Here is a 72,089-nt window from a genome sequence, read left to right as displayed (position 1 = left end):
AACATATGTAACATGTTTTGATCAACCTGCCATCTGAGGGAGGGGATGGGGGGGAAGGAGGTGAAAAATTGGAACAAAAGTCTTGGCAATTGTCAATGCTGTAAAATTACCCATGCATATATCTTTTAAATAAAAAGATATATAAATATATAAATATATATATATATAAATATATATATATATATAAATATATATATATATATAAATCTGGTTTCAGACACTTATTAGTTGTGTGTCCATAGGCAAGTCACATAACCCTGTTTGCCTCAATTTCCTTATCTGCAAAGTAAGCTAGAGAAGGAAATGGCAAACATTCTAGTATATCTTCCAAGAAAAAACACCAAAAGGAGTCATGGAAAGCTGGACATGACTGAAATGACCCAATAACAACTATATTAGGCATTGTAGAGAGATAGATGTCTAGGCATATTGATGACACATATTAGGCATTTAACTATGTGTCAGGCACTGTACTAAATGCTAGGGACACAAGTACAAGAGAACAAAAGGATTCCTACTTTCAAGGAACTTATATCTTGATTGTCATAGTTCATAGTTTTTCAGTCTTGTACTCTTCATGATCTCATTTGTGCTTTTTTTGGCAAAGATACTAGAGTAGTTAGCCATTTTCTCCCCAGCTTATTTTACAGATTAGGAAACTGAGGTAAACAAGATTAAGTGACTTGTCATATAGCTAGTTAGTGTCTGAAACCAGATTGAACTCAGGAGGATGAGTTTTGCTAATTCCAGGCTTGGGGCTATATCCACTCTACCACCTACCAGCCTTGACATTTTAATAGGAGAAGACAAAGCATTAAAGAGGGCTAAAAAGTGGGGCTTTGAGAGAAAGGGAGGTAGAGCAGTGTTGAAGAGTAAATTGCAAATGAAGTGGAACCCCTCCACTCTCCCCACCCCACCCCAGCAAAAATGAAAACAACCCCTGCCCTCAAAGAGCTCTTTGGAAGATACTGCAGGAATTCTCTTCTATCTAGAAATAGCAGCAAAACTGTTCTTATTTAAAAGCAAAGATCTACTGTTGTTTTGAAATATTAGAATCCGCCCTTCTTCTCTCTACAGCAAAGTACTGTACAAATGTGATTATTATTTTTATAATTGTGATTACCCACGTCCTTCTAGTGTTAAAGGGAATTATAAACATTTGTCCAGAGCAGGACTGAAACCTAATGTTTACTAATGGAAAGTTTTCTCCCTCTCCTCCCTAGGATAGAGTGGTGTGCTCTCTATGGGTTTTGATTACAAACATTTTTTATATCTCCATCAGTGATGGGTGAGAGCCCAGTCTTTGAGCACAGAATTATTTATAATTTGTTGCCTGCCAGGGATGACTGGCTATTTAGGAAGAGCACTCAGTTCTACACTAGAGGAATCAAACTTCGATAAAAAGCAGACTCCACTTTGAAGACGATATCCGGGTATTGATTCTTCCATTGATTTCAATGGAGAGCAGCTCTCTGCCAGGGTCAATAGCTGGATTTATTATCCTGGTATCACACCAAAAAGTGACTGGATGCTAAATTTGGAATGGCTGTAGCTAAAATCGACACCCTTAGAACCACAGAATGTTAAGATGAGAACAGATTTGAGTTTCCCCCTGGGTAAAATGAGAGGGTTGGAAAAGAAGATTCTTAAAACCCCGAGACTGACTTGTCCAAGGTCATATAGCGTGAAGAGGAACTAGGGTTTGGCTCATTTTGGTATGCAAAGAACTTGTTTCATAACAATGTAATAATATGATTGAAACACTATGATTGCAAAGTTCTTTAATAGTAACACGCCAAAGAACTACAGAATTCTATAGCTGGAGGCAATCTGGAAAAACCATTTGGGTTGTCCCCTGCCTTCAGGCCAATGAAAGTCTAAACGAGAGATTGGCAACTTTTCTGAGTCTGCTAGCCAAATCTTTCTTTGTTCTTTTACAGATGAAAGGAGGGTGGGGTAATGGTTGAGGAAAGTTAGGTCTTCTGTCTTTAAGAATAAAAGAAATATCCCTTAAAATATACATACCCTTAGGAGTGAGCAAAGGAGAATCATTCATTTCTCTGGGTTAGTTGATTACCAAAAGAGAGAAAGTTTGGGGAGTAGGAAAGTTGCCTCAGGAGAAGGGGTATTGATTGGGATGATAAGAGGCAGCCTAAGATGATGCTGGCCTACAGAATTTGGTTAAGAACTGGCTCCTGCAAAGGACACTTAGAATCATCTTTTGGTACAAATCTTGATTGGCAGCATGTGGTTCAAATCATCTGGATCTGATTGCTATTATTTCTGTTCCTGAAGAAGGAAGTCTAGTGTAGAGAAAAAACCTGGAAATTTTGGAAGGAACCTGGGTTCAAATCTTAATTCGGCCATTTGCTATCTGAGTGACTGTAGAATATAAAGTCCTTGAGAATAGTGATTGTGTTTTATTTTGTTTCTTAGTGTGAAAAACCTATCTCAGTGGTTTGGACATATTAAGCTCTTAAATGCTTGTTGGATTGGGCTGGATATGACAAGTATTTTAGCCTTTCTAAAACTGTTTTCTCATCTCTACAGAGTGGAGATACTTACAACATTGAGTTTTAACATGGCCATTTTAAAAAAAAAGTGCTTTGCTTATATAGAACTATATAAATGAGTTATTATTTAGAATATTCTTGATTTAGCATGCCACTACTGGGTCTGTATCCTAAAGACATCACAAAAGAACTTAAAAAAAGCCACATGTGCAAAAATGTTTATATAAGCTCTTTTTGTAATAGCAAGAAATCGGAAATCTAGTGGATTTCCATCAATTGTAAAATGGCAAATAAATTATGGTATATGAATATATGGAATTTTATTGTTCTATAACAAATACTGAACAGACTGATTTAAGAAAAGACCACAGAGACTTACATAAACTGATGTCGAGTCAAGTGAGCAGAACAGAACAGAATTGTACACCGTAATAGCAAGATTATGTGATGATGAATTAAGATAGACAGCTCTTATCAGTAATAAAGGGATCCAAGACAATTCCAATAGACTTGGGGTGGAAAATGCCATCTGCATCCAGAAGGAGAATAGTGGAGACTAAATGTGGGTTAGAGTATACTATTTCACTTTTAAAAAATTACTTTTTCTTTTTTGTGTTTTTTTTTTCTTGTTCTGTTTTCTTTTACATCATGACTAATATGAACATGCTTAAAATAATTGTACATGAATGACCTATATCAGATTGCTTGGTGTTTTGGGGAGGGGGAAGGTAAGGGATGGAGGAAGAAAAAATTTGAAACACAAAATCTTACAGAGATGAATGTTGAAAACTATCTTTATAAATGTTGAAAGGGATGTGGGAAAACTGGGATACTAATGCATTGTTGGTGGAATTGTGAAATGATCCAACATTCTGGAGAATAATCTGAAAACTATAGGGCTATAAAACTGTGCATACCCTTTGACCTAGCAGGGCCATTACTGGGTCTGAATCCCAAGAAAATTGTAAAGGAGGGAGACCTACATGTGCAAAAATGTTTGTAGCAGCTCTTTTTGTGGTAGCAAAGAAATGGAAAGTGAGTAGTTGGCCATCAATTAGGGAATGGCTGAATAAGTTGTGGTATATGAAGGTAATAGAATATCATTGTTCTATAAAAAATGATGAACAACATCATCTTTCTTTTAGAAAGACCTAGAAAGATTTACATGAATTAATGCTGAGTGAAACAGGCAGAAGCAGAAATACATAATAACAGCAAGAATGTGCAATGACAAACTATGAAATACTTGGTCCTTCTCAGTGGTTCAGTGATTCAAAGCAAAAATTTTTGGACAAAAAATTCCATTTGCATCCAGAAAAAGAACTTAGGAGACTGAATATAAATCAACACATGCTATATTCACTTTTTTCTATTTTTTAAAAAGTTCTGCCATGTTTTTTCTTTTTGCTCTGATTTTTCTCTCTCAACATGATTCATAAAGCAATGTGTGTTAAAATAAACTAATTAATTAAAGTTTTAGAAAATGAAAACTATCTTTACTGTAATTGGAAAAATAAAATTCTATTGAAGAAAAAAGGAACCCTTATTCTAGTGTTAAAAAACTTGATAACTGATTAAAGAACTGAGGTTAGACTGATTACTCCTCAGAGCAGTAATATTCAATATTCAATGTTTCTGGCAAATATAATTCAAAACTTGAGTTTGTATTAGGAAAAAAAAGGTCTTCCTCTTGAATATATCATAGGGGAAATTAAAGAGGATTTTGAAAATAGATAATTTCAATTCTGAGAGATGGCATAGTATTGTGGATAGGGTTCTGGGCTTGGAGTCAAGAAGATTTTATAAACCTTATATACCTACCAGCTGTGTGACCCTAAGCAAGTCACTTTAATCTCTTAATCTCTTGAGGCCTCAGTTTCCTCATTTATAAAAGAAGAGTGTGAACTTATTGATCTCTTAGGTCCCCCTTCCCGATCTAAATCTATGGTCTGGTGAACCAATCATCAGGTGATTATTTCAAATGCCATGAATGAAGTCTTTCTTAATTCTCCAGCCCCCAGGTGAAAATTCAGTTAAACAACCCGTTATCTATTAAGAACCTATTAAGTGAGGCATCAAGAAGATTCTTGAAAAACAAATACAAAACCAAAATAGTCCTCGATTTCAAGAACAGCTGGAGGGAAAGGGAGGAAGAGAAAGTAGCAAATAAGCTGAGAGGTCAATAAACCATTAAAACATTTAAAAATGGTATTAGCATTTACTTTGCCACTGTACCCCAAGGTCTCATCTCCATCATTTCCTCATTTGCATTTGACTTGCAGTTAAACCTTCTATGTCTCCATTAGAATAAGAACCTTTAGAGAGTTGGAATTGTATTACTTTTAAATTCGTATTTCTAGTGCTTAGCATTGTATTTTGAATTTAACCAAGCTCAATAAATGCTTTATTTAATTAATGATTTGCTGCTGTTCTGTAGTATCAGTCAGCTAACCCTTTGGGGGTTTTCTTGGATTTGCAATTTTCTTCTCCAGTTCATTTTACAGATGAGGAAACTGAGGCAAACACAGGGTGAAGTGACTTGCTCAGCATCAACAAACAACTAATAAATGTCAAAATTGACTTTGAACTCAGGTCTTCCTGACTTCCAGCTTGGTGCGTTATCTATATTTAATAAATGTTTTGTTCAATCATATAAAGCCCAGCTTCTTAAACTGTGATTCACAACCCTATATGAGATCTTGTAATTGAATGTGGGGGTTGTGAAATTATGATTTATGTTCAGTAAATGTTTGATTTGCATGTCTATTTTATATATCGATATACTTAAGGTCATGTAAAAATTTCTCTGACAAAGCGAGAACTATAGAGACTGAATGTGGATCTGGATCTAAGCATAATATTTTTTCTTTTTGTTTATTTGCTCTTTCTTATGTTTTTTTCTCTTTTGGGCCAGGTTTTTCTTTCACAGTATCACTAATATGGAAATATATATTAAGATTATTGTACACATATAACCTATATCAGATTGCTTGAGGTCTTGGGGAAGGGGGTGAGGGAGGGAGAAAGAAAAAAAATTGCAATATATAAAGTCTTACAAAAATGAGTATTGAAAACTATCTTTACTGTGTTTGGGAAAATAAAATACTATTAAGGAAAAAAATTCAAAACCCAACATTCTCTGGTAAAAAGGGACTGCGCGAGCAGAAAAAGCTTAAGAAACCCTGATAGAAAGTATAAACCAAGTAATATAAGACACAATAGCAATATATTGAAGAGATGACTAGAATGCTCAGTGTATACAATGCTAGGCCTGGAGTTAAAGAGACCTGGGTTCAAATGAAATCTCAGACACTTATTATCTATGTGATCCTGGGCAAAGTATTTGCTTTAATCCACTGAAGGAGGAAATGACAAAGCATTCCAGTATCTTTGCCAAGAAAACCCATGGATAAAATGGTTATGAAGAGTAAAATAGGACTGAACAACAATAAAAGCAATATATTGACATGAGCTATTTGAAAACGATTTCAAGGGGGTAGATGATTCTCATCCCTAACAGGGATCACATTGCTAAGGCAAGAAGATATGGAAGATGAACAGAGAGGAAACAGTTCATAGTCCAGACTGACTCTAAAAGAGAAATTCTCTTTCTCATTCATGTAACACTTTCTATTATCTTCAAACTATAAGCACATTTGTTTGCTCCATGATAGACTGTAGGTTCCATAAGGACAGGGACATTTTATTTTTCTCTTTTTCGCTTGATCATGTTTCTTTGTACATAGTAGTTGCTTGATAAAAAGGTTGTGAACAAATAAATGAGGGTCAATGTCTAAAGTAAAGAAAGAGTAAGAAACCATAGGCATGAGGACAAATATTAATTTCTGTAACTTGAGAAAATGGGGCAAGTTGGAGTCATTTTTGAAGACTTATCTGGTCAAACTAACCGGTAATAATTTATCTTTCCTTCATTATTTGGCAATGGGCCTAGCACTGTCTGGTACTGGTAGTTAAAACTAGAGTTGCAATTCAGAATTGTCCTTTGAGTCAACTCCATTGTATCTAGGGGCGGCTTTTCATCTTGGGTGCTGAATTTGGTTACCTATGTGAAAAATCTCAATAGTTTTGCATACTGTAACCAAGGGAAGGGAATATTTATTATGTTTCTGTAACCATAAAATCCTAGGGTTTTTACCTGGAGAATCCTAGGGCTTATCCAGCTTCTGAAGCAATATTAGGTAAAATCAAATTCCATTAACATGTATGTGCCCCTAAATTTGCTTTCTTCCCCACTAGAAAGTAAGCTACAAAAGGGCAGAGACCATGCTATTGACTTCTTTGCATCGCTTATGTTGTCCTATATTTAGATATTGTTTTTCAGTCTTGTCTGATCTTCATGATCCTATTTGGGGTTTTCTTGGCAAAAATACTGGGGAGTTTTCCATTTCCTTCTCCAAAACTGAGGCAAGCAGGAGTAAGTGACTTGCCCAGGGTCACACTGGGAGTAGGTATCTGAGGTCATATTTGAATTCAGGTCTTTCCAACTTCATATCTTCCCTTCTATCCACTGGGCCACCCAACTACCCTATTTAGACATCAATGTGTTTCTTTTGAAATGGGCACATAATCAGATTATACACATAGTAGGCACTTAATTCATTGGTTGACCTAAATTGACATTGACTATTCTCTGGCATCATGAACTTTGATAACATCATCATGAATTTCAGAGTTTGGTGGCTTCTTCTGTTATATTTACCATAGTTTCCTGTAAGAGAAATTTATTTGTCATATGGGGTGATGGAATACATTCTCATTAATGACAAAAGATTTGTTGGTAAAACCCAAGGGACTTTACCTCTGGAGAAATATTAGTGATTGTGAAATATAGTTGGTTAATGAAGGATAAGGCTAATGAAGGATAGGATTATAGCTCTCTCAAGCTAGATGGGAACTCAGGCCATCTAATCTAACTCTCTCTCATTTCAAAGATGAAGACAATGAATCCTGTAAAGGTCAGATGATTTGGCCAAGGTTACAATAGTAATAAGCATCAGAGGCAAAATTGGAACTCAGGTCCTTTAGTTTTGTCATAGTGGATTGAGTTCTGGACTTGCAGTTAAGAAGATTCACCTTGGGTTCAAATCTGGTCTAATTTGTGGGATCCTGGTTGTAGGATCCTGGTCACTTCATTCTTTTTGCCTCAGTTTCCTCTTCTGTAAAATGAGATGGAGAAGAAAATGACAAACCACTCCAGTATCTTTGCCAAGAAAATCCCAAATGAGATCATAAGGATCGGAAATGACTGAAAAATGACCAGACAAGACATTCATAAACTTAGAATGAAATGCTATCTTAGAGAAGATGTGGTTAATTCATCTTGATCATTTTATAGAAGAGGAAAATCAGAGTCCAGAGACAGAGAGACAGAAGAAATTAAGGTAACATAGCTTGTTAGAGGTCAAGCCAGGATTAGAATCAGGTTTTCTGATGTTTAATATAATCTCAGAGGGATTAGAAGCTGCCAGGCAATGTCTCAGTGTGGTTTAAATTCTGTTTTTTAGGCCAAATTCATAGTTCTTCCTTCTGCCACTATAGTTAAATATTGTCTGTCTAAAATTCCTGCCAATTTTTTATTATTGTGGTTTCAAGTTTGTATATTATTTCCTACTTGTAGCTGATGTTATTCCTTATAAGAGAGCTAAATATTATTCCTATTTTACAGACAAAGAAAGATAAGGCAGTTATATATGAGTCTCAGAAGGAATGGACACAAGGGTGGGAATATAAAACAATTAGAGGACAATGTGACTCATTGGCTGCTGAAGAAATATGCATTTTTTTCTTCTATAACAAGAGATCAATAGCCCCAAACTTTTGGAAACCTTGTCTGATTATTGTGGATATTTTTGCAGTTTTCTAAATGACAGATCTTAGCCTTCATATTCTTTCTTGCCTTTCCTATCTATATGATGTTGCGTAACAGATAGAAACCTGGACTTGGAGTCAGAAAAGATTGTTTTGGAATTTGGCCTAGAAAAGAGCAATATGACCCTGGGTAAGTGCTATAACCATAGTGAACATTAGTTTTCTCATCCATAAAATAGGGATAACACTAGAAATTGCCTCATGAGTTTGTTCTGAACATTCTGTTTGTTGTCTGAACAAAATCATTTATATGTCTGCTTTCAAACATATATATTACCTATTAGTTATTGCTATAATTGCCAACTCTTATTCACTCAACTTGAAGATGGAGATGAGACTAGACTGAGTCAGAGTTGAGACTGAGACATGGGTGAGAGACACTTGATTTTATATAACACTGCCTCAGAAATTGGATAAGGTTTAGAATTGGCTTTCATTTTACAATTAAAGAATAGATGAGATTTTGGATAATGTAACCAAATTCAACATTCCAAAGAAAGGGATGTCAAAGAATAAGCATTTATATAGTACCTAATATGTGCCAAGAAATTTGTTAAGTACTTTATAAATATTATTTCATTTGCACCTCAAGACAAACCTGCAATTAAGATTTCCATTTACATTGAGAAAACTGAGACAATCAGAAGTAAATCGATTTGCTCAGGTCATACAACTAGTAAGTATCTGAGGCCATAAGAGAACTCAAGTCTTCCTGACTCCGCATCCAGAGCTTTATCCATTGGTATTCATTGACTTTGGAATGAGGAAGCCCTGGGTTCAAGTTTTCCCTTTGACACATAGTATCCAAGTTACTCTGGATGCTTGGCAAACATTAAAGTATTGTCAATGCTAGTGATGATGATGAGTGATAATGTTGAGATAATGACAACTTTTTAGTACCCCTAGCAACTGTGTAAGTTGCAGAAAAATGCCAGATCTTCATAGGTGAAGAGGCTTTCCTCATCAGGAGTGCTCTACATGAATAAATTCATAAGTCCATACCTCTAGACCTCCAATCAACAGCAGAAGCAAAGATGGCATTCACACAGGATCCCATAGAGAGGTTATGAGCAGGGCCAAGTATACATTCTACATGCCCCACATCTCAGTTCCTTTCACAGTTTTTAAGGAGAAGTGTGTTATTAGTAGGAAAATTTGGAATCAGAAAACATAGGTTTCTTCCAAAAAGTTCCTATGTGACTCTAGATAAGTCACTCACTATATCTGTTTTCTCTAAATTGAGGGGAGTTGGACATTGTAATTCCCTGGAATTCCCCTAGGAAACTACAGTTTATTGAGGGGTAGGGGAGGAAGGCACTCCTCATCACTCCATCTAATCTCTCTTTCACCTGAACTTACAGAATTCTTAAGATTGGTATTACTCTGGCACTTTTTATACTTTCTTTGACAGAATCTTAGTACCACATATGTGCCACCTTTGCTATCCAGCACTGTCCAGCTAGATTTCATGCTGTAGCAGAGTGGGGACCATGACTAACCATATCTCCTATCTCCCAAATTCCCTAACACTATTTCTTATACAGTGTAGATATTCAATAAATGTTTGGTCTCAATATACTAATTCAATTTAATAATGGTACTCATTTTCAGAGTTTTCACTGATCAGATTTATTTGAGAAGACATAATTTATCATCCTGATTTAATTTGATGTTGTTTGGCTCTCTCTTTCCCTGTTTCTGTCTCTGTCTCTCTCTGCAATGAATTTATGTGGATCTCAAACTTTTTTCCCCCCATCCTGTGGAAGGCTACTGGGCAACAACTGCTGATTACAAATCCATTAAGGAAGCAGCAATCCATCACCATAAACATGCTGGCTTCAAACCCAGGCTGGGAACAGGTTATATTTTGGGCCAAAGTGCTTATTTAAGAGGAATGTAATTTCCTTACATCAGGCCAGGAGACCCCACTTGGCTTCTGGAAACAAGAACAAGGAAATACCCATATGTCATGGAGAAGGTGGAATGGATAGTTCCCTTACCAGCCAGGGAAAAAATGTAGATTGGCTGTATCTTTCCTTAACACATTTGTCCTTCTCAAATTAGCATTGTGTCCCAGGAAGAGATGAATCATAGGACCAAAGAGCATTAGAGTCGGAAGGAGATATAATCTACCTCCTCTTCCCATTTTACAGATGAGACTTAAAATAGATTAAAAAAAAAAACAACCCCCAAAATTTGTCCTTCTAGTCTTGCACCTGACCTCAGCATATTTACATATTTTCTTTCTTTCTTTCTTTCTTTCTTTCTTTCTTTCTTTCTTTCTTTCTTTCTTTCTTTCTTTCTTTCTTTCTTTCTTTCTTTCTTTCTTTCTTTCTTTCTTTCTTCCTTCCTTCCTTCCTTCCTTCCTTCCTTCCTTCCTTCCTTCCTTCCTTCCTTCCTTCCTTCCTTCCTTCCTTCCTTTTTTTCTTAGCTCACTCAGACTGGAACTACAGTGGCCAATTATATATCCAATCCCAGTACTGATTGGTATGGATATTTTAACCTGATGCATTTTTTTTTCTACCTTGGGACAATTCACTCTTTCTTAGGTAATCACTAGTGACTCTCTCTTGGAGGCTCAACATATTTGTTGTAGAAATCCAATTGATTTTGGCCTTATTGTAGTTCAGAATTTCTGAATTCAAGTGATTTGCCAGCCTTGGCTTCCTCACCAGTAGAGATTACAGGAATGGGCCACCTAGGTCTCAGAATATTTTTCTTAAATGAATTTTTGTTTTTTTCAATTGTCATTGTTGGTAGTTTGAAGAGGACCCTGACATCAGAGAGGTAATACTATGACATGCAAGTGAATTGGACTTAAGTGGAGGAGGGCTATGCAAGGTCACCTGTATCAATTTTCCCTCCAGAGCCATCTGGATGGAGTGGTCAGATATAGAGCAGGATAATCAGTGGCGCAGGAAAGACTTTTTGTAAAGCTGCTAGTTCAGTGATTGGTCTTTGTAGTCAGAAAACTAATCTCTAATCAAAATTAGAAAATCTGAAGATGAAATGTACAGTTCTCCTAAATAAGAAAAAGGTAGATCCAAAGACCATACTCCTATTGTTCATTTAAAGAGGAATTCTAGAGATGCAATCTTTTGCTGAATTTACAGAACCTATTTCATAGGCTTAGAGATGATCACCTCTAAGATCATCTGGCATTCATTTTACAAATAAGAAAACTGAAGTGACTTGTCTAAGATAACATAGAAAGCAAGAGAAAGAGCTAAGATTTCAAACTCTGTTCTGTGTGTGACTCCAAATCCATTACTCTTTCTACTGTATTAAGATATCTTTTTTATTCTGTTTTTTCCAACTATAAAAGAGAAAGAGGAGGTAGGTTACATTACTGTGGATTCTAATGTTTTTGGATTCTATTGACAGTGTCAAGATAATAAATAATTTGCATATTCTCCGACAGACCATAGATGAACCTCTTTTATCTTTCTAGTCCTTCCCCCAATCCTGGATATTGGTATACTGCCATGTGCCACTGTCTCCCATTTTTTTTTATCCTTTTCACCTTTCCTCCAGGAATGAAAATAATGTTCCTTCTCATTTCTATATTACATGCTTAGATTTGATTTGATTGGAGTTTTACATTGGTATTGAACAATGTGGAATTATTTTACTTTTAAGAGATTAAAATTCTGTTAAGCTAGAAGGGAGAGGCATATTATTCATTTGATAGCTTGTTTTTATATGATTCCTGTTGTGGTGTGTCTATTTCCTACCACCTGGACCCCAAACTACTGCATGACTAAGAGTTGCTTTTCTTAGTCAGGGGGCATTAGGTTAAGTAACAAACCTTGAATAAAGATCTTCATTTCTCAAAGTATTCAAAACTTTTCCATATCCATTCTAGGATTTCTGCCACCTTGCAATGTCTTCCCTTTTTAACAACCTTACAATCTATTTGGGGACCTAATGTGCCCTCTTATACATACAAGTAGCAGGTCTATACTGGTTTATGTTTTGTACCACACAATGTTAAACCTTTAATTAATACTAGAGTACTAAAGAATACTAGAGGATTAGTACTAGAGAGAAGATAATTCTAGACAGGAAAGGATTTGTGAAGATAAAACAATCATTTTGATCAGGACTTTGCAGGTTGGATAGAACTTGAAAGGTTGTTAAGAACAGGGTTCAACTGGGACACTAATACATTGCTGGTGGAGTTGTGAAAGAATCCAGCCATTCTGGAGAGCAATTTGGAACTATGCCCAAAAAGTTATCAAACTGTGCATACCCTTTGACCCAGCAGTGCTACTACTGGGCTTATATCCCAAAGAAATACTAAAGAGGGGAAAGGGACCTGTGGGTGCCAAAATGTTTGTGGCAGCTCTTTTTGTTGTAGCTAGAAACTGGAAGATGAATGGATGTCCATCAGTTGGAGAATGGTTGGGTAAATTATGGTATATGAAGGTTATGGAATATTATTGCTCTGTAAGAAATGACCAGCAGAAGGAATACAGAGAGGCTTGGAGAGACTTACATCAACTGATGCTGAGTGAAATGAGCAGAACCAGAAGATCACTGTACACTGCAACAACAACACTGTATGAGGATGTATTCTGATGGAAGTGGAAACCTTCAACATAAAGAAGAGCCAACTCACTCCCAATTGATCAATGATGGACAGAGGTAGCTACACCCAGAGAAGAAACACTGGGAAGTGAATGTAAATTGTTATCACTAATATCTGTCTGCCCAGGTTACATGTACCTTCGGAATCTAATGCTTATTGTGCAACAAGAAAATGGTATTTACACACATGTATTGTATCTTGGTTATATTGTAACACATGTAAAATGTATGGGATTGCCTGTCATCGGGAGGAGGGAGTGGAGGGAGGGGGGGGGATAATTTGGAAAAATGAATACAAGGGATAATATTATAAAAAAAAAAAAAAAAAAAAAAAAAGAACAGGGTTCAAGTCTGAAGCTTCCTTGCATTTCTTTAAGTGTTTAGCAAAGCATCAGTCTCAACAAGTATCACTCTTACTAAGTGCCAGGCTGGTTATTATGAATTCAGACAAACAAACAAACAAGACAAAAACCAAAAGAACTCCTGCGCTCAAGGAGTTTATAATCTTGTAGTAAGTAAATACTAATTGATTTTTTTGGGGGGGAGAGGAGGAGGAAGAGTAGGGGAATCAGGAAAAGCTTCATATATGAAGTGGCACTTGACCTAAAGTTTGTAAAAGCTAGAGATTTTAAGACCTGGAAGTGGGGAGTACACACAATGAATATTTACAAGATAGTCCTCTCACAGGCCCTTTCTCCCTTTTGCAGAACTAGTCTGAATAATTTGCACAAGGTCACAGGCCAGGTCATCTGGTGCAGTTTATCTATGTGCTGGAGAGCTCTGCTCTGGAATGGGCAGAGAAAGACTAAGAATGTTGTTAGGGGTGTGTGTGGGGGTGAATATTCAGATGAATACAACACCAGTTTTCATTTGGAACTTATTTTCATTAGGTGTAAAGGTTTATTTTAGGGTGGTGAGGGGAAGGTGGGGCCAGCCTGAGCAATTGTGAAGTTTGCCCAGGGGAAGAGAAAGAGGGGGTGTGGGAGAGAAACCTGTTTTCACCAGAGGGTGTTAAAGGCCTGCTTTGGTTGGTCCTTTCTCACCCCCTCCTCCAAGTATTCCCACATGTGGGCACTGAAGCTCTACTATGGAGGCCCTCCTTGACTTCTTGTCTCCTACCCAGCTTAGTCTTCCCCTTGAAAGGAAAGCCTTTGCTCTCTTACACCTTCTGAAACAATTCCTGCTCCCTTATAGCTCCAGAGGAGACGTCCCCACTTAGTTATCTCCACTTCTGGGGGAGACACTAACTGGAAAGTCATGATCCACACAGCTGATAAGACCAATAATGATAGCATAATTAACACTTGGAGAAAGCACTTTTGATCTTCAAGAAGCTGTTTACCAAGTGAACCAAAGGCTACTTTCCCTTAATTGTCCAGAACTAAGAAATACTTGTCCAAAGATAAAGGAAAAATGTTGTGTCTAGTCATTACAAATTGTTCAGAATCTTCTTCTCTTTCTTGACCTCTCTAACTAGAAGTGAGTTTTTAAAGCATAAAATTGGCCTCTTGCTGGAAATCCCAGACTCCAGGCCCACTAGATGTTACAGATACCCAATAATAAGTTTATGATTATATTTTTCATCTCTACCCTAATCGTGTACCCCCAAACTTTAATATAGATACCACAACCTCTTCTTTATGTTTCCTCTTCTTTTTCTTCTCAAAATCTATCATAGTTAATGCCATGTCAGAGTTTTTGCAAGCTACTTCTTCCCTTCCCCCTTTGGAGACTCTGCTGGGAAACTTGGGGATATAATAGTCATCGTTCTGATGGGCTGACTTCCCATACTAGACCTATTTATAGCATCTGACTCACCTTAATTATGGGGAAATTGGCGTGTTGCTACATGTTAGGAGCATAAAATGCATCCTGGGTGCTTTCAAGGATCCAAATGGAGTTCTGGCTTTTTGAGAGGAACTAATCCCTGGACTGCTCCCGTCTCTCTTGCTAGTTCTAGACCAGTCATTTCATTTGCATCCAGAGCACAACGCTCTGTGCCTTTTATTGGCATATAACCTTTGCCACATAAACCTCTGTCCTCCAATAAATTCCTCGTTTTATTCAGTAGCAATTTGTAATCTTTGTGCTGAATAATAATAATTGATAATAAAATAAGATCATTCCCTCTTCACCCAAGAAACCCCAGTTTTCAGAGAGAAAATTCCGAACTCCAATTTTCCTTTTAAAAGTCTCACAACTCTTCAGCAGATTCCTCCGGGGCACTTCGCTAATCTCCTCCCCCTAAAATTGGATATTCGGAGATAGCATTATCATGGCTTGGAAGTTATGGGTTGGGGTAGGAATGGGGGTAGAGAAGAGGTATGCGCCTCCCCAGGTGTAGCCCAGCTTTGTTTCCGGGGCAGCTTCCGAAGTGCCCACCCTTTCACTCCGAGTAGCTGGAGGAACCAATTGGGAGGCGCTGCCCTCTCCGCAAAAGCGACGATCTCTGGGTCACGCCTCCTCGGACTCAAATATATTTAGCTTCATTATCAAATATTTGCCCTGAACCATCTGAGCTGCCTAATAGCGGCTTGAAATGTAACTCGACTCCAGAGGAAAAATGCACATGTGACCACATCAATTACCATAGATTAATAGACTGGGGGAGAGTAGAACTTTGGTGCACAAAATAGATTCAACCCAAGCAGAAAAAGTCTGTCAGCTTCTCAAGTAGCATTTAGGGAGTAAGAAATTCCTCTCCCCACCTCGTACTCAGCTCTTTTTCGAAGAGTCCGGGACTTGATAGAACCTCACCAGAGTGGAGTTCTTTAATTCTGCTGAGACCTCAATTTTGTCTGTAGGTGAGAGCAGATCTGAGGTGAAAAATCCTAGAAACCCAGATTCCCGACTTTTGATCTCGGTTAGTGGGGGACCTGCGCTACCTAATTCTTAGGGTCTAGAGTTTAACAATCTTGAAAAAGAGTGAAGAATCCTTAACCGGGTCTTTTTATTTCCCGGGAACTTTGAAGGGTAAACCAAGGTGAGAATTGGAAAGATTGTGGAAGATAAATATCAGGTATTAAGCGCCTTGGGCTACAGTGAGAAAGTGACGGGGGTGGGGGGTGGTGAGAAAGCGAAGGAAATCTGGTTCTTCATCAACAGAAAGCTCGAATCTCCGAGGCTAAATCAGGTGGCTGGATCCTGGGGCTAAATAAAATTTCAGTCCCTTAGGGATACTTCTTTTCCTCCCCAGTGCTCTAGTTCTTCCTGGAGCTCCCTTAGAGAACCAATGCAATTTCTTCTCGCAAGTTCCGAGGGCTTCTGCCCCTCTGAGCTAAAGCATCACAGCCTGAGAGCCTTTCCCTTTAGCGACACTGGAGGGACCCACATTGATGAAAGAAGTTTTTTACAACCTCGCACAGAGCTCTATCACTGTTGTTGTTATTACTATGACAACGTGGACCGTGGTTTTATTTTTAATCGCTAGCCAATGATTAAAACTGGCTCAGGCATTTAAAAAAAATGCAGCTATCACTTTCCACTTCGGTGTGATATCACCCTGTGTTCTCTCTCCATCCTGAAGCCCCAGGCCCACTTCTATCCCCTTGGGGAGCACTCTAGAATTTACCCCCCCTCCCATCTGGGAATCATTGAAAGAAGATGAGCCTCTAAAGCCTACCTCCCCCTTACCATAAAACATTTGGAAATGCTTGCTCACTGGATGAAATGTTTTCCATCCTAAAAAGGCCTTTCTTTTAAGTGCTTCCAAGTTCTTCTTCTTCTTCTTCTTCTTCTTCTTCTTCTTCTTCTTCTTCTTCTTCTTCTTCTTCTTCTTCTTCTTCTTCTTCTTCTTCTTCTTCTTCTTCTTCTTCTTCTTCTTCTTCTTCTTCTTCTTCTTCTTCTTCTTCTTCTTCTTCTTCTTCTTCTTCTTCTTCCTCTTCCTCCTCCTCCTCCTCCTCCTTCTGTCTCTCTGTCTCTCTGTCTCTCTGTCTCTCTCTCTCTCTGTCTCTCTCTGTCTCTGTCTCTCTCTCTCTCTCTCTCTCTCTCTCTCTCTCTCTCTCTCTCTCTCTCTCTCTCTCTCTCTCTCTCTCTCTCTCTCTCTCTCTCTCTCTCTCTCTCTCTCTGTCTCTGTCTCTCTCTCTCTCTCTCTCATTTAGACCACCCTGAGAATATCTAAATATATATTACATCATGAAAGCGCTGCTACCTCCTCCTCCCTCCCCCGCATCCGAAAAATCTACTTCTATTTGGACCCGGGTGTAGTTGGTGACTGGAAAGAAAGGGGGAGTTGGCTGCAGAAGGAGAAGAAAGACACAGAAAGGCAGAGAAAAGACAAATATACACACAGATAAAAGTAGAGACAGACTAGCAAAGACGTAGAAAATAAGTGTAAAAAAGGAACCTTAGCCAGTACAGGTGGTTCCTCCCCAAAGCTGCCTCTCCGAAGAAAGAAGAAAAATGCCTTCCAGGGCTAGTCTTTTGAAATGCGGAAAAATGGGCCAACCCGGAGACCAAGAAGATGAAAGGCCCTAGGGCTGGTAGGTTGCGCCTTTACTGCCCATTGTCTAGCTAAGCGATGGTTATCGCACTCTCGGTTGGGTAAAGGGAGTTAATCCACTTAAATACTGTTGGGTTTTCTGTGGAGCAAAATTCTTCCCGCCGCTGTTTAGGTGCATTTTCCCCCCAGTCAAGGGGGTCTCCATTTAAATCACAATGAGTTCAATGGTCTAAGATCTCGGGTGGGGGTCGCCTAACCGGCTCCTAGGATAGACAGCAGTACTCTAGAATGGACTTTAAAAAAACAATTCCTTTCGGGAATGCCAGAAGCAGCTCAGCAGCGCCCAGGTTTGAGTAATCAGTAGGACAAGTAACTGCACCCTTTCTGTTCCCCGCCCCCTCCCACCTCAATAGCAGGTTCTTTTCTCCTCCACTGGATCAAATAGTAATGTTTTTAATGGGTGAGTTCAAACGTGAATAATTGGGGACGACCGTTAACATAAACTTCGAGGTGTCTGGTTCTGTCCCAGTCCCACACCGAAATCATATACAGGAAGGGAGGAATCTACCCCAGTCTCAGGTTAATATGTAACATATTAAACTCCAGGGAGGAGGGAAGCAGTGGGGGCCAAGGAGTCCAGCAGGGTTTTGACTTTGAACTCCTCAGGTTGAAAAGATGTTGGTCTCCCAACCAGACCTCACTTAAAGCTTCCTCCTCTTCCCTACAGCTCATCCGCCAACCTGTGCTTCTGGCTCTGGGCCTAGCAGCTTGGGTGTAGTGGGACTACAAATAGCGCCGCCCCAGGTCCCCTCTCCTCCTCTCAGATCCCAGAGTAATCGATACAGGAGTTCCTGTCTCCGGCGTCCACCTCCCTGCCTGCCTCCTTCTCCCCTATCAAGTTCTCTACTGAGAACATTGGTGGAACTGACGTCCTAACGCTGCCTATGTTCCCCAAAGGGGAAGCGGGGACAGTGCGGTGTAGACAGGCCCAGGAGACTGACGGACCGTCCCCTCCCTACCCGGCTGGACCCTAGGGCGGCGGCTGCCCTGGCGCAGAGCTGGCTGTTAGCATCAAAGGCTAGCTGCCCGACCTGGCGCGGTGCCTGACCCTCCCTACAGCGCTCTGCCCCTGCAGACAGTTTCTCACATCTTGAAAATTGGGGTGCGGGGCCGGAACAATATATGGAGTGTAGCCTATGTGTAGGGATGATTTGTGTGTGGGTGCATTTAGAAGGGAGGGGTTTCTCCCCATTCACTTTATCCTGAGATTTCTGATGGGGGAGCGGGTAGGAAAGGATCAGCTATCGGCTGCAGCGGCATCTCCTCATCCCACCATCCCCTTTGCGCACTGCGCTGAGAACGCAAACGCAGCTGCACTGCTACTAAGGCCAGATACCCCTCTCGGATTCTTCAGAGTAACGTACATACGTGTATATATGTGCACACATGAAATTATACATGGGGGAGGGGTTGTGAAGGATGGGGCCAGCTGATAATAATGGCGCAGGTTTCTGTATTTTAGGAGGCAAGGCGGAGTGAGATTAGAGTGAGTGAAGATTTTTCTTTTTCTTTCTTTTCTTTTTCTTTTTTTCTTTCTTTCTTTCTTTCTTTTTTTTTTTTTCTTGGCGCAGAAGCTCCCGGCTTTTCTGAAGGTTTTGGTTGAAAGCGACAACCGACTGATCTTCTCCCTCATTTCCCTATCCCTCCCCTCCCGGGTGCCGCAGGATTGCGGCTGGTACCAGAGCAGTGGGGAAGAGAAGGGTGGGTGGAGGAAGTCTGAAGAACCACGACTTGGGAAGTAGTGTCTCCCCTTCCACCCAACATCTCATTTCAACCCTGGCTTCTCATTCCACTCACCCTCTTTCTTGAGTCCGGCCCCGTTCCCCACTTGCCCCCTTGCTTTTGCCCAAAGCCTGGCTGTGTTTCTCTCTCTCTCTCTCTCTTTGCATTGCAGTAGGGACTGTTGCACTGCTGGAGCCTGGGTTGCAGGAGTGAATGCACTGCCGCAGCAGGAAACCAACCCCCACTACTTGTTGGTGGTTTGGTGCCCGGAATACTATAGGGAAGGGAAGGCTAGTTGGGGGGTGGGGTGGGGAGTAAGGGAGGGGACGAGGAAGGGGGTGGGGTAAGAAAAGTAGGGGAGGGGAGGGGAGGCGGTGCATGGGGAGGGAGGGTGCCAATGGTATAACCACCTCCTCTGTAGCTCGCCCGATTTCACACACTCGCCTAGGCGCGGAGCAAACACAACCTCCGAAGACCTCTCCAGGAGTTTACCACCATCCTCCCTTTTTGAAAAAAAAATTTTTTTTCTTGTCTGATCCAGTCTAGCCCCAGGGATTTAAAATCTTTTTCTCCTTTTGGCCAACGGGGAGGAGGAGAAGGAGGAGGACTTAAAACGGGCAGCGAAGGCTGCCATCTGGCGCTGCCCTTTTTCCCTCGGCGCTGTCTGTATTTCCCCACCTCAAGCTAAAGGGGGAGGGAGGCGAGAGAAGGAGGAGGAGGACCAAGAAAAGGAGGAGGAGAAGTGAGGGGGACTTTGGGGCTGCTGGTGGTGTGGGAAAACGGGCATCCAGCTAGCAGGTCCCAGGCAGAGGCCAACCCTGGCTGTTGGCAGACTGGCTTGAGGGAGAAGATTTCGGAACATAGCCCAGCCCCAAAGCAGAGCTGCGGTGCTTCGGGCAGGGAGGGGAAGTGTTTAGGGGGTTCTTCGTCTCCTCTGCTAGTCGGAGGCGGGGAGTATAGAGTGAGGGGGAGGAAGAAGGAAGGAGCTGGCGAGCCCCGGCTCAAGCAGACAGGTGATGGGCGTTTCAGCCGCCGCGGCGGCGGTGGTGCTCCGGTTCCATTCCTTGGGTTTTACTCCGGTCTGATCTAAGCAAATATGCAGAAGTACCGGCTGGTCTGCTCTTAAAGCCAAAAAAGCAGAGCTAGGGAGAGAGAGAGCAGGAGAGACGGCTGCAGCTCCAGATCCGGGAGCTACAAAAAATATATATAATAATAAACCCAACCCCCCTTTCCTCCTCCCCTCCACCAGTCCCCCTCCTTCCCCCCCAGCGGCCGAGGAGGATCCCGGAGCGGCGCACACACACTCGCTCACACACACGCGCGCACACACATACACACACGCGCACACACACCAGTGTCTTTCTCCCTGAGGGATGGTACTGAATTTCGCCGCCACTGGAGCCCGGCTGAAGCTCCTACACCGCAGCTCTGCGTTCCCACCGAGTCTAAAGTGCACCCGGACGCGATGAGGACCTGGGTTTGTGTTTTGCTCCTAGGGTTTGGATACCTGTCCTATGCCTTTTCCGAGGTAGGTACCTCCCGCCCCGTACCCATCTCCCTTTCCCCCTCGCCGCTTCCCCAGTGCAGCCTCTATTCCCACTCCTTAGGATTCAGGCACCTGGGGGCGTCTTGCTGGGGTGGTTAAAGACTCCCCCCAAATCCTTCTGGGCAGAGAGGCGGATCATTGGCAGGGAGTTGCACTGCATGTCTTGCTCTGCAGATATTATTTTAAAATTGTGATGGTGTATTTTTTTTTTTCCTCCCTCCCAAGCACGTTTTATTCTAGAAGCTCTCAAAGTATTTATTTTTGGTGAGTTTCCAGGATGTTGCGTTGTTTTATACTACGGGTTTGAGGGGGACGAAACTGGGGGGAAGGATTAATATGGGGGTTGTCTGTGGAAAAAAAAACTTAGGGGGGTCTATAGACAGGCATAAACAGGCAGGGCTCTTGTCTCTTTTCTGAGAGAACCTTAAACTGCCTCCACTGGGGGGGATTGCGGTAGCGGGGTGTGGAAGAAAAGGGGTGTGTATGTGTATAGACTTTGGAAGACTGGGTTAGAAGGGTGCTTGGGGAAGGAGGGGTGCAAGAGAAGGAAGCTTTCTCGTCCCGGTTCCCCCATAGTTAGGGGTGATTATGATAGGAGAAGCTGACCGCGTTGGACTAATAGAGGCTGCTCGGAGGTAGACTAGCCCCTTGTGCCGGGGCTCCGACTCAGTCCCGCCCGGGGCCTGGTTACAGGTGGCTGTTGGGAGCCGGCAAGGGCTGGCTTGGGGGCTCGGGTGGCGGGCGCGGCTCTCTTCCCGGTTCTGTGTAGTTCCCTCCCGGTCAGATTCCCTCTTGCACTCCACTTGGGCCATATGCCCAGGAGAATGACAGGGAGCCCTCAGTGGAAGTCTCGTTATTAATGATTTTCCAAAAACCCGAAACGTTCTCTTCACTGAAAGCTACAACGTGGGAATTTTACAATGAAGCCCCCAGGATGACCCTCTTTAAAAAGGCTTGCTGGGAGAAAAGAGATATGGAGAGTAAGAACAGGAATTATGGCCTGGTGGGTGCTTCGCCCCCCCTTTTATTTGTTGGGAGAAGATATTGTATATTAACCCTCTCCCCATCTTGATAGTTTTAGGGATCAATTTATTTAAGTAAACGTTCCAAATTCTTCAGGCCCTCCGGGCTGCGTGAAGGAGGTGGAGCCGAGGGTGGGATGGGGGTGCTATTTGAGAAAAGGTGGGGATTGGGATTAGGAGGGGGCGTGGAGATAAATGGGGAGGGGGAAATCTCTTCTCAGAGGGTAAGATTAGAGATTCCTAGACGAGAAACTTAAACTCCTGATTAAAGTGTTAAAAAAAAAAAAAACAACCAAAAAAAAAAACCCTGCCTGTGGCTTTCAGTTACCCATCCGTGACGCATTTCAACTTGATCTTTCTGGATGTTAATTTCTCTATTTTAAACCCTAAACACACTGGGGCCTCCGGGACTCTTCAGCCCCCACTGGTCCTCCTGTAACTGACACCCCAGATCCAAGTAGTCGGAGCTGGGGCTTTTGTTCCACATTAAGAGCGGGGGTGGGGAGGAGGAGGTGGTGTTTAAAAAAAAAAAGTGTATTCTTAGGTGGGTGGAATAGTGCGAGGAAGGGCCGAGAAGTCCTTTTAGTGGGGAGGGGGTTACTATACATCTCCTAAGTCCCTTACGTTTCCTTTTCTTCCCTGTAGAAATAAGTCGGCGTGTAATGTATGGTATTAAGATTTAGAGGGGGCGGTCGGCCTGCACAACCGGTTGCAGGAATTAATGGACTGCTTGTAAGGGCACTGTGCATATCCGCTACATGAATTTTGATTTCTAAAAGTGGGCTTAGGCAGTGGGGGAGAACTGGAAGGGAGGGATAGACAAGTGCCCAGCACAGCCAGACTGAAGAATAATGCACCCGGCTAGGAGGTTGCCACTGCCCAAACGCTGGCAAGCACACGCCCACAAACCCCACTGCTTCTAGGTGCCACCCGCCTTGGCGAAGGCTTTCCTAGCTCGGCAGAGCACTGATTAGGTGTTTGGGTCTGATTCCCAGGAAGCTGAAATCCCCCGGGAGGTGATCGAGAGACTGGCTCACAGCGAGATTAACAGCATCCGCGACCTGCAGCGCCTCCTGGAGATAGATTCCGTAGGTAAATTAATTTCTCTTTTCCTTTGCTTTGCCAGAAAAAAAAAGCGGAGGGGGGGCGAGTGAGGGTGAGGAAAGGTAGGCGGGACGCACCCCCCACCCCCAACTGCGAACACGCGTGTGCTTGCTTATGGCAAGGATTGCATGGCTCTCCCCTGGGTCTCCCGACCGGAGTAGGCAACTCAGACCGAAAGGTCAGAATCCAATCCGGGAGCTATAAAAACATGCCGATGAGTCAGGAGTTTCTCCCCCAATCACTACTTTCTCTCCCAGGCTGCTTGGACTTCGGTGACTTGTCCGCCCTGGGCTCCTTCCTCAAAAGAAGGATTGTTTCTTCCTTTAAGGAAAATGTAGCCAGTGTCAATAGAAGTTCAATTAAATAGAGGGGAATTGATACTCCGTCTCCTGAAGGCTAGTCCTTTCCCTTCAAACCTCAGTAGTGAGGGGTTTTTTTTTGGTGAAGGGGAAAGGGGGAGGATCGTAGCACATGCGGGTGATTTCACCCGCCAGCCCGAATCCAGTTCATGGCTTCTAGAGGAGCCGTATTAAGGAAACCGGCCGTCAAAACATGACCCCCCACGCTAGAACAGTAAACTTACGGGCACTCATTCAAAGGGCCAAAGGAGAGTAGTTTTCCCCTCCAGTGGGTTTGCAAACAAGCTCCTAGAGATGAGATGCCTGGCAGTCGGCGACCTCGCTGTGCAACAAATCGCTGGTCGATTCCTATCGCACATACACCTTGTTTGTTGCTGCAATTTGAGGTGGGGTGGCCTGGGAGGTGGGGGAGGGGGTGCAGCCGCTGCGGCGGCGGTGGGGAGTAGTTACCCCTTGTTAAAGTGCTCTTTGTAATCACAGCAAGCTGTTGCCATATTACTGATTGTGGGTCTGGCCTTTGTGGTTTAAACAAATGCAGCTTTGTCCCTTTCTCTACCCCCCTTTTCTTAGCACATTTAAAAAGGCATGCAGCCACATCTGCTGTTTTTCGGGCTATTTTCAGATCTCCCTCAGTGCTTCTCTAGTCCATAGAATCCCTTAATTGTTGTTGTTACTGTTGTTTGTAGGGCTCACTTCTGGAAGTTGCAAGCAGCTCTGTGGAAAAGTTGCCTCAGACTCAGACACTTTTCTGTGCCCCAACATTTTTCTTTTTCTTTTTTTACCCTAGGGAGGAGAAATTGAGGGGAGGGAGGTGCGGTTTCTTCCTTACCTTGATGGGGAGGGGTCTCTCTTATCTTGATCACTCTACCGGAATGTAGCTTCTGCCTTAGTGGTGAATTACTTAAGGGTGGAACGAGTTAGTGCTTATTCAATCCAGCCTGGTTTTGGTCCTGAAACGTGCCTGAGCTAGGCGATACTTTGTCGCTGCAGCTTTGAAGGAAAAAAGTCTCTTCCTTCTCAGACCCTTCAGAATATTATATAATAGGCTGTTCACCATGCTGCTTTGGTTTAGGGAATTTGGTCGTTCAGAATATTTTCTTTCTTACTGGGGGAAAATGATTCCTGAGTCAGCCTCTCTCTCTGAAGCTAGAGAAAACTAAGTTATTTATGCATATATAGTGGCAGATACTGGTCAGAAGGCTGTAAGTGAGTGATTTGCAGAGTCTAGTATTTGAATTTATTCTGTTCCTGCACACTATTCTGAGAACACTGAGGGAGGAAAAATAAGCATAATCATATGGTGCACTCATTTGGAAATTTGTACTTAATTATGGGAGTGGAGAGGCCTAAACTATTTCATTTCATGCCAAGACTATTTTTTATAGTAAGAAAGATGACTTCTGGAGTTTCTTGACCCAGGAAATCCATTGGCTGATCTTTATCACTGCTGAGGTAGAATTTCTCTTAACACTTGAAAGAGAAATTTAGCTTGATTCCATTCCCTGATTTGTAGCAAGTATTGAACTTAGATGTCTTTGTTTCATTCAATTGAACTGAGCCTCAGCTGGTATTTTGGTGGTACTGTATGTGCTTTGGAGAGAAAGGAGACCACAGGGAGTTTGTGTGACTTTGATTTTTTTCCACTAAAGGATTTTTTTTTTTTTTTTTTTTTTTCTTTTGGCAGGGGTGGACTACCAGTTTGGAAGTGAATAGAAGCAGCAGGGAAATAGACCATTCTCATTTCCTATTTAGACTATTCTTATTCTCTGCCCAATATCCCTCCACCCCCACCCATTAACACCTTTTAAAACCTAAACTCAGCCAGTTAAATTGATAGGTTTTACTTTGCTCTGAGGTGGCTAGCCTCACACCTGAGCAGTAAAAATAAAGGATACTCTGAGGAATCATCAGTTTGCCCACCTGGGAGTCTTTGCTATTTTTTGAAAACCTTCTCTGTACAGTAGCATAAGGGGGAAAAGAAGCACAGGCCTCTTACCTCCTCAAATGTTGGAGGATCTGTGACTGTTCTCCAATATTTTTAAGGTGGTATTTTGAAAGATTTAATTTTGGACCTCTTATTATAGCAGAAGATATCTTTTTGGGAGACCATTCTTTCTGTCCCCCTTAGTTATCAAAAGTAATCTCAATGGAGGAAAGTAATCTAATTCTTGGGATACCTTTTATAAGAAGGATATTTAAGAATTCTTGTTCTGCTTCATGTGCAGGAAGAATCCTTACATTACATATTAGGAAACTGAGGCCTAGGTTTTTATGGAGCCAAACTCACTGAGGTAGTTAACAGAGGCAGTGTTCCTCTGACCCTAAAGGCTGCATTTCTGTTGTGTTATGTTGGCTCATAGTGTTGCCCCTCTAGGACATCCTTCATAGAATCCTGGGAATTAGAAGTGTAAAGGAACCTTAGAGATGATCTAGTGTGGATCCTTCTTTATTTCAGGGATAAAATGACTTACCCACACAGAGACACCAAAAGCAAAGGGAGTTAGCATTCAAATTTCAATCTTCTGAATAGAATCCAAAACCATTTTGGCACTACATCAGGTTTTCATCCTATGAAAGGATGATAGGATCCTGAGGGTGTGGGATGGGGAGATGCTCTAGGATTCCTATTCTTTCCCAGGAGGCATTGTGAGAGACAGTCTAGTGGTTAATATTGTTGGGCAGTAGAGAACCAGAAGAGGAATGTTTCATTTAAGCAGCAAATTAAATACATGCAGGTGACATGACAACTTTTTTTTGTGGAGTTGACTCGATCACAAAATTATAGGAAATTTTTCAAAGGCTTTTCATTTTTAAGTAAATTCAGAGTACTTCTGACCTGAGGTGGGGGGAGGGAGGGGAGAAAGGAGATTGTTGTTGTTGGTAGTTTGTTTTTTGCATTGATTCCAGCTAGGCTAGAACAGACCTAGAAGGGAATCCACAGGTAGCTTGGAGGTTGCTTTAGTAGCTCTGTTGTTGTGCCAGTTGATTATTCATTGGGGGATTATGTGTGGGTTTATTCCTGCTGTTAAATTCATTTCAGTCAATAGTTTCAACTTCCTTCCTCACCAAAATATTTCACTAGGCTGATTAAAAAGGGGAAAAAAAAAGATAAGGTGGGCATCAGAAAGGATTCTCCTCCCAAGAGCAATGCTCTTCAGTGACAAAACCCTAGCTTTAGAGAAAGAAGGAACTTCACTGGTCCCTCATTGGGGTCCAATTCCTTAGTTCTATTGATGAGGAAACTTCTGGGGAAGTTATGATTCTACTTGATGACACTCTCAAGTGCCTGGGGAGTAGTTAGTACTTTGCTGGAAGTTTGAGTATGAAGAATAAGTACCAACCTACTAACCAGCCAGCTAGGGTGGGTCAGTGGGTAGATGATGGTTTGGCCCAGGAGTTAGGTCTATAATTTTCTTTCTCTTTTTTGACCCTTCCTGGTTTAGATGTCAGCAACCATATCTGTATGATAAAAGGAATTTGATAGGACTCTTTCCCCTATTTTTCCAAATAGTTTGCATAGTATTGGAATGAATTGTTTTTACCCAGAAATTAGGAAGACCTGAGTTTTTAAACTGTTTTCAAGACAGTTAATCACGTGGTTCTGCTTTAATCTTTTGTGCATAGATTGAGATACTTATTAGCTGTGGGACCCTAGTCAAATCAATGAATATTTGTTTTTTCCCAGTTGTAAAGTGGGGATAATAAGAGTGCCTTCCTTCCTTAGAGTTGTTTTGAAAAACAAATGAAATATTTGTAAAGTCTGGTACATTGTAGGTACCATATAAATGTTATTTTAATAATAACAAACTGGTTACCTGACACATAGTGCCATATAAAAATGCACTAATAATAATAATTTATCCAATGAGACAATATTTGTTAAATACTTAGCACAATGCCTGGCACATGGTACTTAATAAAAGCTTTCCCTCTTTACCTTACTTGTTCCCACCTTGGCACATAGATGCTTAGCCTGCTTAATTGATTTTCTGAGATTATATACATAGAAGGTGGCAGAGCTTAGATAATGAACCTGAAATTTTGCCTACCAGGGCCTAATGGGGCTTTAAAAACTCACCCTTTGTTCTTGATCTCTTGGATGTTGGTCTATGGCTTTAGTTTTGATAAGGCAAAAGGAATTGACTGAAATTTGGATTGAACTATAGATTTGCTAACAGCATTTGAAAGCCATCAGACTCTGGCCTGTGTGAGTTTTATTTATTTATTTAAAAATATAAATGGTATTCATTAATTTTAGGACACATTTGCTATGATTAATTAAACTGAACAATATTTTTGTTGCTGTCACACTTCTGGGTTTTCCCTTAGTCAGATTGGCATAGTTCCAGGGTGTCATGGTGAAGTTAATACAATAAATATCCCCATTTTGGCCCCATTAATGCACTGCCTTGGACTAATTGCTGGAGAATTTCTACCCATCATCTCAATGTTGTTAGTATATCAATGCACAAAAGATTAAAGCAGAACCACTTGATTAACTGTCTTGAAAACAGTTTAAAAAGTGATTCAGAGGAGGGCTTTACCCTACTGAAAGTTGGTCTGATTTTGCTCCATGACACATCCTGAAAGTTCATGTGGGTGAAGTTGCCTCTCAGGAGCTGTGAGTCAAGACATCTTTTTCCTGGCTCAACAACAATCAGGCACTGCTCAATTTGGGTTCTTTGCCACCTATCTTGTTGACAAGTGACAGTTCCATTTTGGCCTGGGTTGTTTTTAGACAGGTAAGAGCCATGTCATATTGGAAACACTTTCTACCCTTCATATTTGAAATAAAGCTTTCCTCACAAAGGCCTTTCTCATCTTTAAGAAGATTGCTAAATGGGATTTTTTGTTTTCCCATGTCGATTTAAATTAACACAAAAATTGAGTAAAACTTTATTAAGGAAGTTGGAAATGATACTAGGTGGGTATTGTAAAGAAGGTCTGGCATTGGCAAGATGGCTGCCAGAAGAGGATGATTCAGAAATGTCCCTTCTATTAAGAAAGAATTGCTTCACAGATGATTGGTTGATAAGAAATCAAAAATTTGCATCAACATGAATTTTGATCTGATTGCTTTAGAATTGTTTAAAAAATAATACTGACATTAAAAAATATAGGATTAAGTTAAAAAATAGTGCAAAATCTAACATTTTCAATGTCCATGAACATTATACAGGATTCCATTTTTTTCTAATGTATGTCAGATTTTAATGAACTGCTATAGGTTGTTATCTGATTGGCCAAAGAAAAATCATAGAATTTCAGATTCATAAAAAAGTTTGTAGACTTAGAGTCTAAGATTCTTTCCCAGATGAAGAAACTGAAGCCCAGAGAAAGAAAGTAGCATAAATAGCTCTATGTTAAGGCAAAATCCTGGCTCCTAACTCTAGGTCTAGGTTAGTCTAGTGGTCATCTTTATATTTTCACCTTTGGCCTTGAAGTTCTATGAATTGGTCAGGGTACTCCTACATATCAATTAAGTATCAATTAATAGATCTTTGTGGATCTTTGTGATCATGACCTGAACAAATCCTAGCTTCTTTAAGAGGAAAAAAAGTCAATGATATCATTTCATGCTTTCTTTTGCCCTAGGACATGTGTTACCAGTGAGATAACTATTCAGGTGTCTTATGACATTACCTTTTCAGTTGCCAGAGGCTTAAGCTAGCAAGTTATTACATAAGAGCACATAGTTGTATATTGTTCACTTGAAGGATTGAAGTTGTGGGGGTGTGGAGGAGACTTGAAGGATCAATATAATAAACAAAGTATGAAACCGGCATTCAACGGAATATGATGCAGAAGTTGGGACAGTTCAAAAGTTAATTCAGAAGGATAGAAACACTTTTAGCCAGTAGGCAGTACAATTGAGATTTTTTTTTGGAATGCCACCCACTTGCATTTTTAAAAATATATTTCTTTTTTTCTTTGCAGGCATCAGTAAAACCTATAAAACAGCACCTTATGTCACAAAAGACCACTACAATCCTTTTTTAGCAAGTTAGAAAAACTTTGTCAATTGAGTTGTTGATTTCTACCCCTTGCTTTAATTTTGAAATTAATGACATCTTTATGTATCACCCGTATTTCTGAATGTGCCTCTTTCTTTTCCCTTCCCTTCCCTTGTTACAAAAAATAAAAAAGAGGAAAAAAAAGCAATTCAGCAAGACTCAAGAATATATGCAACAATCTACATGATTCTGATTTTTTTTAAGTCAAATTACTTTTAAAAATCCCAACACTCATTTTTCTTACATGTCTTTAAGGAAATCGTTTGGCCTAATAGAATCTAATCCTGGAGTAGTCATTAGGTTATTTTATGATAAATTAAATCTCAAACTTTCTTTTTAAAAATTTTTCTCATGGTCCCATGTGATAAGATTATTTACAGAACAAGACAAGTTTTAATCCTGTCCAAGAATATAGTGTAGCTTTTGATACTCTTTTGAAAGTTGAAAACATCCCTAAAAAGGTTAGGTCACTTTCTTAGGGATATCTTCAACAATTTCGAGACAAAACAAAAACCCAAACTTTTGAATTAGTCGTAATTTCCAGAATGCCAATTGGTGGGAAAGTTTATAGAAGGAACTTTGTCTCTTGGAGGGTCATAATAACACTTATTGTAGAATAGATGTCCACTGGTTCTCTTGATTTTATAGCAAGGGAATTTAATAGCAGCTCCTTATGCTACTTTTGTCTCACCTGGACCCCTTTAGACACATTTATTGCTGGAGGGAGAAAACAGATTAAAGAAAATTTTCTGCTTATATATTTACTTCTTCCTAAATATTGGGTGGTTAAGACTTAATTTTGTTATTTGCCAAGAGTAGTTATAAACTGTATTTTAATGGCTTCTGGGCAAATAGATTGGATCACTATGACATCCATTTTTTAATCTTGCATCTTGACAAGTTATCTTTGCAAATAACCATTGTTCATCTTAGCAATTATTCTTTCACTTGAAGATGTAGCTAGTTAAAATGTGGTTCTGTGATTCTGATTTCATCCACTGGGAGCTGACCGTGGTCACCCACAGTATGCCAGGAAGAGTCTTGGAGCCAAGAAGCTCAATTGGAAACATAGCTGCCTATACTACCTGTGCTATTTTTAGCTCAATCCAGGCATGGTAACATTTAGTCCCTTGTTCAAGATGGTCACTTTTCCTTTCTCTTTTCTCCTTAGGAGGATATGATGATGTTTCAGAAACAAACCTGAAAGCTCATGTGGTCCATACTCCAAAACATGTGCAGGAAAAACGTCCTGTGCCCATTCGGAGAAAAAGAAGTATTGGTAAGAAGTCACAATAGTAAAAATAACAAGTAATATTTATTTATATAGCAATATGAGTCCCAAAAGTTTTAGCACTGTTTTATGCTTTAATAAATAGCTTTTAAAGTTTAAAATGGCTCTGATATACCCTGTATTAAGTTTGCAAAATGCTTTAAATATGTAAAAGGGGTGGGCCTAATGGACAGATTATTGATAAAGGGGGTAGAATTGAAAAAAAGAGGCAAAGTGATTTAATGAAAAAGAACACTGAACTCAAGGAGCAGGATACTTTGATTCTAAATTTGAAGTAGAAAGAACAGAGGATTCACAATCCACAATCTAACTTGTAATCCTAACTGCTAATCATTGTGTGACTTTGAGGAAATTAATCGACTCTGTGGTAGGTAGAGTGCTGGGTGGAAGAGTTAGGAAGATCTGAGTTTGTCAAATCCAAACTTAAATACTTAGTACCTGTGTGACCCCTAGGAGGTGGATAACACCACCACCTACCTCCTAGGGTTATTTGAGGATCAGTCAATTGGGATAATATTTGTAAAGTCACAATTCACTTCGCTAGGTCTTAGTTTCTTCATTTGTCAAAACTGTAGGTTTTTATAGATAACTTTTTCAAGGTCCCTTCCATTTCTAAATCTTAGGACCCTAAAATCTTGAACCTGACTGCTAATTATATGACCAAGTCACATTAGAAGGGGCCCATGGCCCTGATTTATTGGTTTCCAAGGTCTCTTTCTGCTCTAACTTTCTATGATTTAATGAAAATTCTCCATTTTGGGGGGGGTTATCTCCCTCCCCAGTCACAGCATTTTCATTGCTACAGTGCCTTGGTGAACAATGAGTCCAAGACAGATGAACGTGAATGAATTCTTTCAGTGCCTTGTCTTGTTGCAGCATGTTGGAGAGTAGACCTCAGTTGGAAAATGTGGTTGTATGTAATTTCCAATTCATAACATGGAGCACACAGAGTGCTTACAGCTATTAGCTTCAGAACAGTAGGGTACACAGTAGTACAGACACTCTGGGAAAGTGGGCAACTTGCCTTTTCTGCATTTCCTTCCAATCACATCTTTTCCAAAATGCAATTTGAATGGCTGACTTGTGGGGGCTTTATCAGTTCTATCATTGTGCAAGAAAACAGCACAAATATCCGGGACATTTATTTTCATATCATTTTTTCCCCAAGTTGTGGGTGTCTGGCTACATTTAGAAAATGCCAGCTGTTTCAGAAAGTGTGTATGAGTATGTGAGGATCACTATGACAGTGTTGGTAACTCTCTGTGAGGGGATAGGTGACATAGGATCTTGTTGGTGGGAATTTGGATTTTTGCACTTTGATTTCTAGTCAGTATCTTTTGGCTCATGCTCATGCAATGCACTCGTTTTATGGAGCTGCCTTTTGCCTCTTAGGCTGTCAACAGATACTGCATGGGCAATATTTCTTTCTAGATTGCTTTGGGTGGCAACACCTAAAGAATCAGGTATACCACTAGTACTCTTGTATCTATGAAATTGATTTGTTTTTGAATATAAGTGTAAGGATTCACATTTAGCCCTAATTTGACTTTAGCTTATTAAATTTAGTTCAATGGCCTGAGCCAATTAAAGATGTTTTTGAATCATTCTGACATCTAGTGTAAAGCTATGCCTCCCAACTTCATATTTGATAAACATGCTATCTAAAGATTGGTCTATCTAAGTCATTGGGACCAAGTACACAGATAGTTCACTGGGACATTCCAGTGGATAATTTCTTACAGATTGACAAGAACCACCAATAACTTTTTTTTTTTTTTTTTGAGTCTTTCAACTGGTTCTGAAGCCATCTTAATTACAGTGTTCAGCACATGCTTCTCTATTTAGGTGTGTACCGCACTTGATTCACTAGATATATATCCTGGGGGAAAGATTCCTTTAAGTTTTTGTAAACTGTCTCATTTTAAATGCACTATGAGTATTATTTCTATAAATATATCAATTAGTTAATAAGGATATTAGTTATTATTAATAAGATTTGGAATTAAAAAAAGAAAAAACTGGGGCAGCTAGGTGGCGCAGTGGGTAGAGCACCAGCCTTGAATTCAGGAGGACCCGAATTCAAATTTGATCTCAGTGTTAAGTGTGTGACCCTGGGCAAGTCACTTAAACCCCAGCCTCAGATTAAAAAAAAAAAAAAAAAAAAGAAAAGAAAAAAAGAAAAAAAACTTAATCTCTGCTCTGGATGCTCTTATTGTCCAGTTGGAGAGGCAAGATAACATATGAAACAGTTAGCAATAGAGATAAAAGCACAAAAAAGAGAAGACTGAAATTTTACCAGAGCATGAGTGCTACTAAGGATTCTCTACCTCTCAAGGGAACACAATGAATAAACTTAGAAATGAGATTTAGAATAGGTTATCTAGTGTAATGACCTTATTTTGTAGACAAGAATATGAGCACAAATGACTCGTCTAAGGTTATACACATAATCAGTGGAAGAGTCAGAATTTAACCCAAGTCCTTTTGACTCCCAGTCCTATTCTCTTTCTAGGGATCTATATGACTTCCTTCTCATTTTTTGATTGAACAATTATTCTTTTATTTTTTACATCAGAAATGATAATTGGGTGATTTACTTTAGAGCTATACCTATAATGCTAGACTATACTATATTATACATATACCTATGTGTGTATATATATAGAGTGTGTATATATAGAATAGTATATATACATATACATATATATATATCTATATATATGTATATGTATATATACTATTCTAGTGCCTTGCTTCTAGGGTTGTGGTGGAGACATCTAAGGTGAATTCCTTTCATATATACTTCTAAAATAATGAGAGTACCAGTCAGTCATGTTTTCTCCTATTCTTAGTATAACAAATTAGGCTCAGAAGTCTGACTGATAATGGACAGTGTACTCTGACTCAAGGCTTACTCGGCTAGCATTTAAAAAGAAAATTGTTATTATATAATGTCTGCCAGCCAAAGAACAGCTGAGGACTCTTAAGTTCTGGTCACATTTCCCAGTAATGAATGTACTTAGATTAAGGTGTAAGCTTGAGCTTGGTTAGAAAGATTTCTCTCTGTTAATCCTTTTCTGGCACTCAAAGAGTTCCTTGGGGTTCCAGGCTGTACAGATCAATCTGTACCATTTCAGCTGCCATGCTTAGTAGAGAAGAGCAAAAAATAGTTTATTTCTTAGGAATGATGGCTCTTACATGAAGTAAAAATATTAGGCCTCTGTTGAGAGTTATCTATAATCTGTTCAAATCTTGATCCATTTCCTAATTATATTTACTCCAGTCAGTCACATTCTCCTTAGTGTTCTCTCTACAACCTTCAACCTTCATTCCTTCAACCTTTGCCTACCCTTATACTCTTATCCTGGAATATCTTTTTTCCCCCTTTTCTCCTATGTTTATGAATTCTGCCCATCGTCCAGGAAGTCTTATCTATATTAAGTCTTTCCTTTCTAACTTTAATATTAATCTCTTCTAACTAGCCAAGCCATATATACATTTTGGGCATTCAAAATAAGATCTGGGAAGGAATTTAAAAGTTGAGTTTAACCTCCTTATTTATAGAGCAGGATACTGAGGTCCCAAGATGGAAAATGTCCCAAATTTTACCCACTTTTCTTTAGAAGAAATTGATAAAAAGAAAAGAAAAAGAAAAAAATGGTACATCTAGTTATACTTTTGAAATTGGCTTTTAAAACTTCAAATTCATCTATTTTTTAAGTGGAAATTTAGTTTGGACATTTCAAACAAAAATAGTTTTGGGCAAGGATTTTACTTATACTCTATAAGTATAACTTTAAACTTTATAAAGTTTAACTGTTGACACTGAATTTAACAGGTGACAGGAATAGAAAAGTTGGCACAAAGCAAGTGTTAGAGATCAAAGTAGATGCTTTTAAAGGCATATAATGGAATACAGAAGGACCTCTTAAGTTATTAACATTCCACCTTGAAATTACATTGTATTATTCTATACATTTTTGCTTGTGATATTCTCCCAAAGAATGTAACCATCCTGAGGGCTGAGGTTTCATTTTTATGTCCCCATTCTTTGTGTCTAGAACAGGGCTTTGCACAATAATAAGTATTTAATGAATAATTGTTAACCAAGAAATTGTTTCCCTTGCAAGTCCTGGCCAATGCCTGAGATGATACAACTAGTAAATATTGAGAGCTAGAAGTTGAATTTAGGTATCCTCACCACTCTTTGTAGGACTTCTATCACATAACTACAGTTACCCCAATCATCATGTTCAATTTTTTCAATATCAAATAAATTATAAACTCCTTCAGGGCAAGACTTGTTTTCTTCCACTTAATGTATCCTAAATCTCTGTTCAGTGCTGGATAAAAGTGCTCAGATTTAGTATAATCAAATTTAAAGCTAGAAAGGATTTAAGATTTATCTATATCTAGTTCAGGCTTCTCATTTTAGAGATGACAAAATTGGTCTAGAGATAGGGAGTGACTTGCTAAAATTCACATGGATAATTACATGCAAATACCAGATTTGGATATGAGGTCCAAAGCTAAATCATCTGACTTGACATTCAGTGTACTTTCTACTTATTAAGCTGTCTGGACCACAAGATGATATCTAATAAAGGTTATTTGATGGTGAAGAAACCTTGGCCTCGGGCCTGCTGGGAAGCACCTTGTATTACCATTCTGAGTCATCTTCAGCAAAAATGAGTTTGGGTTTTTTTCATATGGTACAGTATACCCCAGGAAAGAGGCATGTATGTGCATGAAGGAAACATAAGAGACCCCGTGTTCAACCGTTCCATTTTACAGATGAAGAAACTGAGGCACAGAGAAATTAAGCAACTTGACCCAGTCACATAGCATTAGAACAAGTAATTGAACCCAGGTTTTCTTTTTTTTTTTATTATAGCTTTTTATTTACAAGATATATGCATGGGTAATTTTTCAGCACTGACAATTGTAAAACCTTCTGTTCCAACTTTTCCCCTCCTTCCTCCACTCCCTCCCCCAGATGGCAGGTTGACAAATACATGTTAAATATGTTAAAGTATAAGTTAAATATATATATATATATGTATATGTATATATATATATATATATATATATATATATATATATATATATATATATATATACATAAATGTCCATATAATTATTTTGCAGTAAAAGAATCAGACTTTGAAATAGTGTACAATTAACCTGTGAAGGAAATAAAAAATGCAAGCAGACAAAAATAGAGGGATTGGGAATTCTATGTAGTGGTTCATAGTCATCTCCCAGAGTTCTTTCGTTGGGTGTAGCTGAACCCAGGTCTCCTTTATTCAAATCTAGTGCTCTATCTTGTAAGCCATGATGAATGAACTGGGACTAAAAATGTAGGCCACATTCCTTAGCTTTAATGATGATTCAGGGGAGGATGTCAAGTCAATCATTTTTGCCTTTTCTTTTCTTTGATGTGCTAGTGTGTACTAGTGTGTGTGTATGTGTGTGTGAGACAGACAGACAGACACTATCCATTCACTTGTAGCTCTTGTTTCTGCAGAGGAAGCTGTTCCTGCTGTTTGCAAAACGAGAACAGTTATTTATGAGATACCTCGGAGTCAGATTGATCCTACATCGGCCAACTTCCTGATTTGGCCCCCGTGTGTGGAGGTCAGACGATGCACAGGCTGCTGTAACACCAGCAGTGTCAGATGCCAACCTTCACGGATCCACCACAGAAGTGTCAAGGTGAGGGGACTTATTCACTCCCCTTCTTTCCTGGGCACAATTTGGGGAAGGGGAGGTAAAGGGTCTCCCACAAATGTAGTGTTGCGTTAGCCATAGTTTTGAGCAATTGTACACAAACAAAACCTCTAAAGTCATGTAATTGAAGTGAATTGATGTGAAAGTACAAACAGGAGGTCTTATTATTCTCAAGGTACATTTTGTCTTTCTGATCTTCAATTGCAATATCTCCTAATATTTCAGTTTTACTAATTTTTATCTCTCTCTCCAGATTCTCTGCTAGCAATCTCTTAATTTTCAGACTTTGTTCTATTGATCACTTCCCATTTATTCTGTATATAAGGTTTTTTGAATGTAATTTGTATTTTGTTTCTCCCCTTAGATTGTGAGTTGTTAAAGAACAGATTGTTTTTTGGTTTTCTTTGAATCCTTAGCACTTAGCACAGTATCTGGCATGTAGTAAGTGCCAGGCTAATTGACTGACTGTTGATGGTCTATAGTTACTAAAAAGTACCTGCTATTTAAAAGGATGTGTTGTGAAGGATACTTGTAATTTCTAAGTTTTATATATCCTAGTTTTCATAAAGCATTCTGAAACTGGATCTGAGAGTCTTTGATTTATGGGGACTCCACTGGTTGTAAGTCTTTAGAACTGTACATTATGTTGAACCCATTAGTGCCTTTTGCAAAGTTTTTAATTTGAGGACCTTTTTCTACTGCACTCAAGAATTAAGTTGATTCCCTTCCCACTGAGAGGGGATGCATTTTTTTTTTTTGCTGAGGTAATTGGGGTTAAGTGACTTGCCTAGGGTCACACAGTTAGTGTCTGAGTTAGTTAAGTGAATGAGACCAGGTTTGAACTCAAGTCCTCCTGATTTCGGGGCTGGTGCTCTAATCACTGTGACACATAGCTGCAACCTGAGGGGATGTATTCTTGACTAGTTTTCTCTTGATTAGTGGGTGTTGACCTGGCATAGGTCCAACTCTGTTCTTTGTCTCTTGTTGATGGTCAACATCTATGAAAGCTGTCCAGAATTAAGGAAACATTTTGTTACCATGTTTGGTTCATACCTAACTTTATCAGGAGGCAATGGAAAGTTGGGTGGATGAGGAGATTTCCAGAAGTCATTTTTAGCTTATTGGTAATTCAGGGTTCATCACAACTCACAGATGGTTTACATAGAGGAAAGTGATTCCTTTCTTTCAAGGGCATTAGGGAAAGAATACCTAACACTGCCTGTTTAAATTTGCCAAAGAAAAATCAATGGTTTCTTTTTGTTGTACGTTGTGAGTCAATGTGGGCAATGAGTAGGTCATCAAACTTGGAAGGAGGCAAGCACTCAGTTCAATTATTATATTCCTGTTCACTCTCAGCAGGACACATGACTTTTTGAGTCTTAGGTTCTATATAAAACGAGAACGCTGGACCTAATTTCTATGGTCCTTTCCTACTCTGTTTAAATTTATGGTCCTATAACCACTCAGTTACATGTGGAATGTGTGATAGAGTCCAGGGTTCAAACCCTGGCCATTGAATCTCTTTGTGCCCAAATAGTTAGCTTTTCTAGGTCTCAGTTTTCGTAAAACAGGGATATATATATATATATATATATATATGTATGTATGTATATATATGTATTCCAACTCAATTCCAGAAGGGCCGATTCTTTTATTTACTATTGGATAGGTGCTAGTTTGCATAAGGCCCAGGAGCTTTGAGATTTTTTAGTGTTGGTTCTATTAAGAATAAATGCAGAGAAACTCTGTATGTGTGTGTGTGTGTGTGTGTGTAGTGACCAGTTATGGGCAGGTACAGAAATCTTTTTTTTTTCTTTTTTTTTTTTCTGAGGCTGGGGTTAAGTGATTTGCCCAGGGTCACACAGCTAGGAAGTGTTAAGTGTCTGAGATCAAATTTGAATTCGGGTCCTCCTAGCTAGCTGTACCTAGCTGTACCTAGCTGCCCCCGTACAGGAATCTTTAATGATGATTTCCCTGGAGAGTTAAACTATCCCAGGAAGGAAATTAGGAACCAGTGAAAACTCTAAGATTATGAAGTCACTTTAAACAGCTCCGGAGCTTCTCTCCTTCAGGATAGAAGGGCTTACTTCGCTATAGTGGAAATTCTAAGTATGTATATAATCTGTTAACTTAGATGTGATATATATTTCAGAACAAAGGATCTACTGAAAATATTTTGAGACTTCTAGTTTCATTATTAGGTTTGCTTTAAGCTTGTTGACCATTTGAGTCATCCTTCCTCCCTCAGGGATCCCTCCTCCTATAAATCTACACCATTCAAGCACAGCCCTCTTTTTTGGGCCAATAATGACCCTTGAAGATACATCAAATGGTATTTTCTTAATTGAATACCACATGATTTAACAGGCATTTATTTGTAATGTGGAGGCATTTGGGAAGAATCAAAATGTGTCATGGGGTTATCTTGATCTCTGGGGAGATGTATTGAGAAAGCAATTTCTATTTCTCTCTGCTGCAAGATCTTTTAGAATTCCCTTTAAAAGAAAAGAAAGGCAAAAGAAAGAAAGAAAAAGATATAGAGCATGTGATTTTCCCAATGACCTCCAGAGTGCTTGACTTCTTTTTTTGGGGGGGGGAGAGAAGAGTTATCAGGCAGCTGCCCCTAGAAAAGTGTTTTGTAATTGAGGTGTCACCATTAAAGGTATTGGCCAGCTGATCTTTTCCTGCAGAAACCAATGTTCCTCTTTCAGCTTCCTAGAGAAACAGAATGGGAAACAGCTTTAGAGTTGGTCAATCCAGCCCAGTTCATTTACATATCAGGAAGCTGAAGTTCACCACAGTTAAATGGCTCAGATATTGATAAGAGATGGGCACATCCTATTTGCAGGTTTAAGAATGGCATTCCTTGTTCCTGCTTCCCTATTCTCTTTTCCCCCTTTATTTTGGTTTGCTATAGGAGTTTATTTGTGCATTGGAGTTACTGTTTCTCCCTTCCTCCTAATTAATATCTTTGCAAGTTACCCTCATTGGTCAATGGAAAAATTTTTACCTTGGTTTTCTTTCCAAACTTTATTATCTGAAAAGAGGATGGTAACTTTTGAGATAGAGTTTCTTGGTACCAAACTGAGCAATAGGCATCAAGATCAAGAAAGTTAGAAAGTTAGAATAGGACTGATTGTGGAGGGAGTAGAGAAGAGGAGGAACCTTTAGTGTTGATGTGACCCTTATTTCTAAAGGTCCCTTGTATTGGACTTAATTCTTTATAAGTTTTATTTGGGGCATAGCAAGCTTTTTGAATTTTTCCCTCTTGCAAAGTCCATTCTCTTGAGGAGGATTGATGAGTTACCAACAGGAGTAATGAAGGTGTGCTAAAAATCATTTTATCTGGTAGAAGACATCTGGAAGACAGAAAAAAAGAACTTTGTTTCTCATGTGTTTTAAAATACTGGGATAGTTTTCCCTTCTTCATCTGGCTCTGGGGGCACACACAGACTTGTAGCCCATGAGATACAGTTTGAAATGTGACCTTTCTTTGGTTTATCAAGTGGTGCAGCTGCTTTAGGCTGGTGTGTATTTTAATGTGAGGTCCCTGACTCCCTTGGCTTGAATGCCTTTTGTAACCCATATGTCCCACCCAGATGAATTATAAGTGATGGCCTAAGCATTTGCACCTGTCTTCTTTATTATTTTAAATTTCTGTGGATTTCTGCAGTTAATGCAGAGTCTGGAAATCCATTTGTACACTAAGCACTATTCATTTTGTTATAATATATTTTCTTAATCAGTTGATAATCTTAGTAAAACTACTTTCATGGAGGGCTCCTCAATTCATAGACCTTAAAGTGGTATTGTCATAATTTTCAAGTATTTATTAAGTGGCCACTATTTGGAAGATACTACTATACTAGGGAATAGAAGTTGTACACCATTATTAGGTATGAAATGTCATCCATGAAGTTGGCATATAAAATATCTCAGTAGTATTAATATGATATATTCTTGTCCTTTACTTAATGTACCTTTCCAGACTTGGAGTCTTGGTCAATCCTTGTTAACATGTACAGCATGATTCCCCATGAGGTAATGGAAGAGAAGGCATGAAACTAACAATTAATGGGTCTTTTTCCATTCCTGTGATGTGCAATTTGTCCAAGATGGATCATACAGCCTTCATTTTTTTTCTTGGCTTTTTTCTTCTTATTTTCTAAGAGTTAAAGTCATCAGAAATACAAGGACTAATCCCATGGCCCATGATCATTTTCTCATTCAATTCTTCCTAAGCAAATTCCTCAGGGCACAAGTGCCTCCTTGCTCACCCTCTCTAGCCTACAAAAAGCTGCCACCCACCCCATACTAAACAGGACCTTCTGATGAAAACATCTGGTCCAGACACTCATGAGTCTTCCCATGGAAGAGGACAAGAGGTCAGCAGGGAACAGGATACTTATTGTAGAGGCTGCATATTCGTTACCCCCTCTTAGTCTTCCTGGCTAGTGTCACATCAGAACTCATTTCACAGACTCCATATTGATTTACTGCAATTGTCAGACACTGGTGAACTTTGATATAATGAATTATTTTAGGCATTTCATTCAGCCTTTTTCTTGAAGTTCCATATTTAGAACTGAATGCCTTTGTCTTGACCCCTAACCCTACTTAGGGGTCATAGGAAAGGTAGTAGGGAAGTGATGGTTACATGGTTGATGTGGGCTATTCCTGGAAAGCAACTGAGAATATGATCAGGTTTAGGCACTGTGGTTAGTCTTTCCCCCCTCCCCATTTTGTAGAATATTTTTTGAATAAATATGGTCTTTTGATTAGATTTCTGAAGGCCTTTAAGAAAAAAAAATCCACCAACCCAGCAGTGATCTCATAGGCTTGTCAGTTCCCTAAGAACTTGTCACACTGGAAAAAATGTCCAGGCATAAAGGTCAATTCCCCCACATTACACAAGTAGCCAGGCCAAAACTCGTTTCCGTACTGTGTGTTGACAAAGTGATTGTGGCTTCTTGATATAATGATTTTTAATCTTTGTTTCTTTGGGAAGCCACCTGTGTCAAGGGCCCTCACTTAGAAGGGCCTCCATTCACCTATTGACAGCTGAGTCTCCTGATTGGATAGGGGTAATGTAATGTTCTACATATATTTATAGAATGTGGTGCCAGAAATGTGTTGCATCTCTTCCCTTGAAAGAGTCTTTGTGTTAGGCTTTCTGGATTTTCCATGACTGGGCTCTATTTAATAATAGGCTTGGCCAGTTCCCACTGCAGTCCAGGGGTGGAATTGCCCACTGGGCCCACATCCTCTGACCCCTATCCATTTCTATTCCCTTGAAGAATCTTTTTTTTTTTAATTCCCTTTTCTTAGTTTTTGATTAATCTCTATTATTACTAGGGGTGCTGGCCGGTCAAGAATGGTGGAACATTTTGGTATAGTGAATAGAATTGGTTGTGGTGGAAAGATCAAATCCTGCCTCACTCAGATATTGGTCAAGTAACTTTTCAAAGTTTGTTTCCTCATTTATAAAATGAGGATAATGAATTCACCTTCTTGTGAATTCTTGTGAGAATCAAATTTCATTGTATATATAAGGTGCAAATAGTATTAATTCGCCCTCTACCTGAATATTAAATATAATGTGGATATCATAAGAATGGTGATGATGATGGTCATCATTTCTTCAAGGAATCACATAAAAGGCAAAAAAGAGCTTTCTCCAAATTGAAGTTGATTTCCCTCATTGGTAGGTTGATTGGGAGCTAATTGTATATATGCCTCACTTATTTTGGCCAGATTACTTTGAATCCCAACTGCCATATGTCTTGCAGGTTGTTAGGCCTTAAGAGAGGAAGTGATTTGTTTTGGCTTACATTTCTCAGTGACAGAGCTGGGTCTCAGTTTCCTCTTGTTTTATTAAGTAGAGGTTTTAGACTAGATGATCTTCATAGACTTTATTTTGTCATATGTTCTATCTACATTGGTCTACTTATATTTCCTTGAATATATTGTTACATCTTCCTTCCATATCTGAGATACTTTGCATTGGCTATCCCAAACTTAAAATGCTCTTCCTTTTGGTGTTTCTGGCTATCTCCAATATTTGGCTCAAATTCCACCTTCTTTAGGAATTCTTTCCTATTCCTTCTGCCTGTTAGTATCTTCCTTTCTCAGATTACCTTCTAAATAGTCTGTAATCATAGTGGCAATAGGTGGACAGAGTGCCAGGTCTGGAGTGAGAAGATGAGTTCAAATCTGACTTTAGACTCTTAGTAGCTGTGTGACCTCAGGCAAGTCATTTAATCCTGTTTTCCTCAGTTTTCTCATCTATAAATCAAGCTGGAAAAAGAAATGGTTAATTACTCCAATATCTTTTGCCAAGAAAACCCCAAATGGGACCATGAAGTGAAGACATGATTGAAAATAAATGAAAAATGATTGAACAACAAAAAGAAGTTTAATCACATATGTGCCATTGTCATTTATTTATATTATCTTCCCATTAAAATATGAATTTCTAGAGGGAAGTGGATAATTTTTGCCTTTATTTGTACCTCTAGTGCTTAACACAGAGCCTGGAACATAGTAAGTATTCAATATTCTTGTTGGACTGATTTACAGGTTGATTTTGACATAGTGTCTCTCCCCTCTTTCCCCAATTCTTCCAAGTAGGGAGCAGCTGGTGATAGAATGTACTGAATTTTGGAAGCCTTTGACCATGCACTTGATCTTCTACCCAGGGATTTGTTACTGGAATAGCCTGAGAATATTGTCCCCTTAATTGGCCTGTTGTAAAGATAATGTTGCAGAATTCCTCTGTGCTATAAAGGCTGCTGGTGGACAAGTGTGATGGCTAGGATCTAAAAGAAGAGAGATCTGTGGCACTCCTTTCCATACAACCTTGTTGTTTTACTAATTGGAGCTATCTGTTCAGCTAGATCAGCTAAGAGTGACTCAAGGGGCAGAGGGCAGAGAAGTGGGTAGAAGGAAGTGAGGAAGTCTAGTTTGTGATTATATTATTTATTGTTTTTGGGGATCCAGAATTTCAGATCTATAACAGAACTACTGAGAGAAAATGTAACCTAGTTGTTCCCTCATCTCCCACCAATTCTTTCATTTTGGGATGAGTAAACTGAGATCCAGGAAGAAGGGAAGACCAATAAAGAAGCCTTTATTCTAGTTAACACAGATAGATGGTCCAGTTTTAGGACTACAATCCAGGTCTCCTGTGTATTTTCTACTCCATGCCACTCTGTTATCACAAAGAGAAATGAATGATCTTTATTTAGTTCAATTGAATCCCCTAACTGCTATCATCCACAGTTTCTTGGTTTCTTTGTTTCTTTTTCTTTCTCTCGGTCTCTGTCTCTTTGTCTCTCTGTCTCTCTCTCTCTTTCTCTCTCTGCAATCAGAGTTAAATGATTTGCCTAGGGTCATCTGACTAGTGTCTGAAGCCAAATTTGAATTCAGGTCTTCCTGACCCTGAGGCTAGTGTTCTTTCCTATCTTACTGCACCACCTAGTTGCCCCATCACCCTTATTTCTGAACATAATCTTCACTTTGAGATTGAACACAGTCCTTAAGAAGTTAAAAAAATTCATTAGTTCATAGATTAAAAAGTTGAAAGGAACATTTGATAGTCAACCCCTCAATTTTGTAGTAAGGAAATTTGGAACCCATTGTTAAATGATTTGTTCCATATGGTAAAATAAATGGCAAAATCTATAGATTTTGAAGTTGTCATTTCATTTTAGAGTTAGCATTTTTGCTCTCTTATTATGTGGGATCCCTTCTGTGGCATGTTCTGGGCTTCTCAGAAGAGCCAAATCTTGAATATAAATAAATAATATAAACTACTAATTTTATATTAAAAAGTAGGCATTACTCACTGTAAACCACCTCTTTAGCTTCTTCCTGAAAATGAATGAATGAATGATGAAGTATTTATTAAATTCTTACTATGTGTCAAGAGCTGTGATGAGTGCATCAACAGAAAAGTAGATATAATCCCTCTTAAGAAACTTATATCCAATGGGGGAAGACAATATATAAACAGAATTGTGGTCACTGTAAAGAAAGTGACAAGGATGATGAGTAAAGCCATTGGCTGGTCGATTGACATTCTTTCCAGTAGTAATGATTTGACTATGATTCTGGTCTTTGAAAAAAGGGGGGTTGCTGTAGAAACATGCATAAAAAAAGGAGTCTGAGGTGTCCAGGGTATAAGAGGAAATATGGCTGAGTTACCAAGAAATGGAACATGTAGATAATGGTCAATCACTATATGTTTCAGAATAGAGTTCTGATGTGGAAAGAACATTCTTAAGGCTTCTGTTCCAAAAGTGAAATGCTAGGATACCCATTGAGAAAATAACCACATTTTCATTGAAGTCCATTCAGAATTTTGTATCTGTACTATATGGCTGGTGGTAAATAGTTATACACCTTCATTAAGGTTGCCCTAAGCAATCATGAACCCAACAAACAAAATAAAATATTGCAGAGTAGCTCTCACTTCAGTATCTTAGTGACTTGCCTAGCATTCAGGTTGATAATGAAGGGTATTTAGATGAAAGCTTATAATTTGTGCCTGTGGCCCTTTGGGATGAGTAAGGGACAGATAGATAGCTAGGCTCAAAATACAGGGTTTCAAAGAACTTAAATGGTTCCTGATGTCTCTGCCATTTGATACATATCAGGAACTTAATTAGTGTTAAGTGCATAATCACCTTGAAATATATTTAATGAGCTTGGAAATAAAGGCCAAAAATTGGAATTAGAGAGCAAGTGATAAACATTTTTATTTAGAATTTTTTATGAATAAAGAACATTCTCCATTTTGTCCCTTTCTATTTTTGATATATCCAAGTCTTTAGTTCTTCTTAATAATTTCTTAAAAAACCACCTAGGAAATCAGCAGTTTTTTCTTTTAAAATAAATTTTTATTTATATCATCACAATTTATATCACACAATCTCCCTCACTACCCCTTTTCCTTTCCCTTCTAAAGACCTGTGTAACAAATAAAATTTGCAGTTTTACTATCATTTCCAAAGTTGTAAACCAAGGAAACTTTTGACAGGGTTGAATTAACCTGAGATTTTGTTGAGCAAATTCAATTCAACCCCATCATTATGGGGATAATATAGGTGGGAGTGTGTAGGAGTATGGAACCTAGGCAACAAATGGTAACAAGTCTATATTAGAGGTATAAATATTTTGAACATCATATACAAATTAGCACTTTTAAAACTTGAGGACTTTTTAGAACTAGAAAGAATCTTAGAGATGGGTTAGTTAGTTCAACTACTTGTTTTGACAGATATGGAAAATGAGAGCCTAAATCAGGAAATCACATTTACTTCAAAGCAGAACTGGCTTTGCATTTTCAGTTTCCTTATTGCTAGTGTGTATGTATGTATGTATATATGGAGGGTAGGGTTCCTTTTCACTGTCAGTTGCTGCAAGGGTGACCTATAAAGAGTTTTTGACTTGAAGACTCAGAAATTAGATCTTGGATTTTCCTACATAAGCTAGATATAAGTTAACACATAAGTAGAATCAAAAAAGGACCTTTTGTGATCCTGTAGTTCACTAGTTGGGAGCATCTGGCTTGTGGGTCCTAGAAGGTCCTCAAAAATAACAGGTGATGATGAACTGAAAGCTAGGTAAAGCAACCTCCCTCCCGCTTTAGTTCTAAAAGTTGATAATTTTATAGGACTGTTTATGATATAAATATCCAAATTGTCTTTGGCAGAAAAATGGTTTCCTACTCTTGTGTCTAGTTCAGCTCCTTTGATTTATAGATAAGGAAGCTCAGGCTTGGTAGGGTATTTAGTGGAAATACAAAGACCAGAATACAGAGGTCCTGATATTGGCAACATGGAAACTATTGGTAAGGGCAGGAAGAAAAGAAGAACTATTTATTTTGAGTGTTCCAAATTAAAAAATTAAATATTTTCAGTGCCACCTCAATTCTGGCTTTCCATTATGTTATCAGGTAGAGGAAGAATTTTAAAATATTAATTTATGGTCTTGTTTGGTTAGATCAATATGCAGTCTTGTGGGTTTCTTGCATAAACATATATTAAGTATTAGGGTTTTTGTTTCATTTTGTTTATAAATGGGACCTAGGAGAAGAATTTGATTTCTTACACCAACATTATCAAACTCAGAAATTGATGGTTTGGGAAGAATACTAGAGCATAGATGAGGAACTGCTGGCATCTGTTGACTTAAAAAACCACATTAACAGTTTTTAGTTAACTGTTTCTCACATTTTAATTTGGTTTTGGTTGAGTTGCTCATCATTTTTGGTGATCTTGTCTTAGACTGCTGCTCCCCATAACTCCTGGCCTTAGAAGCAAGTTGTTCTATGTGAAAGGTCATATGCTTTTTGATGGGTGGGGGTTAAATCTATTTGACCCACCTATTTTTAAATCTTGCCCCTCAGGACTTAAGAGAGAGCGAGAGAAAGAGAGACAGAGACAGAGACAGAGACAGAGACAGACAGAGAGAGAGAGAGAGACAGAGAGAGACAGAGAGAGAGACACAGAGAGAGAGACACACACACAGAGAGAGACAGAGACAGAGAGAGACAGAGACAGAGAGAGACAGAGACAGAGAGAGAGAGAGAGAGAGAGAGAGAGAGAGAGAGAGAGAGAGAGAGAGAGAGAGCGCCTATTTGTGTAGAATTAGATGCTCAGAAAAGAAATGGAAACATTGCTTTGACCCATTGGTGACCTTCCAGCAGTGTTCTTCAGTGACGCAGCCAATTCTTAATCTTTTTATATGGGAATCTGACAGCCTTGGAAATGGTCTCTAATCTGGGCACTGCTGCTTCTCAGTCTTGAGTGTGGCACTTTTGTTTTTAGGGCAAAAGAAGAGTAGCATAGCTTTCTTGTTGATTAAAAGGAGTAGTGATGGGGTGAGCTGGGTCTCTGAGTTTATATGTGTGTGTGTATGGTGGTGGGTTGTTGCTGTACTTTCTAAATTGGGGAAAATGTGATCATAATTGAATGGAGTGTGGTGCTTGAGCCCTGTGGTTGAGAAGGAAAGGGAAAAAAACCACACACACAATGACAGGAATATTAGGCATTCACAGAGCAATAGCAGAAAAATAAATATTTACTCTTTGGAAATTTAAAAGATTTTGATCAGAGAAAAAACCACCCTTTCTTGGTTCATTGCTAGTTGCTATTTCTTTTAATACTTGGCCTCTCGGGTTTGTTTAAAAAAATCTTATTTTTATTGGTCTCTTTTGTTGTTAATCTCTTATTTTTATATTCTCCCCTCTCCTAACTAGAAAAATATCTCCCAAGATTAAGAAAAGTGATCTATCAGAAATAAATACCAAACATTTATGAAGTTGTATGCCTTATTCTATACACATTCTATATAATATTCTATACTCAAATGAGCAGGGTTTGGAATACATTTTCTCAACTCCAGATGAAACTTTTTGGTTTCATTATTTTTTCCTTTTCTGTTTACAATATTGTAGCCATTGTATATCCTATCCCCCCCTTGCTTTTCTGCTTATTCACAATGTAATCACTCTATATTTTAGTCACTGTTTCTATTTTTCTGCTTATTATGTTTTCCTACTTATATTTATTCACATTGTAGTCATTGTATATGTTGCAGTCACTATGTATATTATTTTACTTATTATATGAAGTAGTCATGCATACTGTTTTCCCTCTGCCTCAGTTAATTCGATGTTTCCATGCTTTTTTGAATTCTTGATCCTCATTCTTCAGGTTTGACTATATTCCATTCACATTTTACAATTTAAGTGATTCCCCAATCTACTTTGTGTTAGGTATAAGTGCTTAAGTGTAGTTTGAAACTACACAGTTGGAATTGATTATTGTGATAACTTTTGTTCATTTGTAGAATTGACTGATGGGACAAAGGTTCTAATGCTTAGCATGTTGTTCTTTTCTTCCCTATTATCCTATCCAGGGATATAGTGTAGACAAAGCGAAGGCCATAGAGATGAAAAGGACTGTTAAAGTCTGAATAAGTTGTGAATATTCTTCTGGAGCCAGTTTTAATTGGCTAGTGGATTGTTAAATTTTTGGTGTGAGCATTTTACATCTTGGAAATTGGTGCATTCTACATAGAAACGAGGACTTGATAACTGTAGACAATTAAGAAAATGATGGGGAAAATGTTAACAATGTAAATCAAAGGGTTTTTTTCCCTTATTTTTTTCTTAAGCTTTTTTTTTTAATTTTCAAAATACAGTTTTCAACATTCATCCTTGCAAAAACCTTGTGTTCCAAATTTTTTCCCCCTCCCTTTTCCTCATCCCCTCCTTTAGGCAGCAAGTAATCCAATATATGGCAATGTAATTTAAACTGAAAAATGTGCTTGCATAATTTTTTTGTTTTATCAGAGAGCTAAGTGTTAAACATTTGTTAGTACACTGTGATCTAGGCCAACCATCTCATTTTAAAGATGAAAAAAAAACCTCAGAAAAATTTGCCTGAAGACACACAGATAGTAAGGAGAGCAAACAGGATTTGCATCTAAATTCCATTCTGATTCCCAGCCTAGTGTTTTTTCCACTATTCCACACTCATGTGAAATAGAATTCATGTGGAATGTAGAAAGTACATGTAGGTAGTAATGACCTCTGAGTAGGAAGTTGACTATCTGATATATTCATTCACTTCTACCCACAAAAGGAAAAAAAAAGTGAATATTCCGAGGTAGCTTTTCAGAGCTGGGGAATGCCCTTTATGTCCTGTAATATGTCTCTTACCTCCTATTGATAGGAAACTTTCAAAATACTTCTTTGTTGCTTTCATTGCTATGGGTCACTAGCATGATTTACCTTCTTATAAGCTATGTTTAGATTGGCAGTGAGGATCTAAGGTGAAAATATAGATTTCAACAGAACATAAGAAAAGTTCCTCTCTTAGTTTACTGCCACATCTAGAAATATTCTTATTGTCCATGCCCTGTTCTTCCCTCACTCCTTCCACCCTACAAGGTCCATTTGGGTTAGTAGATATAGGTACTCTTTTAGTGTAAATACACAAAGGTGTGAGATCAGATGAGAAAGAAAAGGGATTTTTCTTGCTATGCTCCTGCCTCTTTTGGGTCCAGGCTTCAAATCCATCCCTCTGGTTTGATGGACCAGTGTTGGTGAGAGGTTGCAAAGATCATTTTGGTAGAGCTTCCCAGTGAGAGAATAGAGTGCAAATAATAAATATGGCAAAAGAGAAAAAATAACCTTATTGTAGGCTAGGATGGCATACCTTATGAGTGTTTTCATGTGAAAGTTTATTCTTAGAGAAATTTCAGATAAAATGGTCTTGGTTGCCTCATAACTGCTATCTCCAAAATAGGACACAAACCAACTGCCATTCCCCAAAACTTTAGTTTAGGGTTATATCATGTTTGGTCATAATACATGGACAAATACCTTTTTACATGTCTTCCTTAAAAGCCCTTTGTACCATATATGGGTTAACAATTAATATAGCATGTGTATGTATATTTACTTCATGAACATCTTGATGTTACAGTGAGTTTTGTTCTAGCTTTACCTACATGCACAAAATGAAGTAGGCAGTCTTAGCCATCTACATGATTTCAATCCCATATGACTGCCTTAAACTATCTATACAATGCAGGTCATTGTGTCATTTTCTGTTCACTTGTTGAGGAACATTTTCTCCTTACAAGGAAAGTGGGGAAAGGTCCCATAAGCAAGATTTGGAGGAATTGGAAATTGCTGTCATTTTCCATTTTAAATTTAATTGTTCTTTCAATCCACAGAAGTCAGGTGGCTATTGTTTATAGGCTCATAGATTTAGTCAGTCATTTGGTAAATAAAGTGCTGAGTCTACAAAGAAAAGAAAAAAGACAGACCCTCTTACAGGGAGCCCACAGTCTAACAGGAGAGACTACATACAAAAAAAAAAAACAAAAAAAAAAACTTCACACAAACAAATTATGTACAGGATAAATTGGAGATGATCAACAGGAAAGGTACCAGATGAGGGATTGGGAAGGCTTCCTATACAACAGGGCTTTTAACTGGGACTTAAAAGAAGTCAGAGAAGTCAGAAGGTAGAGATGAATAGAGGGGGCATTTCAGGTGTGAAGATCAGCTCCTGAAAATTCTCAGACTTGGAAAATAGAGTAGAATCTCTTGTTCTAAGGAATAGCAGGAAGGCTGTGTTGCTGTATCAGAGTATAGGGAATGTATAAAGTGTAAGAATACTGGAAAGATTTTTATATTTGATGGGCAGGCAGACAAGCAGTGGTCCAAGCATGAAGTGGTGTGTCAGGATTGTGATGGCAGTGTTGGATTAGAAAAGGTTGTATTTGAGATGTTTTGAGAGTAAAATCTGACAATCCTTGCTGACATTAGACATGGAGGAATGAGAGAGACAGAGATATAGAGACAGAGACTGAGGAGTGAAGGATGACACCTAAGTTGTGAACTTGGGGCATTGGAAGGATGATGGTACCTTTGATAGAAGGATAGTAATATCTTAGATAACCTTTGATGAGGAAAGTTAAGAAGAGGAGAGAGAGTTTGTGAGGAAAGATAATGAGCTTAATATTTAAATCTTTGCAACATCCAATTTAAGTTATTATTTAATAGATTTTCTCTTCTTTGTTTCTCATATGTTAGAAAGATATACGAGTTTGGAATGAGCATACCCATGAAGAACAGGAGATAGGCCTAGCTGGAGAAGAGGGTTTTTAATTATACGGGGTCTTCAGTTGGCTTCTTTTTTAATGCTTACCAATTGTATTTCTATCTAACATAGGGATTCTTAATTTTTTTTAATGTCATGGACTCTTGGAAGTTGAAACCTTTGTGTCACTGATCAAATGTTTTTAAATGCATAAAATAAAAGACTATAAAGGAAACTCCCCTTCTCAACCTCCTCTCACCCTCCCCCCCAACTCTTAATTTAATCCAAGTTCACAGACCACCTGGAATCTATCCCTGGATACCAAGTTAAGAAACAATAGTAAAGGGAAATAGGGTTAGGTTAGCATAAGAAGGGGTCCCATTCGAGGGCAAGTATTTTCCAGAAGTTCATTTAGCTTCATCTTGGTGTCTGTGAGTGTGACTGATGTAGGACTCTTATTCAACATTGCACCAAGACAAGTAGACTCTGTTGGAAAATCCTGGAGATTAAGATGGCCAAGTTTGGCATTTGGCTCTTAATTGGCATGTGGTATACCAATATAATTTTTATCCCACAATCTTCTAAAGTCATAAACTGTTTATATATATATATATATATATATATATATAATATATATATCTCAATTTCTTTGGGACAAAGAAAATAATTTTATTTTAGTACTGTTCCTGAAGGGTAATAGGAATCTTAAATGTTTTATTTCCATTTCCAGCTGCCACTTGGGGCCAATTAAATTGATTGATTCATTCAGAATCTTCCATGGAGCTGTCTCATGTAAAGATAGAAAATCTCAGTTTGGGATCCGCATTAACTCAAAATGCCATGAGTGCAGGCTCGCCCCAGATCTTAGAACCAAAGCTCTGTCTGTTCTGGGTTGGATGTTTCAGACCTCTTGGGAACTGATTTCATCAAGCTGGGATTATGTGCCAGGGTCTTTGGCCTAAATTTCTGAAAACAAGCTGGAGTGGAATGTTGGGAAAACTGAAATTCTTGATTTTTCCCCCTGTGTAGGTTATTAACGTATTTGGCCAGGTCAACAAACCCTAATATATTAACATTCTTAATTATTTTCATTGGCTGACTGATTTAAATGAAAATAATATGGTGTGATATGCAAAACAGACATGTTAAATAATGTATGTATGGAACTATCTTCAAAAAGATACTTTCTTCCATTTTGTAGTTTTTTCTGCTGGTTACAACTAAATGTTTTCAGTTCTATTGCATCTTGCTTTTTCTTAAAGCACATGAGCACAAACCCAATTAAATCTCAAATATTTATAATACTTAGAATATTTTTGTTCTTGATTTATTTTTTCATAGTAGTATGGGGATTTTACTAGAAGGCATCTAGGTTCTTTGGAAGCTTCAGAAGACATCCCTTTGCATTTTGTTTGGCAAGTAAATGGAAATTAGTTCTTCAGGAGAGCTGGGTTCTGGGTGGTGTTAAGTGACTTGCTAGTTCTGCAATCTTACTAAAAAACTGACTCTCTTAGGGTTCATGCTTTTTTAGCATGTGATTGCTGAAGACTAAAGCACCAATGTGGGTCTCACTAGTATTTTTTTTTTTATTTTGCAGGTGGCAAAAGTGGAATATGTTAGGAAAAAACCGAAATTAAAAGAAGTTCTAGTGAGGTTAGAAGAGCATTTGGAGTGCACCTGTATGTCATCAAATTCTAATTCAGATTATCGAGAAGAAGAAACTGGTAAGTGGTCATCTTCTTGATGTGGGTATCTTTTATATTTTTGTTTCCTGGGGGGTAAGGTTTGTCTGTGGGGGGGTGCCAGCAAAATTGTTAGGATATTTGGTTAATGATGGATTTTGGGGAGGCATATACCTTTGAGCATATAGATACCAACTACACTTAATAAAAATTAACTGAATTTGGAAGTGAAGATTATTTGTGGTGGAGAGGTAAGGGTGTGAGAGTAGAAGGGGAAGTGTATGTAGAGGGTTATAATCTTACCCAGGTACAACTAAAGATATGGCTAAAACCAAATTGGAATGAAGGTTTGAGGTGGAAAGTTTTTTCCTCTCCTTTTCTTTTAATGGAAGTTAGTTTTTCAGGATGAAAAGGCAAGGATGAAGGGGGTATTTTTTAACTTCAGACTCCCAATCTTAGCTGAAACCTAGGTTTTTATTTTCTTTGCTTACAAAGCAGAATGGTTTTATAATGTGCGCTGAAAATCAGTTTAAAAAAATACAAGGAAGTACCTTAATACAAAAGATTATCAAGTTTCTTTCAGAAAGATAAGCATCTCAGGTGGTTTTTTTAACTTCAGTTTTGAAGCAAACAGCATTCCCTTAGGGCTTTCACCCTCCTTGCCCTTATGTTAACAGGAAGGCCTAGGGAAACAGGTAAAAAACGGAAAAGAAAAAAGTTAAAACCAACCTAAAGCCCACTGGAGCTATTTGATAATCAGGTAGGACCTAAAAACTGGATATACTATAATCCCACAAACAATGGACAACTCAATCAAACTCTTTATCACACCAACTGAATCACTTTTCCAATCTTGACACTTGCTACCTGAAAGCTGCAAAGAGATTAGATATGATTGGCTCTAATCATGCTACCCTGCTGGTTTTTTCCCTTTTAAGCTACCTGGAACCATTGGCCTTTCCATTCTTGACTCTTTGCCTTTCTTGCCTTTGTAAAGGTCCTAATTAATACTTGAGCTTCTGTGATCTGAAGTATCCTACCTTTGGCTTTTGTTTTCTCTGTTTTATTGATTTGGAGGGTCAAAGCATCCTGTAATAATGCATGAATGGATTATAAGATTGAAAATGGTTTCTGTTTCAAAGGATTGGGCTATTTAAAAGTTGAATGTCTAGAAAAATCTCATTCTAGACCCAGGAGGATCTCCACACTCACTTTTGCCTTCTTTTGAAAAACGATTCATCGATTTAGTACCCTAAATCATAGAATCCTAGAGGAAGAAAAGAGCTTGAAACATTTTACATGCCTCTCCCCAACCAACCCCATGGCAGATGATTCACCAGTCCTTGATGATGGTTGTCTTATTGAAGGATTTTTCTGTGAGGATCTTATACCTCCCTTTTTTAATTTTTAAAACATAACAGTTGGGAGCAGGGAAGCAGGATAGTGTCTTCCCAATTCCTGAGTTATAATACTTTAAAACTTCAAGGAACTTTATAGATCATGTCAGCTTTACTACCATAAAAAAAAAGTGGGACCAAGTAAAGTGGCTGCCATGGTTAAAGTTTACATAAAAATGAGTTTGGATGTGAGTCCAGATCTCCTTATTTTGACTCTAGAATTTTTTTATACTACTTAGAAGATGATTTGGGTTTTACTTGTACAGTTCTCAGAAGCCACTAAATCCTATTAACCAACTTTCTGTGCTATTTTAATTGGACTAATTGTTCCATTTAGAATGTCTTTTGATTGGTTGCTGATTGTAAGTCATGACACTTGATCCCAGAGTGATTGTATCTTTTCTTTCGCCAACAGATGTGAGGTGAAAATAAGCTAGAAAATCTTCTCTGGGACACGGATGTACATGGTTTGTTACATTCCTGAACCTTCTATGTATGGTGCTTCATTGACAGTATATTCTACTTGTTCTCCTCTGTGAAAAACTGTCAGAAAGAACACTTGATGAGAACAAAGAGACAATGTACATTTGTTTAATGTGACATCAAAGCAAGTATTGTAGCACTCGGTGAAACAATAAGAAGCTTCCTTGTCCAAAAAAAAAAAAAAAAAAAAAAAGAAAAAAAAGAAAAAAACTACACAAAAACCCATACAAAAAAAAAAAAATTAAAAAGGTTGACTGAATGGATGAGACCTAAAAGTCCTACAAAAATGTGACAAAAATCTAAATGAACAATGGATTTCTGTCAAGTGGTCAAAGGTGCTTTTTATCAAGAAATAGGCCTGTTTTCTTGATGAAGATGGATGGACACTGATGGACTACAGGCACACACAAAAAGAAAACAACAACAACCAGGAATGTATCCAATGCCACGCGAACACTATAGACACAATACATCCTCGCTCCGTAGTGTTTTAAGTCTATACAAAAAACCTTTTTGAGAGCCTTAAGTGGATTTTTTTTTTACACCATAAAGTGATTATTAAGCTTTTCTTTTTATTCTTTGCCTAGCTTTTTTTTTTTTTTTTTTTTTTTTTTAAATCTCTTGGACTCCATTTACCAATAACACATGAAAAAGGCTGCTGTAACAGTAAGGCAGGCAGTATGATGGTATTTCTCCTAGCAGGATGCAAACTAATGAGATGTATTAAAATAAACATGGTATACCTACCTATGCATAATTTTCTAAATGTTTCTGGGTTTATATTTTTCTCCTTCCTCCCCCTCCCTTTTAATTTAAGCCATTTCAGTAAAATAATGTGCGTAAACCAATCATAGAAACATCCATGCCAAATCCTCCCTTCCAGGCTTTTGTTAATTGGTGACTAGTCAGTGATATCTGTGTTAGCAATTTGCCATTCTTTTTACAATATATGAGATAGAAAGTTAATTTTTGACATGTTTGGCTGGGTGAAAATGTACAACTTCTTCTTGTATCTGTATTGTACAATGTTGTCACAGCAGAGAAGTGGCCTGCTGCCAATATTTGAACAGAACTTTAAAATTCTTTATTTTTGGTAAGATGTTATGCTTTGCGTGTATTCAACAGAAAATGTGTTTTTTGTAAAGGTGAAGTTTGTATTTTTATCTAAAATTAACAGTTTTATATACCTGAGAAATCCTGCTATGTTTTCTTGAAATCATCCCTTTTCCCTCCCTTCCCTCCCAAACCGTAACCCTCATCACAAAACAAAAAACTCCACCTCCAAAGGAATCCAAATCTCCCTCCCCTAACATTTTATGGTCATATTTTTCTAGTAGAATAGCCCAACTAAGTTCAAATTCTGTCTCAAAACCAGCTCGCCTTGCTGTATGTAGAGGCTGGTTGATATGCATATGCTTCTTGCATATGCCAGTGGTACAGGGGGATTCCATTGGGTCCTCACTGGAGGGCTCAGCTGAACCCAATTGGTTTCAGGCCCCACCCACTGCTTTGAAAATTAAAGAGGATGCGGTCATATTTAAAATTCCAGATTCATTGGTCAGTTCAATTTGATGAAAGAAATTGGCCTAACTGTTCATTTATTGTCACACAGACCAAACATTTGGTTAGTTGACTGAGGCTGTCTATCTCATGCCAAAAGCCATTGGGAGGGAAAGTGAAAACTTTAGTCAGAGGGGTTATTTGACTGAATTTAACTTAAAAGGGGAAACAAAACCCCACCATGTTTGAGTCAGGCTTGGTTGGAGGGCATAGGCAAAAGCCTGATTTTATTTTCCATTTTTCTTCGGCTTATGGCCTTGGGTAGACAGACAGTTAACTATTCTATTACCCTGGTGGCTTGTTCAGCTGCCTTAATTCTTCCCCCTTCATACAGGTCATGTGGCTATATTCCTTTAAATTGTTTTTCTCATTTCACATGAAATTTTTCCTAAGAGATGGAAACTTTCTCTCTGTTGTATGTGTTAGTGAAGTAAAGGGTTTTTGTTTTTGTTTTTTAAAGAGGAACTTATAAAGTAGCATGTCTTTATGATAAGGCTTTCAGCCTGAATGGAATGCCTCTGAATGTGAATGAACTGAAGCTTTGAGATGTAAACACTAAGGAGATTGGGGTAGGATGGGGAAGGGGGGTGGGGAGAGGCTGAGGGGAACCAACATTTGTAGCCTTTCAAATTTGGGGGAAAAGATTGAACTTGTTCTTGCCCTCTCTGGCACGATCACATTTCAAGCAACAGAAAAGCAATTTTGCGAACAGGCTGTTAATGGCAGCATGAAGTCAGAACTCAGCTTTGTCTGGATACCAGTCAGATGCCCAGAGGGGGTGTACGCTCTCTTCTCAGAGAGTGGAAATCCGAGTTCTGTTGGCCACCTGTGCTTACTCTCAGCTGGGTACCATTCACAATGCTATGCCCATGAATGTATATGTCGTCTAAAGTTTTTTTTTTAATGTGTAAAAGTGTAATTTATATATTTATGTTTTAGTGAGATGCCAATAATATTGCTCATCTCTCTCTTTTTTTTGCAAGCTATCTAATGAAAGAATTCATTTACCCATTAAAATCATGTAGCTGAAAAAGCATGGCGTGCTCTCCTCATAGGTTTTTGGGGAAAATGTTAGAAAAACAAAGAAAGGTGCTGGAGTAAACCAGGGCCCCACTTTGTAAGGATACCCTGTGGTTCCTTTGCTGTGGCAGGGAGTTGGCTAACTCCGTGGTATATTTAGTTCCCAGAGAAAATGTAACCCAAGGCAGGCATTATTTGACTGGTGCCGCCATAAAGACTGTCATGGTTTCAAAGGGAGGAGAGCTACAGACTGAATGAAGGGTCCTGTGGTAGCTCTTTCAATGACAGAGTTGGAGTCGGCGGTTAATTTCATTACTGGCTCTTACAAGGAATTAGGGGATATGGTCTTTGTGTCCGAGCCCTGTGGTCCCTGTGGTTGACTTAAGCAAACATTGACCCGTCTTTGAATTGGCTACAGAGATGATGACTTAAAAAAATTCAGTGTCATCGATGCTGTTGTGCTTCCTTTTGTTAAGGTTTTGTCTGCATTCCCAGCATTCCTTTCTAACAGATCATCCCTTTAGAGATGACTGGCCTCTCTGTCTTAAACCAAGTGCTTGCTGGGTCCTGCGAGTATGATAATGGGAGAGGTGACAAAAGATAGCCTGGGTCTGGGAGGAACTCCCCCAACCAAGGGTAAAATGCATAGCTACTTTTTGAGAGAAAAAGAAAGGGGAAGTAAGGGAAGAGTAAGGGCTGAAACTAAGATCTTAAAAGAGGGATAAATTATTTTGCAAGAGTTAGCATCATCAGGACTGGAAGGAATCTTAATCAGTGATGTGTCACTCAAATAGGAAAGGAGGGGGCAGGGTATTAAGCCACCCAGAAACATCTCCTTAGGCCCTGTATTGACTTCGAATGATCTAATGTTATATTTTATTTGGCATTTGTTTTGTTAAATATTTCTTAGTAAGCCACAAAACCCCTGTTTAAGGTTATATCATTTGTCCTCACAACAATCCTGTGAGGTAAGTGCTATTACTATCTTCATTTTATAGGCAAAGAAATAGAATTTGGGCCTTTTCCAGGATCATATTTCTAGTGTCTGAGACAGGATTGAATTGAGGTCTCAGGTCCATAAGCTTAGTCACAAAGGTAGTTAACTCAGAATCTGAAATGAGATCTTCTGACTTTAGAAACTGTTCTTTCCACTATAGGATGCTGATGGCTTGTATGGCCTTTGGCAAGCTAGTTCTCTTATCACAGCTTCAGTTTCCCCCATCTGTAAAAAAGCAGAGTCCGGTTAAATGATTGATCCTTTTCAGTACCAACCCTTTGAGTCTACTTAATTGAAACAGTGCTCTATTCACACCCAAGCAAAAACTAAACTTTTATTGAAAATGGATTTTTAAAAAGATTTATCAAAGGAAAAAAATGATGTAATTTTTTTTGATTTTCAAGGTGTTTGTCCCTCAAACCTCACTCTTCCCATCATATCACAGCATCATTTCAAGTAGTTTCAATTCAAAGCTTCATAGGTAGAAAGGATTGTAGGGATCATCAATGCCAAAAGTAACCTTTTTTTTGGAGCCATATATACAAAGCATTCTGAGGATAAAATGAGAACCAGATTTCAACAAACTTATAATAAATATATCCATATTTCTACCAATACATGCCGACTTCCCATCTACAGGCTACAAAAAAATTTAAAACACAAGTTCATAGACCTCAAGTTAAGAACCCCTGGTCTAAATGATGAAGAGCATTCCAGAAGAGAGGATGCCATTTTTTTTTATTATAGCTTTTTTTTTTTTTTTTGACAATACATATGCATGAGTAATTTTTCAACATTGACCCTTGCAAAAGCTTCTGTTCCAACTTTTCCTCTCCATCCTTCCACCCCTTTCCCTAAATGGTATGTAGTCCCATACATGTTAAATATGTTAAAGTATATGTTAAATACAATATATGTATACATGTTTATATGGTTGTCTTGCTACATAAGAAAAATCAGATTTAGAAAGAGGGTAAATACTGGGCTTATATCCCAAAAAAGATATTAAAGAAGGGAGAGGGACCTGTATGCAAAAATGTTTGTGGCAGCCCTTTTTGTAGTGGCTAGAAACTGGAAATTGCAGGGATGCCAATCAATTAGAAAATGGCTGAGTAAATTGTGGTATGTGAATATTATGGAATATTATTGTTCTATAAGAAATCATCAGGAGGATAATTTTAGAGAGGCCTGGAGAGACTTACATGAACTGATGCTGAGTGAAATGAGCAGGACCAGGAGATCATTATATACTTCAACAACAATACTACATGATGATCAATTCTGATGGATGTGGCTCTTCAACAATGAGAGGATCCAAATCAGTTCCAATTGATCAGTAATGAACTGAACCAGCTACACCCAGCGAAAGAACTCTGGGAAATTAGTATGGACCCCAACATAGCATTTACACCCTTTCTGTTATTGTTTGCTTGCATTTTTGTTTTTTTTTCTTAGGTATTTTTAATCTTTCAAAATCTGATCTTTCTTGTGCAACAAGATAACTATATAAATATGTATACATATTGTATTTAACATATCTAACATTTATGGGACTACCTGCCACCTAGGGGAGGGGATAGAGGGAAGGAGGGGAAAAGTTGAAACAGAAGCTTTTGCAAGGGTCAATGTTGAAAAATTACTCATGCATATGTTTTGTATATAAAAACTATAATAAAAAAGACCAAAACAAAAACATAAAAATTATTATTATTATTATTTTTTTTTGGTGGCTGGGGTTAAGTGACTTGCCCAGGGTCACACAGCTAGGAGATCAGATTTGAACTCGGGTCCTCCTGAATTTAGGGCTGGTGCTCTATCCACTGTGCCACCTAGCTGCCCCCAAAACATAAAAATTAAAAAAAAAAAAAAAGAAAGAGGATAAAAACAACCTGGGAAGAAAAACAAAAATGTAAAGAAACAATAACAGAAAGAGTATAAATGCTATGTTGTGATCCATACTCATTTCCCAATGTTCTTTTGTGGAAGTGATTTTTTAAAAATAGTATTTTATTTTTCCAAATACATGCAAAAAAGGTTTTTAACATTTCACCTTTGTAAAACCTTGTCCTCTAAATTTTTCTTCCTTCTTCCTCCCTTCCCCACTCCTCTATATGGCAAGCAATAGAATATAGATTAAACATGTACAATTTAAAATATGCTGTACATGAAAAATCATATTAAAAGGGAAAGAAAACAAGAGAAAGAAAAATGAGCAAGCAACAATACACACATAAAAGTTGAAAAAAAAACTATGCTTTGATTCACATTCAGGGTTATTGTTAGGCCCTGGGAAATAATGGGAGACAAGATTGGTAGAGGAGGAGTTAGGGCAGGATTGTTGGAGATCTTGGAGGGTTTTTGAGTTGGAATTTTAAACATTGTGGATATATTAAGGATTTTGCTTTTGTTTTTTGTTTTCCTATCTGTGTAACATGAGAGTAGCATTTAAGGAAAATGATAGTGATGAGCAAGGATTGATAACATGGTGGTTCCAGAGCTAGATAAAATCCATTAGAAAGTCAATACAACACATTAGACAAAAGTGATTAGGGTTTCACTTTGGCAGCAACTAGAATTGAAAGGATAGAGGCAGCTAGCAGGTACAGTGGACTAGTGTCAGGACTGAGTTCAAATCTGGTCTTAGACACTTAACACTTCCTAGGTGTGTGACCATGGGCAAGTCACTTAACCCCAGCCTCAAGGGGAAAAAAAAAAAGAATAAAACATAATTGAGAAGTAACAGTGAAAGATGTGACTCAGGTTTTGTGTCTGGGTGACCGGGAACTGGCAACTTAGAACAGGAAACTGGCTCCAGACAGAAAGGGGGATTTCATTTAAATGTGTTGCATTTTAGGTGAAGATGGAATATCCATGTAGAAATGTCTATAGGAAGTGGGAAATATAGGGACTGAACTTTAGAAATAGGGGGCTGGATATTAGTTCTCACTTCCATGTGTGATTCCCAGAAATAAAGGTGCTTCAGACTAGAAATGTTAATTAACTGACTTACATCCTATTGTAGTAGACAACACCTATGTATCATCTATCTATCTACAGTTCGTACAGAACAGATAGGTTAATTGTGGGGGATGAGTTACATCACTTGCAACTGGGTGTACCAGGAAAAGCTTCATGTAGATAAGGCTCTTAAGCTGAATGTTAAAGCCTTGGAGACAGGCATACTTTTCATTCATAGAGAATAGTATCTGCAAAGATATGGAAACAGGCAATAGAGTGACTGTCTTGGGGGAAGAACTATCAGAGACTAGTTTGGCTGGACCAAAAAGTCTTGAGTTAAATTGGTCACTGCGGTGTATGTCATGAATTTTTAATCAATTGAAATGCTTTATATAAGTCTGGAATATTCTTATACTCTTTGTATGTATCACAACAAAATGTGGCAAATCTCAAAGATATGGGAATACCAGATTATTTTACTTGTCTCCTAAGGAACCTGTATATGGGCCAAGAAGAAATAGTTAGATCCAAATATGGAACAACTGATTAGTTTAAGATTGAAAAAAAAAAAAAAGAGTATGACAAGGCTGTATATTGCCACTTTATTTATTTAAGTTGTATGCAGAGTATATCATGCAAAATGACATCACGCAAAATGACAGACTGGATGAATCAAAAGTCAGAATTAAGGTTGCCAGGAGAAATATCAACAATTTCAGATATGCAAATGATACCACCATAATGGCAGAAAGTGAAGAGAAATTAACAAACATCTTGATGAGGGCAAAAGAGGAGAGTATAAAAGCTGACTTGAAGCTCAAAAAATTAAGATCTTGGAAACTGGTCCCATCACTTTATGGCAAATAAATAGAGGAAGAAGAAATAGGAGCAGTGCCAGATTTTATATTATTAGGATCAAAGATCACTGCAAATGGTTACTACAGCCATGAAATTAAAGATGTTGCCTCCTTGGAAAAAAAGATATGGTAAATTTGGACAGCATACTAAAAAGCAGAGACATCATCTTGCTGACAAAAAATCCATATAGTTAAAGTTTTGGTTTTTTCAATGACAATGTATGGTTATGAAAGTTGGACTATCAGGAAAGCTCATAGTCACAGAATAGATGCTTTTGAATGGTGGTGCTCAAGAAAACTTTTTTCCCCCCTAAAATAGTATTCTATTTTCCCAAATACGTGCAAAGATTGTTTTCAACATTCACTTTTGTGTTCCGGTTTTTTTCTCCCTTTCTCCTACCCTCCCCACTTTTTAAGAGAGCAAACAATCTAAGTTAAACATGCACAATTCTTCTAAACATATTTCTATATTCACCATAATACACAAGGAAAATCAACTCATAGAAAAAAATATACGAGAAAGGCACTTCCCCGATAGAAACACACACCACCATCAAAAAAAAAAAAAGATGAAAATACTATTCCTTGATCTACTTTCAGTCTTCATAGTTTTTTTTTCCTACATGCAAATGGCATTTTTCATTTCAAGTCTTCTGGAATTTCCTTGAATCATCTCATTGTTGAAAAGAGCCAAGTCCATAACAATTGACCAACACAAAATCTTGTTATTGTGTACAATATCCTCTTGGTTCTACTCATTTCACTCATTATCAGTTCATATAAGTTTTTTCAGATTTTTCTGAAATATCCAGCTCCTCATTTCTTATAGAACGATAATAAATTACATTCATATACCATAACTTATTGAGTCATTCCCCAACTGATGGATATCCACTCAATTTCCAATTCTCAAAAAGATTTTTTGAGTGATTTGGCCAGCAAAGACATCATATCAGTCATAGTTTAAGAAATTCAAGTTTTTCTCTGTAAGGTCATCTTCTGAAGCTGAAGCTTCAACACTTTAGACACAACAAGAAGACAGAAGTCACTGGGAAAGATCTTGATATTGAGAAAGAGTGAAGGCAAAAGGAAGAGGGGGATGGCAGAGGATGAGATGGATAGCTAGTATAGCTTGTATAGACTTTGAGAGATTGTAGTGAATAGCCTGGTATGCCATAGCAGTCCATGGGGTCACAAAGAATTGGATATGACTGAATGACTAAACAACTACCACAACAGATGAAGCCCAAAAGCATCTAGGTGAAACAGTGGATAGAATCCTAGACCTATAGAGAAAGATGTAATGCCTTAACCCAGGATAATGTAGCATGTAAATGTCTAAGGCTTGTTTTGAACTCAGGTCTTTCTGACTATATTTTCAGTACTCTTAATAGAGCTTACATCCTACTGATGGGACATAGTTGTACACAAATAAATATAAGTTAAGGAAAACTGAAGAGGGAGAGGGAGCACTTAAGATCAAAGAAATCAGGGAAGACTTCAGAGAAGAAATACCATTTGAAGTGAACCTTGAAGAAAACTAAGGATTTTGAGAGGTGGAAATGAGGAGGGGAACAGTCCAGGCAGAGTTAAGAGTTTGTTAAAATATATGGAGATAGAAGAGTGTGTCCAATTAATGGTGCCTAGGTTACTAGATAGTAATAATCCAGTTTCATTGGAATATTATGTTGGTGAACAAAAAGCAGTATGTAATAAGGTTGGAAAAGCAGATATGAGGTAAGTTACTCAGTTGTTCAGTCATTTTTAGTTATATCTGACTCTGTGTGATCCCATTTGGAGTTTTCTTTACAAAGATACTGAGTTTGTTTGCCATTTCCTTTTCCAAGTCAATTTATAAGTGAGGAAACTGGGACAAGGCAAAATGATTTAACATAGCTAATAAGTGTTTTATACCAGATTTGAACTTAGGAAGATGAGTCTTTCAGATTCTGGGTCCAGAATCTTTATATAACATTACCTTAGCTGTGAGGCAAAGCAATTTTTCTCTCATCCTAAAGGCAATGGAGAGCCATGGAAAATTTTTGATCAAGGTTGAGACCTGTTTTTTTTTTCTTTTCAATAATATTTTGTTTTTCAAAATGCACATATAGTTTTCAACATTCATTTTTGTAATTTGTTCCAAATTTTTCTTCCCCTCCCTTATTTCCTCCCTCTCCAAGATAGCAAGCAATTTATACCAATAGGTTAATAGGTTAAGTATGTGCAATCCTTTTAAACATATTTCCATAGTTGTCATATTATGAAGAAAAATCAGATCAATAAAGGGAAAAACCATGAGAAAGAAAACAAGCAAAAAAAGGTGAAAATACTGTGCTTTGAACCACATTTAAGTTCAGAAATATGTTATAGGAAGATTATGTTAGCAATTGCATGGAGGGTGGATTGGATCAGAGAGAGGCAAGACAGGGAAAACAATTAGGAAGCTATTGTTTATATAAAAGGAGATGAGAATGAGCTAAGATATTGACTGTGTTAGTGGAGAAACAGGACTAGATGCTAGAGAAGTAGAGATATAATTGGCAAGACTTGGCAATTGAATAGGTTTAGCCACTGAGGAAGAGAGAAGAATTAAACATGACCCTGTGGTTATAAAACTGGATAACTGGGGTAATACTAATGTCCTCAATAGAACTAAGGAATTTTGGAGGGAGGAGTAGATATAAGAGGGAAATACTGAGGGCCATTTGAATCATATTGAGTTTGAGATAACAACAGGACCTTTAAAAGGAGATATTTAGCAAGCAGTAGTAATGGTCTGGTTGGAATTCAAGAGAGATATTAGGGCTGGATATATAGATTTGGGAATCTCCTGGGAAGAATATTTATGTCCATGGAAGCTGATGACATCTTTTGTTTTGTTTTGTTTTTGTTTATTCCATAGCATGAAGTTCTTAACTCTTTAAAATTTTTTTATTAAAGTTTTTTTATTTTTAAAACATATTCATGGATAATGAACACCTTGTGTTCTAAATTTTTTTTGCCTTTCCCCCCACCCTTCTCCTAAATAGAAAGTAATCTAATATAAAAGCATATATATATATATGTATATATATACATATATATATGTATATGTATACACACACTTATACAAATATCCTGCTGCACAAGAAAAATCAGATCAAAAAGAAAAAAGAGAAAGAAAACTAAATACAAGCAAACAACAGCAAAAAAGAATGAAAATGCTATGTTGTGATCCACATTCTATTTCCACAGTCCTCTCTCTGGGTGCAGATGGCTCTCTTCATCACAAGATCATTGGAACTGGCCTCAATTATCTCATTATTAAAAAGAGTCATGTTCATCAGAATTGATCATCATATAATCTCCTTGTTGCTGTGTACAATGATCTTCTGGTTCTGCTCATTTCACTCAGCATCAGTTCACATAAGTCTTTCCAGGCTTCTCTGAAATCATCCTGCTGATCGTTTCTTATAGAACAATTTTATAAGCCGATGACATCTCCAAAAGACAGAGTGTATGTAGAGAGAAAAGATAAGAGAACCTAGGACAGAACCCCAGAGTGTCTCCGTATTAAGGGAAGGAGAGATGGATAATAATTGCAAAGGAAAATAAGATGAATCAAGAGAAAGTCATGTCACAAAAGTCAAGCAGGACCAGGAAGAAGAGATCATTGTCTGAGAAAAGGATACCATATTGAGGATGGTGAAGATTACTAGGCTACACATGAAAACAGTTATAGATAAGAGTTTGTTAGTAAGAGGGAGGAAACATTTGGGGGATGTCTTGAGAAAATGGTAGAGACAAAGGTTTTTCTTTTTTTTTAAATCATATTTTTATCACATATGTATAAAATAGCCTTTTATTTTCCAAATACATGTGAAGATAGTTTTTAATATTCAATCTTACAAAACCTTACATTGCAAATTTTTCTCCCTCCCTTTTCTCTCCCCACCTCCCCTAGGCAGCAAGTAATCCAAATATAGGTTAAACATGTGCAATCAAATGAAGGTTTTTCAAGAATAGAATATAGAACATAGCATTTTCTAAGGGGAAAGAATTAGTGAATAAGTAATTAGTCAATAAGCATTTATTAAATATTTACCTTGAACCAGGCACTGTACTAAAGTTCTAGGGATTCAGATGGCACTTTCCTTTAGGGCTTGACTTTGACAAGGACAAAGGTCATTTTCTTTTCTCAGAAATGACTTACTATATGAAAAGCACTTTATAAACATCATCTCATTTGATGCTCACAACAACTGTGGGAGATTCATGCTATTATCATCCCCATTTTATATCTGAGAAAATTGAGGAAGATAGACATTAAATGATTTATTTAGAGTCAGACTTATCATAAATATCTAATGCAGAATTTGAACTTAGATCTTCCTGACTCCAGGGCTAACACTGTGCTATTTAGCTATGTAAGGAGAAAAGAGTAGAGAAGGACAAAATAAGTGAACATATAGAGAGACCTTGAGATATGGGTGTAGAGAAGAGTGAGCTCTTGGCAGATGGCTTTTATTTTCTTAGCAAAATAAGAGGCCAGGAATTCTGCTCAGAGAGAAGGAATAGAGGAAGCTGGGGGCTGAGGAGAATAGTCATTGAAAGAAGTAGAAAGGAACCAAAGGCCAAGATATTTTTTGTTTGTGGCAGTGGGGTCCCAGTTATAATAAATAATATAAATTATCAGTGGGCCTAGTTGTAATATGAAGTGACTTCCTTCAATGGCATACATTAACTTAGTACTGTGAGAAGAAAATATGGATGGTAGAGGTGATCCAAATTTGGGTTTTAGTAAGGCACAAAGGGAGTTAGGAGAAAAAGAGAAAGGGAACAAAGTGTGGAGGTCAATGTATAGTTGAACTTATTAACTAGAAGGTCAAAATGGTGAAGAGAAGAAAGGGATACAGGGCTTGGGTGATAAACTTGAACAGGGAGTGATTAAGGAACTAGAAGATAAAATAAAGATGGTGAATAGGAAGAAGTACTGGAAAGAAAGAAGGTGAAGATAGAGAGAAATTTCAGAGTTCAAAATCATAAAAGTGGAATGATTATGAATAATGATGAGATATAAGGTATGACTATTTCTACTGAAGCTCTAAATTATGGGAGTTGAGGAAGCTGATGCTGTTTATTCAGAATGTTTGAGAGGATATCTGTATATTTATTGAAGCTGCTAAATGTAAAGAGAATGGTTGCGTGGGATGTAAAGGTTGTAAGTCAAGTATGAAACTTCCTGAAAGAAGAGGGTGACCTAGAGGCTTGTAGATGATAGTATTAGGTATCTTCTCTGAATGATACAGCATGTATAGAGTGATCCTCCAAGCAACTGCCAACACTCCATAGTCAAAAAATGTGGCAATGGGGAGCAAGGAATAGTTCATTTTTTTTTATAGTGGCTCAGTATGGGGAAGGAAAGGGAATAACATCAGAAAAGGGACAGAGAGCACTGGGGAGGATGGCTAGGGATATAGTGTCTTCTGGAGAAAGTCAGATTTCTGTGAATTCTATGAGTGATGAAGAGATGAGAGTGATGATCAAGGGAAATTTGTTAAGAATGTGTTTGAGAAAATCAGATCTAAACAATTGGAAAAGTATTAACTGCTCATGGTTAGGCTGGACTAATATAAAAATGACAATTCAGCCTAAATTTGTCTACTTGTTTAGCCATATCAATCAAATTGCTAAAAAAAGTGTTTTATGGAACTAGAAAAAATTGTAACAAAATTAATCTGGAAGAACAAAAGTTCAAGAATATCAAGGGAATTAATGAAAAAAAAAAAGATACAAAGGATGGTGGTTCAGCAGTACCAAACCTAAAACTATATAATAAAGCAGCACTCATCAAAACCATTTGGTACTAAGAAATAGAATGGTGAATCAGTGGAATATATTAGATACAAACAACACAATAATCAAGGCCTATAATAATATAGTATTTGATACCTCCACCCCGCCAAACTTCAGCTTCTAGAATAAGAATTTACTATTTGATAATAATTGCTGAGAAAACTGGAAAATAATGTCAGAAACTCGGCATAGACCTCTATCTCCCACTCTATATGAAAATAAGGTCAAAATGTGCACATGATTTGGGTATAAAGGATAGTACCAAGAACAAATTTGGAGAGCAAGGGCTAATTTACCTATCATATTTTTGGAAATAAGTCATTAATTTATGACTAAAGAAGAACTAGAGAACATCATGAAAGGCAAAATGGACAACTTTGATTATATTGAATTAAAAAGTGTTTGCATAGGCAAAACCAACAGAAACAAGATTAAAAGAGAAATACAAAGCTAGGGAAAATAATCTTTACAACCAGTATTTGGAAAAGATCTCAGTTCTAAAATGCATAAAGAACTGTGTCAAATTTGTAAGAATACAAGTCATTCCACAACTGATAAATGGTCAAAGGATAGGAACAGATAATTTTCAGATGATGAAATTTAAGCTATTTATAGTCTTATAAAAAATGCTCTAAATCCTCTTGATTAGAAAAATGTCAATTAAAACAACTGAGATGCCATCTCATACTTCTCAGATTGGCTAAGATGACAGGAAAAGATAATAATAAATGTTGGAGGGGATGTGGAGAAACACTGTTGGTGGAGTTGTGAAGTGATCCAACCATTCTGGAGAGCAATTTGGGACTATTCCCAAACACTATCAAATTGTGCATACCCTTTCACCCAGCAATGCCATTCATTAATGGGTCTGTATCCCAAGGAAATCATAAAGGAGGAAAAAGACTCACATGTACAAAATGTTTGTAGCAGCTCTTTTTGTGGTAGCAAAGAATTGGAAAAGGAGTGGATGCCCATCAATTGGAGAATGGCTGAACAAGTTGTGGTATATGAAGATAATGAAATATTATTGTTCTATAAAAAATGATGAACAAACTGGTTTTAGAAAGGCCTGGAAAGATTTAAATGAATTGATGCCGAGTGAAACAATCAGAACCAGGAATATATTGTACACAATACCTGAAAGAATGTGTGATGAACAACTTTGAAAGATTTGGTTCTTCTCAGTAGTTTAGTGATCGAAAGCAATCCCAAAAGATTTTAGACAGAAAATTCCATCTGCATCCAGAAAAAGAACTATGGAGCTTGAATGTAAATTAACATGCTATCTTCACTTCTTTTTTTTTTTTTTTCCCCTCTCCCATGGTTTTTCCCTTTTGCTCTGATTTTTCTCTCCCAACATGATTTATAAAGCAATGTATCTTAAAAATAAATAAAATTTTAAAAAATATTTTTAAAGATTAAAAAGAATTTATTGGGAGTTCTGATTTGAAAGAACAGTGGAAAAGAGAGAAAAGGAGGTAAGGGACTGGTGAGGACTAGGAGTGATCTATATGGGGTTAAGCATATAAGGAAGGGAGCAGAAGAAACAGTCTTTGCCTTAGGAAAGGGTAACATTGAATCACTGAGTTTGGAAATGGAGCAGATGGTGCAACTTTTCATAGGTCTTAGTTGGTTGTGGTCTCTACCTTCCAAAATCCTTAGAGGGCAGTTAGGTGATGCAATGAATAGAGTGCATGGCCTGGAGTCAGGAAGATTCATCTTCCTGAATTCCAATTTGATCTAAGACACTTATCAGCTGTGAGACCCTGGGCAAGTCATTTAATCCTGTTTGCCTCAGTTTCTTCATCTGTAAAATGAGATGAAGAAGGAAAGAAAACCCCAAATGGGGTCATGGAAAAAAAGGTATTACTGAAATAACTGAACAACAACCAAAAATGTATCTTTGACACTTGGACTTAGGAGGAGGATCTATAAGAATCCCTCCTGGGTGTTCCTCATTTATATTTCAGTAAGTAAAGATCTAGGGAATGAATACTTCCTAAATTCTCCTGTGTGTCTCAGTGCTGGACATCATTAATCTCTGCCCTCAAGGACTTTGTAGACAACCTGAGGAGGCATTCCCATAGCAATTATGAAAATAGTAACATCCAGTTTGATTTCTGATTTATTTAATATGCATAGTTAGAAAAATTCATATGGATTAGGGTGGCTGGGGAAATGTTTCATTTGAATGAAACTTTGAAGGATAAATATGTTTTAGATTGAATAGTGAGTTAAAGAAAATCTTTACTGGGGAGCAGGAAAAGGGAAGTAAGAGTAATGGAAAGAGAGAACTCTGTGAAGTTTTTAATTAATTTTTTTCAATAAGTAAGCCTTTATTTCTTCTCCTTCCTAATTACTTTTACCTCCATTGAGGAAAAAAATAAAACAAACTCTTTATAAGAAATACGCATAATCAAGCAAAAAGAAAATTCACCTTTGACCTTATCCAAAAATATGTCACATGTTGCATCTTGAGTCTTTCTCCTCCATGTTAGGCAGTGGATAGAATCTGTCATCACTGGTCCTCTGCATGGTCTTTCAAAGATTCAAAATCACATGTTTTCATACCAAAAAGTTGTCCTTAGGTAAATGATAATGGGTTGAATTGACTCATCTATGCTCCTGTACTGTCTCCCTTGTAGCTAATGACTCACATTAATGGGATAACTTTATGAAGGAAAAGTAATATTCCCCAGCTGTGTAGTCCTGTATAGATTATACCCCAAATTAATAGACTCTGGCTCCAAACCTAAGACCTCATCAAAGCCAAGGTCTGACTGAACTAATTACTTAAGACTCAACTTTCATGCTAGAATCATAGACTTTTAGATTCCAACTTCCCACCCAGTGTAGGAATTCCTTTCACAATATGGTTTTACTTGACATCTATTTCTCATGTAAAATTTCTACTCTGAAAGTTCAAAGAATGATGTTGGTGCTGTTATTTGAGATTGAGCTGAAATCTCACCTTGGAGCCTTGTGTTCCAAATTTTTCTCCCTCTCTCTTCCTCCCCTAGACAGTAAGCAATCTAATATAGTTAAACATGCATAATTCTTCTCTCTGCCATCTTAAAACAACACCTGTTCGGTTATTTCAGTCATGTCTGACCTATTGTGACCCCATTTGGGATTTTCTTGACAGAGATAACTGGAGTAGTTTGTCATTTCCTTCTCCAGTTCATTTTACAAATGAGGAAACTGAGGCAAACAGGCCAAATGACTTGCCCAGGATCATGCAACTAGTGTCTCAGGTCAGATTTGAACTCTTTCTGACTCCAGGTTCAGCACTCTATTCACCATACCAGATAGGTGCCCCAGAAACATAGTCTGATTTATTTCATTTTTTTAAACAATAGCTTTTTATTTTCAAAATACATGCTAAGATAGTTTTCAGCATTCACCCTTGTAAAACTTTGTGTTCCAAAATTTTTTCCCTCTCTCCTTCTACTCCTTTCCCTAGACAATAAGTAATCCAATATATGTTAAATATAAAATTTTTCTATACATATTTCCATATTTATCATGCTGCACAAGAAAAATCAGGTCAAAAATGAAAAAAATGAGAAAGAAAACAAAAAGAAAGCAAACAATAAAAAGCTGAAAATACTGTGTTGTAACACAGTCTGAATAAATAGAATTTGAGAGCAACATTTGTAAGAAGGATATTTAAATAGGTCCTGGATAATGGAGAGCAGAAGCAAAAATAAAGCCACTTTAGGAGTTTTCCTGGTTCTCTCCTTTCCCTTTTCTCCTTCCCCTAAAGATATCTCTTTGCTCAAATGAAAGTTTCCTGTTGTTTGTGTTTGTGTGCTTAGGGTGGAGAAATAATCTTAAAGACCAATGTAGGACAGGCTCATATATACAAGACAAGGGATGAGAGAAAAGAAGACTGTCCTACTGATCTAGACTGCCTCTACTCACTTCTCTAGCCTTCTGAAAATTCAGCAGTTCCCTTTGGGGTCTTGAGGAAATAACTAGTCTATTGTTGGTAATTGATAATGGAATTCTTTCCTATCTTCCCAAAGCAGGATGTGAAATCACATGATTATTCTGTTGTTAAGCCAAGAGATTTCAGTTCTTTTTTTTTTTTTTTTTTTTTTTTTTTTGCCACTATGACGCAGAGCTAGTTTTTTTTTTTTTTTCTTTTTTGATATGGATTAACTGTGTAACTCCTAAAGCAGCAGCTCCAATGTTCTAGGCTGAGAATTCAATACCAAAAGGCAAGGTTCCTACATATTCCAATTGTTTTTAGCATTCTCCAATGTTTTTCTTTTTATTTCCCCTTTTTGCTTTCTTCAAATCAATAAACATTATTATGTACTTACTATGTGTCAGAAACTATGCTTAGGCACTAAGGTTTACAAAACCAAAAATGAAAACAGTTTCTGCCCT

General features: G+C 38.0%; 1 protein-coding gene across 2 annotated transcripts; it reads left to right on the top strand.

The window, feature by feature from the left end:
• Positions 1 to 19,647: 19,647 nt before the first annotated feature.
• PDGFA (platelet derived growth factor subunit A) lies at positions 19,648 to 55,662 on the top strand. Of its 2 annotated transcripts, XM_074281087.1 has the most exons (7): positions 19,659 to 20,743; positions 22,779 to 22,875; positions 30,432 to 30,539; positions 36,079 to 36,266; positions 52,503 to 52,629; positions 53,265 to 53,347; positions 54,400 to 54,715. In XM_074281087.1, exons 1-6 carry the CDS (start codon positions 20,681 to 20,683, stop codon positions 53,318 to 53,320), a joined length of 639 nt encoding a protein of 212 aa, XP_074137188.1. In that variant the 5' UTR covers positions 19,659 to 20,680; the 3' UTR covers positions 53,321 to 53,347; positions 54,400 to 54,715. The 2 variants fall into 2 exon arrangements, with proteins under 2 accessions (XP_074137189.1, XP_074137188.1); XM_074281088.1 differs by lacking the exon at positions 53,265 to 53,347 and having other exon boundaries at positions 19,648 to 20,743; positions 54,400 to 55,662.
• Positions 55,663 to 72,089: the final 16,427 nt, after the last annotated feature.

This window comes from Sminthopsis crassicaudata, chromosome 1 (genome assembly GCF_048593235.1).
Source record: "Sminthopsis crassicaudata isolate SCR6 chromosome 1, ASM4859323v1, whole genome shotgun sequence".
Lineage (NCBI taxonomy): Eukaryota > Metazoa > Chordata > Mammalia > Dasyuromorphia > Dasyuridae > Sminthopsis > Sminthopsis crassicaudata.
Note: the sequence above shows the minus strand (reverse complement) of the source record. Positions and strands in the feature narration are given on the sequence as shown.

Excerpts from the sequence above, each read along its gene's own strand:
- PDGFA (XM_074281087.1), top strand. The coding sequence starts at position 20,681 with ATGAGGACCTGGGTTTGTGTTTTGCTCCTAGGGTTTGGATACCTGTCC. Across the intron at positions 30,540-36,078 it reads TCGGAGAAAAAGAAGTATTG|AGGAAGCTGTTCCTGCTGTT; the intron begins GTAAGAAGTCAC and ends TTGTTTCTGCAG. Across the intron at positions 36,267-52,502 it reads TCCACCACAGAAGTGTCAAG|GTGGCAAAAGTGGAATATGT; the intron begins GTGAGGGGACTT and ends TTTATTTTGCAG.